General features: G+C 32.8%; 1 pseudogene; it reads right to left on the reverse strand.

The window, feature by feature from the left end:
• Nucleotides 1–17,278: 17,278 nt before the first annotated feature.
• Nucleotides 17,279–25,147, reverse strand: LOC143078540 (uncharacterized; annotated as a pseudogene).
• Between the last annotated feature and the right edge of the window lie 46,942 nt (nucleotides 25,148–72,089).

Below are 72,089 nucleotides of genomic sequence, written 5' to 3' on the forward strand. Positions count from 1 at the left end.
TATTTCTCCCTGTCTACAAATAACTTTTATATTGATTGTTTCTTGCACCACATCCACTTCAATTAGATTGTGCTTTATCTCTAGTGTCCTATATGATCAACATAGGAAATTTCAAACATGTTATAGGTCGAACATTAAAAAATAACCTTATCAGTGATTGTGTTCAAAAGTCGTGACATATATTTTGTAGAATTATATATGATTTTTTCATTTGTTCTTAAAAAGAAATTAATTAGTTTTGAGTTAACAGGAAATGTGTCATTATCGCAAATTATCAAGATGCAGTTACACTTTCATAAGATGTTTTATAGTTTGGAATGCATATTTTCTGTCATCAAGGTTGATACATGTACATTATTATTGCATATGAATTGCAAATTGAGTCGCATCACTTAATTGTCTTTTTCTCTGATCCTGAACGTTTTGCAGGAATGATAACACTTCTATGTACATATATATAAACAGAGATGTGGGATGAATGTCCAAGTGAAAACTATCTTTAACTACCAGAAAGATTACAATGCATTTTGTTTTTGTGAGTTTCGTTTAAGGTTTGATGTTAACGGCTAAAAATAGCTTTTGCTCGATGTCAAAGGTCGTATGGTGATCTTTTTCTTTTTACATCCAAGTGTTTACTCTTGAAAAGTGGTCTCATAAGCAACCACACTGCATCTGCTTTTTTAAATACCTATATGTTTTCGTTTAATCTGCCGTTTACGTAGTGCAATCTACATCGTGTTTTGGCTATAATGTGTTTTGAATGTACATACTGATTTCAGACTGCATCGTAGTGTATTCATCTATAAATTCAGGGTTTTCTTTCTGTAGATCAGTATATCCATCCGATCTGAATTTATAATTGGCATACCCAACTTTACATACACATGTATATTACAAGGAAATCATTTCTTGAAATACAATACGGATTTTCAAACAAAAGTTTTAATCAAATTAATGCTTACAATTGATTTGACTTTAGTGGTGGATACTGCTTTCAGAAACCTTGCATTTACAAAATGTGTCAAAGTGTTATGTATTCAAATCGTGTTTCTGCACTTGAATAACATTTATTTATATCGACTGTTCGCGACTTTCATATGTAGTCAATGTCGTTAAACACTCACTAGAAATACCATATCAATTGGCCTTTTAGGAATTTGAATTATCTTTTTGATGATGGTTAATTTTCAGTCTTCTAGAAATTTTCCAAAGTAACCCTTCTAAAACAATGTACGATGTATTACATTGTTTGCCTCAATAAATTGAACATACTTTCTCATTTTATGTGTTCTGATCTTAACACTTAAAACAGGTATACTAAGTCATTTAATACATACTTTAAAGATTTAATGGTCTTGTTCCTAAAACCTTTCAATATAAATAAAAGTATATTATGATTTAAATTGAATCTGACAACAACAACGATTGCCTTTCTAACCAATCTTTAAAAATTGTTGACAGTTTCGTTCATTTCGTGACATATGCATTCAAAAAGACCGGAGATACTAGGTGTCTCAAAAATCTTAAAGAGAAATAACTGAGAGCAGACGATTAGTTTATTGTAAAATGCTCAATTCGCCAGTTATATGTTCTACCTAAATTTACATTATTGCGAATTGAGTATAACGACAATGACCAGAATCATATTGATTTTGCAGCTCCGGCTTGAAGGGGACAATAAGAAAATCCCGACATGCCTATTTGATTATCACAAACTTATCACTTATCTGGTGCAAGAAAATTGGTACCGTTATTTTTATTACTACCACTGGGTCGATGCCTCTGCTGGTGGACTATTAGTCCCCGAGGGTATCACCAGCCCAGTAGCCAGTACTTCGGTACTGGCATGAACATACGGATTTTTTGTGTTATTAAAATTTGCTGTTACAAAATATTAGAAATTATTATAAATTAAGGAATGTATCTCCCTCATGCAAAGCTCTGATTCCTTTCACGGATTTGGCTATACTTTTTGGACCTTTTGGATTATAGCTCTTCATCTTTTATATAAGCTTTGGATTTCAAATATTTTGGCCACGAGCATCACTGAAGAGACATGTATTGTCGAAATGCGCATCTGGTGCAAAAAATTGGTACCGTTAATTTTATTACTACCACTGGGTCGATGCCTCTGCTGGTGGACTATTAGTCCCCGAGGGTATCACCAGCCCAGTAGCCAGTACTTCGGTACTGGCATGAACATACGGATTTTTTGTGTTATTAAAATTTGCTGTTACAAAATATTAGAAATTATTATAAATTAAGGAATGTATCTCCCTCATGCAAAGCTCTGATTCCTTTCACGGATTTGGCTATACTTTTTGGACCTTTTGGATTATAGCTCTTCATCTTTTATATAAGCTTTGGATTTCAAATATTTTGGCCACGAGCATCACTGAAGAGACATGTATTGTCGAAATGCGCATCTGGTGCAAGAAAATTGGTACCGTTAATTTTATTAAAGAATTCTAAAACAAATGAGTTGTAGCATCGATTTCAAAATGCAACACTTTGAACAATCAAGGATCTTGCTATACAAATCCTTGGTACAATCCAGAAGATATGGAAGATTTTTGTCTCTAACAAACTTTTAATTGGTTATTTATTCAATGTTTTTCAAAATTTGGAACGGTTTTTATATATGTGTAGCCATTGTAGGTATTGGTGTATTTGTAGACGACTTTTCAGTTAACAACTTGCAAAACGTTTCCTATATTCAACTGATCGTTAAGATTTGTTACAATACTTCGGATAAAAACCAAAAAATTCAATTCTTATTAAGTTGACTCATTTACTGTTTTGATGTAGTGTAAATTTCGCTTCAACTAAAATTTGTGGACCTCGGGAAAATATAGGAAGGAACGGTGGCAGAATGAGGCCATGCAAGAAATATTTTTTAATTTAGCTTGTTCCCACAACATAATATGTTGTTCCCACAAGATAATACCTTGTGCCCACAAGAAAGTGTTCTTGCTCCCACATGATAAAATGTTGTTCCCACAAGATAATATATTGTTCCCAGAAGATACTAAATTGTTCGCACAAGATATTTTATTGTTCCCACAACATAATATATTGTTCCCATAAGATAATTATCTTGTTCTCACAAGATAATATATTGTTCCCACAAGATGATATCTTGTTCCCACAAGATAATATCTTGTACCCTCATTATACTAGCTTGTACCCATAAGATAATAGCTTGTAACCACAAGATAATATCCTGTACCCACAAGATAATATCTTGTACCCACAAGATAATGTATTGTACCCACAAGATAATATATTGTTCAAGAAGTGTTTTATTCATATTATTGTGAGTTATAACAAGAAACAACAAGAGGCTCTCAAGAGCCTGAATCGCTCACCTGGTAAACTATGGCCTATAAACTATAAACAAATCTGGAGTTAAAATGTTCAATATGTCAAGATCTAACAGTCCTGAAATTTTCAGACAAATCGAACAACCACTTGTTGGATTGCGGCCAATAAATTGGTAATTTTAGGGAATTTTTGTAGTTTTTGGTTATTATCTTGAATATTATTGAAGATAGAGATAAACAGTTAAATACACAAAATGTTCAGCAAAGTAAGATCTACAAAAAATAGATAAGACAAAAGTGTCAATTGACCCCTTAAGCAGTTATTGCCCTTTGAAGACAATTTTACACAATTTGTTTTTCATCTTTGCTAACATTTAAAAATCTTCTCCTACGAAACTACTAGGCCAAATACTTTAAAATTTTTAGTACATGTTCCTTATGGAATCTAGTTTATAAGTTATGTCCGAAAAATTCGATATGACCAAAAGTGATAATTGACCCCCTAAGCAGTTATTGCCCTTTAAAGACAATTTTACACAATTTGTTTATCATCTTGCTAACATTCAAAAATCTTCTCCTCCGAAACTGCAATGCCAAATACTTCCAAACTTTAAGTGAATGTTCCTAAGGGTATCTAGTTTATAAATTATGTCCGAAGTTTTGATCCATAAATAAACATGGCCGCCATTGCTAAAGGTAGCAATACACAGTTAGAAGTTTAGTTTCGCATTATGGCCCCTGTGAATTTTTTAAATATGAAAGTTTTTGTTCAATAAAATTGATTTTTAGATAATTGAAGAATAATATAGCCTTTTTAGTGGGTTTATATGAACATTTAGATTGTTTTTAACATGTTTTATAGGCCATGTATATGATTGACAGTCCGTATTTCCCTATCCGTACCGTCCATAGGTCCATAAATTATTGTAGAGTTTATCAACAAAGATTTTTCGCTCGATCTTTTTAATTCAATTTTATGGAAAAACGAGCAGAAATTCATATGATTTTTTTTGGACCACTTGATAGATATAAACCTATGGACTCAGGAAAGGTATCACTGTAATTGATTGAAACTTTCCTTTAGACCTAATTTTGGAGACTTTTGTGACATGTTCACCTCCCTTTTTTGCTATATTTTGTATCTAAGAAATGCAGATTGTTGCTATGGTTACACCCAAAAGGGATCATATTCCACCCGTATGACCATTAGAAATCAAATCTATAGAAGATTCTCTTTCTATAAGTATATACATGCATAACACACATATAAAGCCTTCTTTGTTAGACAGGAGGGGAAAGAGGGTGTTTAAAAATTATGAGTGTCAATTTTAAGTTTTTTTCCTAACTGTGTATTGCTACCAAAAATAAAACGTACGGGTGAAATGCAGTTTTTGGCTTATATCTAAAAAGAACTGTAGCATTTAGAGCAAATCTGATAAGAAGTCTTTAAGTATTCATGAGGTCAAGCTCTACCTGCCCTCAAATTTTCATAAGAATTGAACAACTAATTGTTGAATTGCTGCCACAAAATTGGTACTTTTAAGGAACTTTTGAAGTTAATTGTTATTATATGGAATACTATTAAAGATATTAGAGATAAACTATAAATAGCAAATATGTTCAGCAAAATAAGACCTACAAAAAAGTCAATCATGAACAAAATTGTTAATTGATCTCTTAAAGAGTTATTGCCTTTAAAGACAGTTTTTAACAGTTCATCATGTTTGCTATCATTTAAAAATCTTATCTTCTGAATCTACTTGGCCAAATATTTCCCAACTTTAACTGAATTTTCTTTAGGGCAGGGACCTATAAAGGTTCTATATAAGTCCTTGCTCAGGGTATCGTGTTTATACAATATCTACAGTTTTGATCCATCAACAAACATGGCCGCCATGGCTTAAAATATAACATAGGGGTCAAAATGCTGTTTTGGCTTATATCTCAAAAACTATAGCATTGAGTGCAAATCCGACAAGCATTTAAAGTATGCATTAGGTCAAGCTATACCTGCCCTGAAATTTTCAGCTGAATTGGGTAACTAATTTTTAGATTATTGCACCTGAATTGGGTAACTAATTTTTAGATTATTCCACCTGAATTGGGTAACTAATTTTTATATTATTGCACCTGAATTGGGTAGCTAATTTTTAGATTATTGCACCTGAATTGATGATTTTAAGGAAATTTTGCACTTTTCGGTTATTATCTTGGATATTGTTTAAATTAAAGATAAACTGTAAACAGCAAAAATGTAAAGCAAGTTATCTGCAAATATCTCAAATGATAAGAATTGTCAGTTGACCCCTGAAGGAGTTATTGCCATTTAAAGATTTTTAGTCACTATGGCTAAAGTAAAACAAAGGGGTAAAATGCATTTTTTTTTGGCTTTTGAAGAAAAAATGACGGATACAATGAACTGTTAAATGGCATTGTTAAGCACTCATTAATATACAACGATACACTAGAGTCCTTGACGAAAGATTTAAGCAAAAAACTACAGGTGAGCGATACAGGCTCTTGAGAGCCTCCTGTTCCAAAGTCTGGTAGTTGGACTTTTTGGTCATTTTTTTGGTAAGGCAGGGGGGTCATTTGTGTCTGCTGTAACAGCAAGTATTACAATTTCAAGTTTCATGCCAACATCACTCACTCACAGTTTGTCAAATCTAAAATATGTTGAACTATACTAATGCATATATGGCATAGCAGAAAGAGGAGTGGGGGGGGGGGGGCATTGTTTATATCTAGTTTCGATTGGATTGATATTATTCAGATTGAAATATAAATAAGGAAAAGAAACTCGTAGAATTTGGGATGAATAGATCAAAGTTCAAGGTCATTGTTAGGAAAATAAGAATTAAGTTTGTGTAGTGATGGTTTCACACAGGAATTTTACCAGATTTACACGGGTGAAAAAATAGCCAAACTTTGCATGTTTATATGACCCAAATATACTAGTACGAATGTATTTTGAACCCATAAAAATCAAAAGTGTTTCTTTTTATAACTGTGCAGTTCAGGGAGCATCCATCAATTGACAGTGCCAGATTTTAATTTGGTAATTTTGACTAGACATTATTTTTAGCTCACCTTTCCTACAAGGAAATGTGAGCTTTTCCCATCACTTGGCGTATGTCGTCGTCGTCTTTAACAATTTTTCAAACATCTTTTTCTCTGAAACTACTAAATGGATTCAAATGAAACTTAGCATGATTGTTCCTTATGGTATGCTGCACAAAGTGCATGCTTCGATTATTGATCCGTCGAAAAACTTGGCTGCCTTACTAAAAATACAACATAGGGGTCAAACAACCGTTTTTCGCAAATATCTCAAAAATCATTAATTAGGTTTAGGCAAATTCTGGCAGGTTGAAAGTGTTAAGCATGATGAAAGGTAAATGTGTGCAGATTTTCGTGAAAATCTGTCAACTGATGTTTAAGTTATTGCCCTTTATTGACAATTTTTGCTATTTTTGATGTCATTATTTAAAAACTCTTCTTCTCTGAAACGACTATTCAAAATCAAATGAAACTTATTCAGATAGTACCTTAGGGTATCCTGCCCAAATTTTATGCTTGGATTTTTGATTGGTCGGAAAACATGTCCGCCATTACTAAAAAATAGAACATAGGGGTCAAAATGCTGTGATTTGATATTTTTTCCTAAATTACAGAAGAAAATGAAGATGAAAGTGAAAATTTGTTTTTGGGCAGCCATTTCTAAAATGGCTTCCATTTTCGGGCTTATTTCTACACTTGCTCGGATTTCAACAAAATTTGGTTTTTAAAGTAAACATGGTATCCTTAGTTGAATGGTGATGATGAGAATGTTGTATAACCATCATTAAACTTCATAATATGATTTTTAACTCAATTTACAACAAAAATTAATATATTAATTTAGTTTATAGGGCATTGTTTACCAGGTGAGCGATTCAGGCTCTTGACAGCCTCTTGTTGTTTCTTTTTATAACTCACAATAATATGAATATAACACTTCTTGAACAATGTATTATCTTGTGGGTATAAGATATTATCTTGTGGGTATTATCTTGTGGGAACAATATATTATCTTGTGGGTACAATATATTATCTTGTGGGAACAATATATAATATTGTGGGCACAATATATTATCTTGTGGGTACAATATTATCTTGTGGGAACAACATATTATATTGTGGGAACAACATGTTATCTTGTTGGAACAACATATTATCTTGTGGGGAACAAAATATTATGTTGTGGGAACGAAATTTTATGTTGTGGAAACAAGTTTAAAACTATTTCTTACATGGCCTCATTCTGCCACCGTAAGATTGTGTGAGGTATCGTTTATGATATTGAATATAGTCCGACTATGAGATGGAGACTTCAGTCTAACGACAAGATGACAAAGCGGAACAACTGCTGTGTCTTTCCGAAAACTTGGTCAAATATGATGCAAGAGAGCCGTTGTGTAGTGGTTAGTGCATCGGACTACTAACACAAAGGTTCCTGGTTCGATTCCCTTTGGGATGAAAATTTCAGGAACTGAATTTTCGGCTCTCCCTTGACACCATTTGCGAGTATGGTCTCGAGGAAACGATGATAGTCCGTCGGAAGGGGACTATAAATGGCTGACCCGTGTTAAGAGAGAGCCATATATCTTGCACGTGAAAGATACCCATGTAGATTTCGAAAAAGAGCAGACTAATCCGTCATTTATATGTTGACCACAGCTGTTCACTTTTATATAAAAATATTGCAACTTGTAAGTAACAGTTAGTTGATGGCGCTTTAGAATGATTAAGAAATCTGTTTCTACACAAAATATTACCGCAAATCAAAATTGTGCAGCTAAATAAGGCGACATGAATATCATGCTTGATTTTGTTTGATTGTATCAGTATATGTTTGTATATTCATAGACGTTTATTCATATCTTGAATGTTCATATGAATAAATATGAATATGCAATTGAGATAAGAAACACTTACTATTCCGGACAATAAATATTACTGATGCTGAAAGGCTCAAAACTCCAACAACCAAGGTTACTATTCCGACAATACATATATCAGTACTTTCTTGTGTGTGTGCACACGTCTCTTGTTTTGAAGATGCTTCAAATATATATTACTATGAATTATCGATGAATATCATTATATTAATAATAATATCATTATTAAACACATTTGCATCAAAATAATTGTCAATAGAGCTCACGTAATACAAGAACAGTTACATTAAAAACTTAACAATACAACTTGTATGCTAATGATAACTAAATATGCAATATAATTTCAATACAAAAATATTCTTTTGCATTAAAATAAAACTATCATGGATTTCTTAAAAGTACTTTTTTTTCTGTAGCTGTTTTTAAATACTGAAGTGATAATGTGTTTGATTTTTTTAATTGGTTAAGATGAGAACTTTTAGTCCACCGTAATAGAAACTAGTCTTGAGACCTGTCTTATATATCTTTATTTTTTGTTTTTGAATTTTAAAATAATCAAATGATGAAAACCTCTTATTGTATTTTTAGTTTGTAGAAGCTGGAAAAATAAGGCTTGACAAATATTCTGGAGCTAAACCATGTGAAATAAATTAGAAATGATTTTTTATTACGAATTATGTTTGTAATTGGCACTATGTCAGATTCGTGAATCTGTTCGCTAAAGGGTTTGTTCTAATTGTTTTCGTCTGTCATGTCTTACATTACTCTTGCTATTTACAATGTAATTACTATTGTGACCGGAAATAGGTATTGCGCATGTGTGACGATGGGTAATAAACATATATAGCATTTTTTTAATCTAGCAACAATGATTTGAGGTACATTCTTTCACGCTCATGTTCTTGAAAATGTCGGTATCATATTTGTTGAAACCAGGTTTTTATCAACAAAGTAAATTGAAAATGGATATGTGGAATGTGTCAAAGAAACAATAATCCCGACTAAAGAGCAGAAAACGACCGAAGGCTACCAATGGGCTTTTAACACACAAAATCTGGCACTTGGAGGCAGGTTTCGGCTGGCTCTTTAACAAAAAAGGTAAAGGATAAAAAACATAAGTCAGGGATAAAACATCCAGCAAGTAGAAATTGCCGTAGAGTCTCTATTTAAATATGATGAAATTGACAATGGAAATGGGGAATGTTTCAAAAAGACAACAATATGACCATAGAGCAGACAACAGCCGAAGGCCACACATTGTTTTTTAGCGCAGCGAGAAAATACCTTACCTGGCCCCCCAACAAAAAAGAAAACTGGATATGATATAATTAATATTTAAAATAATTTGGTGAAGAAAAAATATTCCCGTATTATACATAAAAATCAAACTTATAGTTTATAAAAGTATGTTCCTTCTTAAAACAGTTAATGAAACTGAGGACAGGGGACTCTTGATTTACCGATATTTGAAAGTTTTGTAGTACTAGTATAATATGTTGTAATTTGTATTTTGATTTGTCACTATATAATTTACTTCGCAATAATATACTTTGCAACAATTGATATATATGGAAATATTCTTTATAAAGCACAAAAATATCAGTATTCACATCAGAAACTTACAAAACCTTTAAATAGACGTATTTAGAAGGGATATAGTTAAGATACAGTTGTCAGGTCATTAAAATTGCATATTTTGGCGTTAATATTGATTCACTTATAGGGTCTTTGCATAGGAACTAAACACATTTATTCAAAAAACAGTTATTGGCATGACACCGATTATGTTCTTCTCATATATGTTATGACGGTATGATACTTAACCCCTAACGGGAAGGATTGTGCCGGATATTCATATGATGAAATCATAATCTTTCAATCAGTTTTATTGAAGTTTGGAGCTGGCATGTCAGTTAACTGGTAGTAGTCTTTTATTTTTTATGTATTATTGTCATTTTGTTTTTTTTCTTTGGTTACATCTTCTGACATCAGACTCAGACTTTTCTTACACTGAATTTGAATTTGCGTATTGTTATGCATTTACTTTTCTACATTGGCTAGAGGTATAGGGGGAGGGTTGAGATCTCATAAACATATTTAACCCCGCCGCATTTTTGCGCCTGTCCCAAGTCAGGAGCTTCTGGCCTTTGTTAGTCTTGTATTATTTTTAATTTTAATTTCTTGTGTACAATTTGGAGTTTATTAGTATGGCGTTCATTGTCACTGAACTAGTATATATTTTGTTAGGGGCTAGCTGAAGGACGCTTCCGTGTGCGGGAATTTCTCGCTACATTGAAGACCTGTTGGTGACCTTCTGCTGTTGTCTTTTCTATGGTCGGGTTGTTGTCTCTTTGACACATTCCCATTTCCATTTTCAATTTTATTATATGTATGAGTGTATGTTTTTTTTTCAGTTTGTCACATGTTTTTTTTTCAGTTTGTCACATGTTTTTTTTTTTTAAATTTGTTTATATCAAATGCAGATTATTATTGATTAAAATGGAAACAGGGATAGGGTTTGACACGGCATATGCTGTCTGCAATGAATCTCAATAATGAATTTATTCTACTGGACAACGCTTGGTTAAGTTACATAAAACACACGGAATTGTCTCTAGAAAACATTACATGTATTATCTTGAAACAAAATAAGTAGTGTCTTGATGATATTTTTTCGTTACATAATCAAGAGTTTTCTCAATATACTTCTAAAATTTACCCAAAGGAGCTTACTTTAGATAAATCAAATTTAGATGTTTCAGTCTTAAACGGGAAACACCACAACAAAATTTACGACAAAAAGGACGATGTTGCGTTCCTTATTGTTAATTTTCCATTTTTAGATGGCGAAGTGCCTTTGGCACCATCCTACGGTGTTCATAGTTCAAAGCTCGTTCGCTATGCTGTTAATTACTTAACACTTTTACTAAGTTTTTCAATAGATATAAATATTTGGTTTTGAAGTTGAGTTGTTCCTGTATTTCTAACGGGATAGCACATCCTCATTTTTACGGAAATGTTGTTAACCGTGTCCGAAAATTAAGAAACAATCCTGGTTAACTTGTCGATTATTAAATGAACTTCTCTAATTTGTGTGTTATTTTTTTTATTTTGAACAAAAATTACAAGAATTAACGAAATTTACGAAAATTGTAAAAAATTGGCTATCTCAGGGGAGAATGTTTTTGTAAAAGATTACAAAAAAAATGTTAAAAATTTACTATAAAGGGCAAGTATTCCTTAAGGGGTCAATTTATTACTTTGGTCATGTTAAATTTTGTGTAGCTCTTACTTTGTTGTACTTTAATGCTGTTTACAGTTTATCTCTACCTATGATAATAATCAAGATAATAACCAAAAGCTGCAAACTTTTCTTGAAATTACCAATTCAGGAGGTAACAACCCAACAAAAAGTTGCCCGATTGGTCTGAAAATTTCAGGGCAGATAGATCTTGACCTAATGAACAATTTTATCCACAGCAGGCTTGCTCTTAATGCGTTGGTTTCAGAGATATGAGCCAACAACCGCATTTTACCCTATGTACTATTTTTAGCCATGTCCGCCATCTTGGTTCGCAGGCTGGGTCATCGGACACATTTTTAAAACTAGATACAATGATTATGAATGTGGACAGATTTGGTTAAAGGAGTAGGTCCAGTAAGACCTCATTTTGGCCTCAAAATATAGCAGTTTTACAGAATTGTTAAAATGTAAACTTTTACTTATTTATTGGAAAGTAGAATGATGCTGCTACATAAATATGGGCTGTGTGTGACTATACAATGCACATATGTCTGGCACTAGCATCAAAAAGTCATGCTAAATTACTGAAATCTTCACAAATTTAGAATTATAGTTCAATTTAAGACGGTTTCCGTCTTAAATGAAAGTGGCCGCATTCGTGTTCATTCTAAATATTGTAATGTAAGATGTATTTGATGATAATACATAACATATACAAAGGTTGAGGATGAGGCCACATCCATGTTTGACAAAAACCATCTGAAAAGTGAAATTGTTTGGCATAGTTGATAGATTTGTCATATTTACGCGTGAAACGGAGCGTTTTTAATGACTAAACCAGTTAAAAACTTCCACATTAACTAATTGAATCAACTGAAATATACACTTAAGTGTTTAAAAGGTATTCAAAATATTTCGTTATATGAACCTGAAATGTTAGGCCGAAATCGGTCCTTACCGGACCTACTCCTTTGTCCTTGGAGTTTCAGTAGAGAATATTTTTGGAATAGATTACAAAAATTTACAATAAAATTGTTTAAAATTGACTATAACGGGCAATCACTTCTTAAGGGGTCAACTGACCATTTTGGTCATGTTGAGTTATTTGTAGATTTTACTTTGCTGAACATTATTGCTGTGTACAGTTTTTCTCTATCTATAATAATATTCAAGATTTTTTTTTAAATTTAAAAATTTCCTTAAAATTACATTACCAATTTATGGACAGCAACCCAACAACGGTTTCTCCAATTCATCTGAAAATTTCAGGAAGGATATATCTTGAGATGAGAAACAATTTTAAGCCAAAATCTACATTTCAACCCCATGTTCTATTTCTAGCCATGGCAGCCGTTTTGGTTGGTTGGTTGTTGAGTGAATAAGTGAAAAAATGAAAAAATATCAGTTTTGCTATTCGGTTCCTATGGTAACCGTGCTGTCATAAAGTACCTTGTTATTTCGCCCTAAAAAACTGAAATTTTACATATTTTCTTGATAATTTCACCCTAATTTCGAAGTAACTAGAAATATATAACAATATATTGTTGAAGTTGAAGACATGTTCCTAATATGTAAGTATATGAGGAGAGGGAAACAGTTCTTCAAATTATGTTACCAAATTTTGCATCCAGAAGAAAAATTGAAAATAATCGATTTTCAATATCAATTATCTCCCATGAACAGACTTATATTTAAAATCTATTTAGAAGCATTTGTTTATTAGACCCCTGTCTAAAACATATAAAAAATAAACATTTGTAGCCTCCTTAAGATTTTTTGTAAAAAAAACTGACATTTCAGAGCTCATTACTCCAAATCAGTTCATCCAATTGATCTGAAAATCAGAGAGTATATAGATCTTGGTAGTTCTCCCATTCAAACTATTTACTCCTGTATCTATCGACTATTACTGTCAAGATCAAAGCAAAACATTGCTTATATCAAATATATCATAGCCCCATGCACAAACCAACATAAAGCATTTTATTGTTCTGAAAAAAAATTGACTAGCAAACAGCTGAAGATCTCTTTCTTATAACTTCATAAATAACTCTTTTCCTTGAGTTTTCAGTGTCTATTGTTTATATTTTATCTATACAACAGGGCTTTGGGCAAAATCCTTTCATAACATAAACAACAAACATTTTAGCGAAATACATCTCTTCTTTTTAAAAAGATATAAACATGATACATAAAATCTGTATTTTGAGGTTATCATTAAATGTACAGAATAAGAATATATTTATTAGGCAATCATGACACCCATAAATAGCAGAATGGTTAATACAAATTATAATTACAAATTATTAACATGGATTTTATTGAATATAGTGATGAAAAAAATAAAGAAAACTAGAGGCTCTAAAGAGCCTGTGTCGCTCACCTTGGTATATGTGAATATTAAACAAAAGAAACAGATGGATTCATGACAAAATTGTGTTTTTGTGATGGTGATGTGTTTGTACATCTTACTTTACTGAACATTCTTGATGCTTACAATTATCTCTATCTATAATGAACTTGGCCCAATGAAAATTGTTAAAAATTGACTATAAAGGACATTAACTCCTTAGGGGGTCAATTGATCATTTCATTCATGTTGACTTATTTGTAAATCTTACTTTGCTGAACATTATTGCTTTTTACAGGTTATCTCTATCTATAATAGTATTCAAGATAATAACAAAAACCAGCAAAATTTCCTTAAAATTACCAATATAGGGGCAGCAACCCAACAACGGGTTGTCCGATTCATCTGAAAATTTACGTCCAGATAGATCTTGACCTAATAAACAATTATACCCTTCTTCAGATTTGTTCTAAATGCTTTGGTTTTTGAGTTATAAGCCAAAAACTGCATTTTACCCCTATGTTCTATTTTTAGCCATGGTGGCCATCTTGGTTGGTTGGCCAGGTCATCGGACACATTTTTTAAACTAAATACCCCAATGATGATTGTGGACAAGTTTGGATTAATTTGGCCCAGTAGTTTCAGAGGAGAAGATTTTTGTAAAAGATTACTAAGATTTACGAAAAATGGTTCAAAATTGACTATAAAGGGCAATAACTCCTAAAGGGGTCAACTGACCATTTCGGTTATGTTGACTTATTTGTAAATCTTACTTTGCTGAACATTTTTGCTGTTTACAATTTATCTCTATCTATAATAATATTCAAGATAATAACCAAAAACAGTAAAATTTCCATAAAACTACCAATTCAGGGGCAGCAACCCAACAACGGGTTGTCCGATTCATCTGAAAATTTCAGAGCAGATAGATCTTGACCTGATGAACAATTTAACCACCATGTCAGATTTGCTGTCAATGCTTTGGTTTTTGAGTTAAAAGCCAAAAACCGCATTTTACCCCTATGTTCTATTTTAGCCCTGGTGGCCATCTTGGTTGGTTGACCGGGTCATCGGACATCTTTTTTAAACTAGATACCCCAATGATGATTGCGGCCAAGTTTGGTTAAATTTGGCCCAGTAGTTTCAGAGGAGAAGATTTTTTTAAAAGCTAACGACGGACGACGACGACGACGGACGACGGACAACGGACGCCACGTGATGAGAAAAGCTCACTTGGCCCTTTGGACCAGGTGAGTTAAAAACCAACACTTTTTTAAAAGTCTTCTAAATGTTCAGTGCCAGTGCCCTAAATTTTGGATTTGTATGCACAACCATATATCTAACAAACAAGTCTTCTTTGTTGTTATACACTTAAGGATGCTCGCGGGTATAAGATTTAAAAAAAAAAAAAACTTTAATTTTGAATTACAAATTTTATTTATTACCTTTAGTAATTGTTACTTTTTCATATGGTACAAAAATCATTCCAAAAAATCGATTTGTGTTGGCCCCAGGTGACTTTTAAAATGTAGATATCATTGAAAAAAACTCCAAATTATCACCCTTTGGTGCAAAAATGACATTTTTGTGCATTTAAATTGAAATATCTTTTTTAAATCATCGGTGCTTATATTTTTTATTGCTGTTTTCAAATAAGCTGTACATTTACTAAATAATTGTAAAATTAAAGCGATTTCTGTAATTTAGTTCTTTTTTTATTTCGATTTTACCGCTATTTCTCCAATTAGTTCGACAGAAAAAAAGGACATTAACAAAAATGTACACTTCTTTCGAAGGCTGATTGTGAGCGTAAATGAACGGTGACCCCATTTTTTTATTTCATTTTTCTATTAAGTATAAGATAAAGTTCAATTATAGAAAAATATAGAGAAATCCTATATTAAATTAAAAAAAAATATTAAGACCCACGAGCCCCCTTAATTATCTATATTAAGTAAGAATAACATTCATTGTTTTAATTTCAAGGTATTTGACAACTAATTAAAACCAGCCATGTTTTGAGTTAGTATAGGTTTTTTTTCTAACAGTCTGAATCAAAAATTAGATTATGTTTTCTATGAACATATTTATCTTCACATTACATATGCCAAATAAAATTTGACTTCAAATTAAGGTTTTTTAAATTGTCATATTTTTGTTCAAGTTCTACAATTAGATCTTTTCTTTTATTTTTTTAAAATTGGGCACTATAATAAAAAATGCATTTAATCCTCTATAACTCTTTGACACAATTGACACATTCTCTCTTGTTCCTGAAGCTCCTTATAGCATCCAATTTCTATTTCCAATTTATTAGCACTAATAATGAATTTTGTTAACAATTGTTCATGTTTCTGATTTTCTCATTTATCAAATGTATAATTTTTCCATATTTTATCGTACTTGATCTTGTTGAAAAGAAAAAGTTTTATTTTTTTTAGGTGAAAATGGGACTTAAATCTAAATAATTAGCCAAACTATCAATACATCCAAACCAACAATTTTTATTCTGAGTATATAAGGATTGAGATAATATGAATGCTTCAGGTGGCAGGGAGTTATTAGATTTATGTATATGTGTATATAATACTTGAATGTAGTCAATGTACATTGCAAAATGAATAAAAAGTTCAATTATTATGTTATACACAAGGGACACACCCAAACTTGTGTGAACTGCTTTTTTCATGCTCAATACTTTATTCAAAACATTAAATCTCCAAATACAAATAGCATTAAAAATGTCTTTCACACTAAACTTCACTTTTCTATTCATAAGTCTGTTCAATAGATCATTTCAATTTCCCAGTGTAAGCCAAAAACGTTCCCAATGATACAGGACTTAAGGTAAAACCTAGAGAAAAACTATTTTTCACCATTTTCGAATGTCTTATATTTTAAAAACTGCAGTCAAGAGACTATAAATTTCTTCATTTTATTTTGTTTTGATGTCAAAGTTCTTTTAATTCAGAGTAACCATATAAAATTCTTGTTACTTTCAATTTGACAATAAAATAAATTTTGAAATCGAGAATTATAAATCTTTGTACTATAATATTCTTGTTATTTTAAATTTGACCAGCAGACAGCCGTACTGTAAAATTAGAAATTATTGTGAAGTTTTGTCATTTCATTGTGACAACATCAACGTTTTTGCATGGTTTACTCGGGTTTAAAATAAAATTGTGGGTTCACTTATAAAAAATGACTAATATTTTTTCTTTCTTTTCTAAATAACATATAAAATTTGATACACACTTTAAATAACCTGCCCAGTGTGCACCACATTTTTGAAGTTATTTTTTCATGGAAAGAAAAAATATTACAGTCGTTCCTTAAATGAAATCACAATTTTATATGCAAGCAATAACTTATAAATTAACAGCAAGACACTCTCAAACAAAATATTAACAAGTTAATCATAGCTATCGTGCTGTCAATATCGTCTTCAACTACAACTGTTGCTTGAGCTCTGGACAGCACTACTAGTCTTGAAAAATAGGAAGTAATTTCACTAGGTTGTACGTAGTCTTTTGGTGTTAACATTTTTATTCCATCACCATCATGGCAAACTCTCATGTTCCGAGAAACATTAACTGGGTTGGCTTTGTTGCCACTGCTTTCACCCTCATCAAATACACCTTTCAGGTAAACTTTTACCTTTTCTGAAAAACGATGATTTTTTTCTGTCCTTTTGCGGTGCCCATCCAAGGGACAATTCACTCATGCCGGCCGAAAGGGTACTTTGTTTTGTTTTTGATGAAGTTATATCTATATCTAGACATATGTCACGCCATTTCATTTTGATTCCATCAAATGTTGACATGTAGTGATGGACACCAACAAAACAGTGGTCACTAAGCTCTGAATACGAATGCAATACTGTATTGCAGTTTGGTTCTGGACAAGTCAGATTAACATCAGAATGACTTTCCTCAGAGGATTGTTATTCTCGAGCAGCTAATATATTTCCAGTGTCTTTACAAGGTACTTTAAAGTCTGACAATATATTTAAAGTTGACTCCAGATTAATAGGAGTTACTGACATAATTTGACCATCACCAATGTTGTAGTTTCTCCAATATTTCAATTGGCCACAATTTTCAAATTGTACGTTTGAAATCTTGGTAATGCCCTTTATTTTACGCTGGAGTGTAAATTGGTCCAGTGGTTGAGGAATGTCAACATGGGCAATGTGACATCCTGGCACACCCTCTCCGTCATCCAAAGCTTTTTTCATATCTTCAGAACATGAAATGTTGCCCCCTTTGCTGACATACTTCCTCAGCTTTGCTCTCATGTGTGCAATTTTGGCATTACAATATGACTTGCCATCTTGAGATTCACTAAAGTCATACCTTTGTATATTTACACCTATAAGAGAAAAATATACTTAAACCTTAATATATTAATAACCTTGCAATGAATATAGGAGTACAAATAAAGTAAAGTGACAGTAGACGAATATCATTTAAACCAATGCCCATAGCCAGAAATACTTGTTCTGGTACCTGAGTCTTCTCATTCTGAGATGTTTTGCATTGTATTCTGTTTTCGGAATCATATATACTTGATTTGACATCATTTATAATTACCATATAATTGTGTTTCTTTCAAGGTAAATATATTTTTAAAAGGTTAGACTTTGTGGTTTGTTGATTTTTTTGTTTGTATTTTCATATTCAGATATGCCCTGTTTATATTCATGAATATTTGATTCCATTGTCAAAGTCATTGTATAAGCCTTTAAAAAAAACTTGTACCATATCAAACAAGGTGATATTTATTTATGTACATTGCTTTGAGTAAATTTTCATTGAAATCCTTTTTAGTTTTATAATGTATAAGATAATAGCTTTGAGTAAGTTTTCATAGAAATCCTTCTTCATGTTCTTACAGTTTGAGAGGAGTTGTGCTTTTTTATATTCTAGTATTTCATTGTTTATATCTTATCTGCATACTATATCTTCTGTCATACACATCCTTATGTAGTGTATTTCAACAGGGCAAAAATTCATCAATATCCATCAATCTGTCAGAGCTTGGTTTTCAAAGTACATTGACAGACAGTCACACAGGGTATTATTAGTTACTCAGTGTGTTAGTGACCTGTTCACTACCTAAGTAATAATAAACGTACCTGTTTCTTCTTATATTGCTGGAACAGCATGCCATAAATTACTGCAGTGATAACACCCTGCATTGTCACTTCTCAAAAATGCTGTTGTCACAGTAGGTTGTTGCTTTTTCAGAGCTAATAGTACATGTTGCAGCATACATGCTACACTGTACCAATCCTGTTTAACACCATCCATAACATGAACATATGTACGATGCTGAAATCAAAGAAACATGATTTAATGTTTTGTATAAAACTTTTGATTAAACATTTATAAAACAGTAACAATTTAAATGTGCTTGTCTGGTTCTCGTATTAGTCGATCTCCCCAAGGGAGGACCAACCGATCATACTTCGGAACAGTACCTCAGTCATTCAAAGCAAGGATTTCCTCTTTAATAGTTTCATAATTTATTTCTGGAGCTTGTTCATTGATGATAAGGTCAAGATCAAAATCGACAGGACTTTACACGTTGCAGAGTGGTTGGACAGCATAAGGAGATATAAAAGACTTGTTTTTTAGAGAATGCATTTTACTTTCTGAGTCTCCTGTTAGTCTTTTCTATTATTATTTGTTTCCACGTCTTGTTTTCTGTCTATTATTTTTCTCAAGTTAGTCTTTGCCTGAAACATCCTGGTCACAAATAGTCATATTGTATAACCCACATGAAAGATGCAAAAAATCAGCTGAAAGAAGCAACATTTGCTACTGGTATGTGTAAGTGGTAATCACATGAAAAAATAGAAACTCATTTTATGAATATTATAAGTTATCTACGTTCATATGTCCATATCTACGGATATGAACGTAAATAACGAATTTATCTCCGGTCTTAGTCTAAATCTGGCAATTTTTAGAGAAACAAAACAGAACACAAAGTTTAACATTAAAGCAACGTTTTTTTTAAGTTTTTAAATATCTTTTATTGAAATTTGGGAATTTGACATATTTTTAATGGGATGTAGGGTACTACCTTTGGTAGAACCCTACATGAAGACAAACATAAGACGTTTCCAATCTAGAGGCAGAGAAACTGATGGGTTGAATTTGGCGCTCAATGTTGTGAAATTACATGAAAGACAGCGTGATGTCAACGTGGGTCATTTGCATAGCTAGGTCAGTAGTCCCATTCATTTACAATTTGGAAGCATAGTGATGCATTTACTAAAATGAGTATATTCCTTACATAATAATATAAAATCTTTAGTGGATTAAGTATCTAATTATACATACATCATGGATAATCTACAGAAATTTCATTAGGAACAACCATGAAACTAAGGAAAACGTGTGTGAAGTTCCCCGATGTAATGGGTAGCAACACCCAGGGGCTATGGGTTTTGTAACGACGTGCGTTAACCAATTGAAATCCTAGAAATATACTAAGCCAGGGATAATTGTTTTTATTTATACAATTAAATTTAAAATAAAATATCCCCATCTTAAGATAGAATGCACTGACTGAAGAAAAACAACCAACAAGAGATGTCGTTGAGAGTAACAATGTCCTTTGTTTATGAAGAAAACACAAAGAGATTGACACATACTAAGCTGGTTACATTATAATCTGATGTATAATAAAAATGGAAATATATATATGTCACACAAAATCTTACCTTAAGCTGATTTTCATAATCTTTAAAAACACAAACAGTTAAATGCCAATTCAGCCTCTTCTGTCCAAACCAATCGCATTGTTTTTCTCTGAACAATAAAGGGAGGAATTTCATTGCCCAGTCCATAACAACCATGACTTCTGAAGCGCCAACCGTTATTGTAAATGGTTGGCAGATCTATAATACTAAAATTACGAGGTCCAATTTGTCAGCCGTCATCACGTAAAAACGACGAATCACAGAATTCAACTTTATATATAACTAATATAGTACAAAGGTGTAGATTAAAAATTACACCACTCCAGGCCCTTTTGTTTTCCACGTAATTAATATTGCCAATAATTAAAAAGTTCCGGGTCGAGTCCGCTACCGATACCAATAGTATATTCACCTGTTACCTATTACCTTATCTGTACATTCCGCATCTGACAGGCGCACCCCCCAAACGTTGTATTCAGGATTAATATGCTATATACACGGGCCATAACCTCAGGGTTGACACTACTAAATTGTCAAATTGTTACCTATTGTAGTATTTTAATCAGTAAGACTTTCTAAGATAACAATACGAATACTAAAAATCTGGACTAAAAATAAGGCGTATAGGTACAGTTTTCAATTTGTTAGTGGGCATGACGTCAAACAGCGAAGCAAAGAATTCAACTTTATTTATAACTTATATAGGACAATGCTGTTGATTAAAAAATACTCCATTCCAGGACCTTTTGTTTTCCAAATAATTAATATTTAATTTATTATTTCATTTCGACGGGTTCAAACAGAAAGACTTGAAAGCAGAGAAAACCTGTGTATCTTATAATCGGCATGACTTTATCAGATGACAATACTTATACTAAAATAAGGCTTGCGCATAGTTATATACTTAATTCAGTCACGGACCCGTGATATCACGGGTGTGTTCTAGTATTATATAAATATCAATTTTAAAGTCGAAGGAATAAAACTGTTTTGAAGTCCAAACTTTGAATAATCAAGAATAAGATTTGTTTGAATTAAATAAAAGCAGCTTTATTAAAAGCTAATATCATAAGTAATAGTTATGAATCAATTACAATATATCTAATAGAATTGCAGTGTGTGCTACTATTGTGAAAATACATGAATAGTAAAATCTAGGTCACTTACTAAAAACAGCTGATCTGTCTGCTATCTAATTTGAAACTGACTATACTTTTCTCTAAACGTTTAAAAGATCAAGTTAATCAATACACCTAAAAATAGTACGTGTGTACACAAAATGAAAGTAACCAAAATGGCCATAAAGTTGACAAGTTCTGTTTGGGATAATTCTAACATTATAAAAGGATAAATATGGATTAAATAGGATGCATTAATAACTTCTGCATAAGGTAATTATGTTGTAACTATAGAAAATCATTCCGCATAACAAGCAAGTGTACAAAAAGTGAAAACATGTATGACCTAGTTTCGCGGAAAATATACACCGGGAAATACGAATATATGAAGGTTACTATTAAAAGAATAATGCAAATAATCCTGGCACAACACTGCTCCTCTTAAAGAAAAAAGAATTCTGTCCCCAGAATTGATATAAAATGAATGAATATTCAAATTTCAATATAAGAAGCATACATACAATGTATATAAACAGTAAAACAATAAATATTATATATATAAATCTCATAAAATTAAAGTTCAATATGAATACAAAGTTCTTTTCTATTTTCTTGAATTCACAACACAAACGGAACTTCTGATCTTCTTAATACCAAAATGACCAGAATATGCAGTATCGCGACAGCTGATAATATTGGTATCAGGTCCGTTCGCGCCCAAAACACTTTCTTTATAACAGCTGATACCAGAAGTTGTAAATGATCTAGTTCACTTTTAACTTCTCTCCATTTTTGGTATATTACTCCACCAATACGGACAAGATTACTCCAATTCAGCCAATAATGTCTTACTGCTGGGCTGAAACTGGCACATTTATCTCTATCTGATGGTTCTCCTGCATTCATCCATTTATGTAAAAAGCTGTAATCTGGGTCTTCTTTATGGAATGTACTCATCTCTTTTTCTGTGTATTTAGTTAACCAACTGGAACAATTACCATCACTTGACTGTGTTACATTCCTTATCATAGGTTTATCAGTTAAATTCTTTAAATTATCAACCTTTTTTCTAAATTCTAACCATTCTTGTTTCCATTCAATGCATTCAGCGCAAATGGAATCAATATTTCCCTCTTTCAAATGTATACAAAGATCATTTTCATTAGAATTTCTAGACATTGCATCAGCATTAGAATGTTTTGTTCCTGGACGATGTTGAATGTCAAAATTGTATTGACTAAGACTTTCAATCCATCGTGCTAACTGTCCCTGAGGGTCTTTAAATGCAAATATCCATCGTAATGATCCATGGTCTGTTCTTAGCAAAAATTGTCTTCTAATCAAATAGTGTCGAAATTGCTGCATAAATGTGACAACTGCAAGTATTTCTCGTTTTGTGACACTATAAAATTGAGAATGGAAATGGGGAATGTGTCAAAGAGAAAACAACCCGACCAAATAAAAAACAACAGCAGAAGGTCACCAACAGGTCTTCAATGAAGCGAGAAATTCCCGCACACGGAGGCGTCCTTCAGCTGGCCCCTAAACAAATATATACTAGTTCAGTGATAATGAACGCCATACTAATTTCCAAATTGTACACAAGAAACTAAAATTAAAATAATACAAGACTAACAAAGGCCAGAGGCTCCTGACTTGGGACAGGCGCAAAAATGCGGCGGGGTTAAACATGTTTGTGAGATCTCAACCCTCCCCCTATACCTCTAACCAATGTAGAAAAGTAAACGCATAACAATACGTACATTAAAATTCAGTTCAAGAGAAGTCCGAGTCTGATGTCAGAAGATGTAACCAAAGAAAATAAACAAAATGACAACAATACATAAATAACAACAGACTACTAGCAGTTAACTGACATGCCAGCTCCAGACTTCAATTAAACTGACTGAAAGATTATGATTTCATCATATGTACATCAGGCACAATCCTTCCCGTTAGGGGTTTAGTATCATACCATCATAACATATATGAGAAGAACATAACCCGTGTCATGCCAACAACTGTTTTTAGAATAAATGTGTTTAGTTCCGACGCAAAGACCTTATCAGTGACTCAATATTAACGCCAAAATATGCAATCTTTAATGACTTGACAACAGTATCGTAATTATATCCCTTCTTAATAAGTCTATTCAAAGGTTTTTTAAGTTTCTGAGGTGAATACTGACACCTTTGTGCTTTATAAAGAATATTTCCATAAAAAATTGGATGTGAAATACTTGAACGTATAAGAAGTCTGCATGTTGAGCTATATTTACGAATGATGTCTTTATACCGATGATAAAATTTAAATAATACTACCTCTGTTGTACCCTGTCTAGTTTCAATAAATCCTTTAGATGATCTGGTAATGCAGGAATTTCGACCTCATTTCTGCATTTATCATTCATCTTCCAGGAATTTTCTGCTTTACAGTTCCGAATGGTACTATTCCATTCATCAGGAATACGTACTGGTTCATCTGTAAGGTTTATATTCATCTTCAAATTTAACTGTACAGGGTGGTCCGCCATATTCACCAGTCTAAAGGGAATGACTTTCTCAAAAGGGTCAACAAGGATTTGTGTAACCATAATTTTCCGATTATCTTCAACCACTGATTTTAGCATGGTATATCTGGTATCTATAGCATCAGTATTGTAACTCCCACCAAATAATATCTTCTCAGAATTGGCTGGAACGGTTACATTTTAAGTTAAAACCACTCTTGCTATCTTGTCATCCACCTTCCTCTCAGTGTAACACTCTATCCACTTGCCGTCCACATGTATTCCCTTCTTAGAGTTTATTGTAATGTCAAGTTCAGCTACAATATCACATCCAAGAAGAATACTATCACCAATAGGGGCAATATACATATCCCAAGAAAATGCATGGTTCCCAAGTTTAACATTCATCATAGCTATTCCATGGGTCTCCATACTTTTCCCTGCCTCAGCTACTACTAAATTTCTGGTCGCTTTCTTTAATATTGGTCTCTTTTCCTCAGGAATTCCAAAATACAGACTGCTATTAAGAACCGTCACTTCTGCTCCTGTATCCAAAACAGCTTTGGTCACCTGCCCATTAATACTTATGGGAACTTTAATTGTTGCTGACCTCACTCTGTCTATCTGGATAACACAACTAGATTGCCGTCTACTGTCCATCTTCTCCGTTTTCATCATAGGAGTCATGACAGCTGTCGAGGTACTTTGTTCTGACGTCAACTCAGACATTACCTCTACAATCTTTGTTTCTCTAACAGGTGACAAAGGACTTAAATCCTTTTCTTGTTCTATATTTTCCTTCTGCATCTTGGATTCTTTGAAAAGAATATCAATATCAAAATCTGCTGACTCAGCATCTTCATTTCTCATCTCTAAGAAAGCTGCTGACTCAGCATCTTCATTTCTCATCTCTAAGAAAGCTGCTGACTCAGCATCTTCATTTCTCATCTCTAAGGCTGACATTTGGCCAACAGTCCCAGCCTCTACTTGTTTAAAGAATTCTCTTCAGTGCTATTCTTATACTGTTGTTTATCATTTTTTTTATTTGGGCAGTCCCTGCTGTAATGCCCTGCTTGATTGCATGAATAGCATTTGGAGTTGGGTTTCTGTTGTTTTTCACTAACTGCTCTCTTCTCTGTGGTTAGATTCATCAGCTTTTCCTCCACTATTTCTCCAACTGCCTTTGTTATATCTCTGGTCATAGACTCTTTCATGTCCCTACCAAACTGATTCAATCTCTCCTCAGTTACGAATCTCTGGGGACCTGCTTTTCTGCAGTTGAGGTCTTCATAGTCATATTCTTCTTCTTCTTCCATTGTCTCCACTTGACGGATCTGAGTTTTTCCTTTCATACCATTCTTACATGTTAGATGCCAAGTCACCAGGTTTATTGTTTCTTCCATGGTTTTTGGTCGCTTGGTCAACACATCATATGCCAGACTCTGATCAGGTAATCCAGACAACATATATTCAATACTGATATTATTGAACAGCTGTTTGTCCATTCCAGGGTAAGCCTTTCTAACCATGCCTTCTATCCTAGCAGCATATTCATGGATGCTTTCTTTATATTGTTTCTTGATGGTCTGTAATTCACGTCTGTAGGTCTCCGGAAAATTGTTGTTTCCAAAACGTCTTTCCATTTCTGAGTTAAACAGCATAAAGGAAGTGCGAACTTCTGGAGCTAACTCTGTGGCAAAAGTAAGGGCCTCATCTTTAAGGACTAGAAGGATTTCTTCTGTTTGCTGTCGTGGACTCCAGTTATTACGTTCTGCAATTATCTGGAACTGTACCATAAAAGTTTTCCAGTCTCCTTTACCATTAAAAAATGGAAGTCTTGACTTATAGGAATCTTGACTTGCAAATGATTCTGTTCTATTTCGCATTGTACAGGCCGTCTCACTAAATCTTGTGTCAGGGTAGTATGTGGAATTTTGTTGATTCCATCTATATGGTTGTTGTTCACCGTTACCATGGTTACCATAATTTCTATATTTGGACTGCATACTATGTGCTGAAGGTTGGGACTCAGTAGTCATTGTTTGCCTTGTATTAAATTCTTTCTCTCTTTCAAGTTCTTGTATCCTTCGTCTAAGTTCCATCACCTCATCTGGTTGATGATTCACATATGTTGATCTGTTCAGATTGCTGTCACTCAAAGAAGATGTTCTGGGCCGTGATAGGTTTGTCATGGTATTTGTCTGATTTGCTGTCATTGGTTGGGTCAAATTAGTAGTACTATTCATCGGATTTGAATAAGAGCTTACATTTATACTATTAGTACTAATATTTGTATGTAACCCCCAAGCAGGATATGACTGACTGTTTAACCTAGTACTAGGTGAACTTATAGTATTAAAGTTTGAAATGCTGGGACCAGCCATTGAACTATTAAAATTATTAACACTTGTAATTGAACGGCAAGTATCAGAAATAATACCACTAGCCCCTGGTGCACTATTCGAAACAATTTGTGTCTCATTTTCTCTTGTTAAGTCCGAAAAATTGGAATTAACACTACATAAGGGAGCTCTTGGGGACCCTCCATTATTTAAAAACATAGGGGGTGGTAGTTGTCTGTGTCTTAAATTCATATGTAATATACCAGACTGAATTAATACTTAATTTCAGTTACCCTTATATTATTAAAATATTTTAGGGAAAAATACACCTTGAGTTTCAATAACTCTTAGTGCTAAATAATTTAATATGGAAAAATACACTTTGAGTTTCAATAACTCTTAGTGTTCAATATTTTATTTATGCTAAATACACCTTGAATTTCAATAACTCTTGGTGTTCAATTATTTATTTATGGAAAATACACCTTGAATTTCAATAACTCTTGGTGTTCAATTATTTATCTATACAGTACTTGCAACCTTAGGCGTTACTATTTCAGCGATCAATCAGCGGTCATCGATCATTCACCGATCAGTCAAGTTCGCGTCAAACTCACGTCAGCAATCCGTCAGACTTATAGTAAAAGTAATTGACTGATCGGACTGATCGTACGGATAGTACCGATCGACCTTGATGACGGATTGAACTTTAATACGTCACATGATGAACTAATACAAATTACGGAATCTTAGTTTCGTTAGATTTAATTAAAATGGCGACTCGTGAAAATCGAACGTTCAATAATACATTTTGTTCATTAATTATTTAGCAATGTTTTGTGCATTGAAATGAAAAGAAATGTACAGATAAAACCTAAATTAAAATATTATCTTTAAATAATGGTCTTTTTCGTTTTATTTAGGTTATATATTTTCAAACCCGGCGAGTGTCTACATCGCGAAATTGATTTTAATTATTATTTTCCAAACATACTCGGGAAAAACAAAATGAAAGGATCAGTTATTGAAAAATGTAGTCTATTTTTTTCAATATCTTAAATTTTTGTATCCTTATCATCATAAAATTCTTTAAAAAAGTCATAATCATGGACTTTCTATATTTCGTCACAATCGAAGACTTTGAAATAACAAATTACAAAAATAACTACTCCTAAACAATAAAAAGTACAAAAATTCAATGGTGGTAAACATAAATATATTCCGTAAAAAGAAAGAAATAATTTTAAGCAGATTTATTCTTGAATAATTCACATTTTCTACAAAAAACATATGAAAATCATTTACAACAACTGATTGCAATTGAACAACAACCAATCCTGATTAACAAAAAGTAATGAAATCATATGGCGGTTAATAATCTATATCATAATAAAGCAATAACTGCATTCTTATTCCACAAAAATAAAAGTTTAAACATTTTAAGTCTCATTATATCTCAATTCTAATAAGCAGACTTGTCTCAAGATGGTAAAATAACTGATTTCAAATAAAATAGTATCATTTTCAATAAAAAGAAGAATAATTTTGGTTATTTTAAACGATGCGAATCAAATTTTAGTATGATTTCTCTGACATTCTTTTACTTTTATGAAAAAAAATTATTCTAAACTATAAAAAGTACAAAAATTTAATGGCGGTCAATAATTTTCAGTAAAATGAAGAAATATTTGCATTTTAGGCAACGCGTACAAAAATTTAGTATCTTTTTCCTTAAAAATAAGCATATTTTATGAAGAACAGCCAATCTTGATGTACAAAAAGTACTCAAATCATATGACGGTTAATAATTTGTATCAAAATAAATCAATAACTGCATTCTTATTCCACAAAAATAAAAGTTTAAGTATTTTGATTCTCATTATATCTCAATTCTGTTTAGAAGACTTGTCTCAAGATGGTAAAATAACTGATTTCAAATAAAATAGTATCATTTTTGATAAAAAGAAGAATAGTTTTGGTTATTTTAAACAATGCGAACAACATTTTAGTATGTTTTTTCTGATATATTTTTAATTTTATGAAAAAAAAACTATTCTAAACTATAAAAAGTACAAAAATTTAATGGCGGTCAATAATTTTCAGTAAAATGAAGAAATATTTGCATTTTAGTCAACGCGTACAAAACTTTAGTATCTTTTTCCTTAAAGTAAGCATATTTTATGAAGAACAGCCAATCTTGATGTACAAAAAGTACTCAAATCATATGACGGTTAATAATTTGTATCAAAATAAATCAATAACTGCATTCTTATTCCACAAAAATAAAAGTTTAAGTATTTTAATTCTCATTATATCTTAATTCTGATTAGAAGACTTGTCTCAAGATGGTAAAAATAACTGATTTCAAATAAAATAGTATCATTTTTGATAAAAAGAAGAATAGTTTTGGTTATTTTAAACAATGCGAACAACATTTTAGTATGATTTTTCTGATATATTTTTAATTTTATGAAAAAAAAACTATTCTAAACTATAAAAAGTACAAAAATTTAATGGCGGTCAATAATTTTCAGTAAAATGAAGAAATATTTGCATTTTAGGCAACGCTTACAAAAATTTCGTATCTTTTTCCTTAAAGTAAGCATATTTTATGAAGAACAACCAATCTTGATGTACAAAAAGTACTCAAATCATATGATGGTTAATAATTTGTATCAAAATAAATCAATAACTGCATTCTTATTCCACAAAAATAAAGGTTTAAGTATTTTAATTCTCATTATATCTCAATTATGATTAGAAGACTTGTCTCAAGATGGTATAAATAACTGATTTCAAATAAAATAGTATCATTTTTGATAAAAAGAAGAATAGTTTTGGTTATTTTAAACAATGAGAACAACATTTTAGTATGATTTTTCTGATATATTTTTAATTTTATGAAAAAAAAACTTCTAAACTATAAAAAGTAGAAAAATTTAATGGCGGTCAATAATTTTCAGTAAAATGAATAAATATTTGCATTTTAGGCAACGCGTACAAAAACTTTAGTATCTTTTTCCTTAAAGTAAGCATATTTTATGAAGAACAGCTAATCTTGATGTACAAAAAGTACTCAAATCATATGACGGTTAATAATTTGTATCAAAATAAATCAATAACTGCATTCTTATTCCACAAAAATAAAAGTTTAAGTATTTTAATTCTCATTATATCTCAATTCTGATTAGAAGACTTGTCTCAAGATGGTAAAAATAACTGATTTCAAATAAAATAGTATCATTTTTGATAAAAAGAAGAATAGTTTTGGTTATTTTAAACAATGCGAACAAAATTTTAGTATGATTTTTCTGGTATTCTTTTAATTTTATGAAAAAAAACTATTCTAAACTATAAAATGTACAAAAATTTATTGGCGGTCAATAATTTTCAGTAAAATGAAGAAATATTTGCATTTTAGGCAACGCGTACAAAAATTTAGTATTTTTTTCCTTAAAGTAAGCATATTTTATGAAGAACAGCCAATCTTGATGTACAAAAAGTACTCAAATCATATGACGGTTAATAATTTGTATCAAAATAAATCAATAACTGCATTCTTATTCCACAAAAATAAAGGTTTAAGTATTTTAATTCTCATTATATCTCAATTCTGATTAGAAGACTTGTCTCAAGATGGTAAAAATAACTGATTTCAAATAAAATAGTATCATTTTTGATAAAAAGAAGAATAGTTTTGGTTATTTTAAACAATGCGAACAAAATTTTAGTATGATTTTTCTGATATTCTTTTAATTTTATGAAAAAAAACTATTCTTAACTATAAAATGTACAAAAATTCATTGGCGGTCAATAATTTTCAGTAAAATGAAGAAATATTTGCATTTTAGGCAACGCGTACAAAACTTTAGTATCTTTTTCCTTAAAGTAAGCATATTTTATGAAGAACAGCCAATCTTGATGTACAAAAATTACTCAAATCATATGACGGTTAATAATTTGTATCAAAATAAATCAATAACTGCATTCTTATTCCACAAAAATAAAGGTTTAAGTATTTTAATTCTCATTATATCTCAATTCTGATTAGAAGACTTGTCTCAAGATGGTATAAATAACTGATTTCAAATAAAATAGTATCATTTTTGATAAAAAGAAGAATAGTTTTGGTTATTTTAAACAATGCGAAAAAATTTTTAATGTTATTTCTTTGAGATTCTTTTAATTTCACGAAAAAACAACCTATTCGAAACTATAAAAAGTTCAAAAAACCAATGGCGGTCAATAATAACCATTTTCGTAGGAATAAATTCATATAATACAATTATGTATTATATGTAATACATATGTCTCTGATGTTAACAATATTTAATACAAAACTATTAATCAACACAAACAATTTAACGCTCTAAGCATATTATTCTGTTACACTATTTTCACTTTTTTATTGCAACCAATTTTATTACAAATTAACGTGTAAATTAAGGTGTCTTCGTAGAGGTCCGCGTTCAATGTTTGTAAACACTGTCGAGTTCGGTTTACATAAGAATTTTAAATATATACGTATCCGTCCGATCCGTGCATAAATTTAATTTACTGATCGATCGGTGACAGTTGTCAGGGTAACTCTCACATAGGTTATTTGACTTATCTGACGGATCCTATGGGTCACCGATCACCGATCACTCACCGATCAGTCAAACATCCGTCACCGATCATTCACCGATCAGTCAAGTTCACGTCAAACAGTAACGCCTAAGGTTGCAAGTACTGTACACCTTGAATTTCAATAACTCTTGGTGTTCAATAATTTATTTATGGAAAATACACCTTGAACTTCAATAACTCTTGGTGTTGAATAATTTATATGGAAAACATACACCTTGAATTTCAATAACTCTTGGTGCTCAATAATTTATATGGAAAACATACACCTTGAATTTCAATAACTCTTTGTGTTCAATAATTTATTTATGGAAAATACACCTTGAATTTCAATAACTCTTGGTGTTCAATAATTTATTTATGGAAAAATACACCTTGAATTTCAATAACTCTTGGTGCTCAATAATATCATATGTAAACCACAGTTTGAGTTTCAATATATGCTGATTTGTATGTTGTTGGTTTTTTTTATGTATTACTTTTTTCCTCTCTTTTTTTTTTTTTTTTTTTAAAATGTTCTTTTTACCGCTGCCACCAATTGAAGCGCCAACCGTTATTTGTAAATGGTTGGCAGATATTATATAAATATCAATTTTAAAGTCGAAGGAATAAAACTGTTTTGAAGTCCAAACTTTGAATAATCAAGAATAAGATTTGTTTGAATTAAATAAAAGCAGCTTTATTAAAAGCTAATATCATAAATAATAGTTATGAATCAATTACAATATATCTAATAGAATTGCAGTGTGTGCTACTATTGTGAAAATACATGAATAGTAAAATCTAGGTCACTTACTAAAAACAGCTGATCTGTCTGCTATCTAATTTGAAACTGACTATACTTTTCTCTAAACGTTTAAAAGATCAAGTTAATCAATACACCTAAAAATAGTACGTGTGTACACAAAATGAAATTAACCAAAATGGCCATAAAGTTGACAAGTTCTGTTTGGGATAATTCTAACATTATAAAAGGATAAATATGGATTAAATAGGATGCATTAATAACTTCTGAATAAGGTAATTATGTTGTAACTATAGAAAATCATTCCGCATAACAAGCAAGTGTACAAAAAGTGAAAACATGTATGACTTAGTTTCGCGGAAAATATACACCGGGAAATACGAATGTATGAAGGTTACTATTAAACGAATAATGCAAATAATCCTAGCACAACAACTTCTCCATTCTTAAGGTTTAGAAGTTTCTCTTTTCTGCAAGAATCTTGGGCGACCAATCTCACTATGTGGCATTTCCAATCAAAAACTGCGCTTTCTAATGTGCTTAAATCATGCTTTAACTCTCGCTGTTTTTCTATAGACAAATCTGCAATAAAGATGAAAAATGTTTGTCAAGTCAATGAACAATAAAATTTTGCGTTCGAGATTTCTTTGTAAATATTGCTAAAAACTTATTAATACAGATGCAACTAAATAAATCACCTCTAATTAGGGTCTTTCCTTTTTCAAGAGGGAAAGACCTTACTGTATTTCTTCTGTTTATTATTATTCTTTTTCCGCCAAACTTTGACAAATTTATCCGCGTTAACCGTAAGACGTGTCGCTTTCATGTTCACACTTTGTATCGGTGTCATGAATACCTATCCGGAACTCACCCTGTGAGTCTAAATATTATGTCGGTTCGGAGTATAATCCCTCCAAAATCCCAAAACCTTGTTATCGTTCCAACACCGTAACCGTAATAGGTAGAAAAAAAACGAAGTGGGAAATTTGTTCAGGACCAGACCCTGGTTCTTCGTTACATTTGGATCGAAAAGATTCAACGACTCATTGGTAGGGTTATGCCCCTATTAAAATTAACCGGTGTCGGTTGGCCACCAAAACTCAGAAACCGTAAGTCTAAGACATCAAGGATCTTCACCATTCATCATCAATTAATGTGACTTTGAAAAATACCTCAAGGTCAAATGTGTATGTTGACCTTGACCTTTGACCTAACACCTTGTTATGGGATAATCTCAGCAACCTTAATACTTTCAGAAGTGTTGTTTAGTGGAAAATGTTTGGGTCATTAATGCTCAACTTTGTTACATTTTGACCGAAGAGATTTGACCTTTCTGTAAGGGGCATAACCCCTGTTTTAGGTTTTTAGAGAAAATCAGCTTTTACTATATAACCAAAGTTCCTAGACCCATGGGGTCTTCAGCAATGACATTAGGGACTAATAACCTTGACAAAGGTCAAAAGGTCAAAGTCATGTCCCACATAGCGAATTATGTGTTGTTGACCTTATTTAAAGGATTTTCAGTGTGTTTTAATGCTTTTTAAGGTTGACCTTGACCTTTGACCTTACAACCTTTTGTCGATATCTCGAAAACGATTGTTCTTACAGAAATAGTAAACAGTGAAAATGTTTAGGTGACTGAGGCACAACTTTTTGACATTGAAGAGATTTGACATATTCTTAAGGGGCATAACCCTTGTTTATGGTTCCGAAAAGGTAAAATAAGCTTTAACTCTTGAAACAAAGGTCCTAGACCCATGGGGCCTTTTGCAATGACATTGTGGAGCAATGACCTTAACGAAGGTCACAAGGTCAAAGGTCAAGGTCGTGTACAAAGAGGCAAATTATGTGATATTTGCACTATTTAAAGAGTTTTATGTGTGTTTGAATTCCAACCAACCAACAAAACAACCAACCAGCCAACCAACCAACCAACCAACCAATCAATTAATCAATCAATCAATCAATCAATCAGTGCATGCATGTTTCTGTCTCATGTGTTTAATCAAGATAGTTTTTGTTTCTTTTTCACTGTTTCAATTGCCCTATTTAACGTGTTTAATCAATCAATTAATCAATCAACCAACCAAACAACCAATCAATCAATCAATCAATCAGTGCATGCATGTTTCTGTCTCATGTGTTTAATCAAGATCTTTTTTGTTTCTTTTTTCGCTGTTTCAATTGACCCTATACAACGTGTTGAATCAATCAACCAACCAACCAACCAACCAACCAACCAATTAACCAATCAATCAATCAATCAGTACATGCATGTTTCTGTCTCATGTGTTTAATCAAGATCGTTTTTGTTTCTTTTTTCCTGTTTCAATTGACCCTATCCAACGTGTTTAATCGATCAACCAACCAACCAACTAACTAACCAACCAACCAACCAATCAATCAATCAATCAATCAAGCAGTGCATGCATGTTTCTGTCTTATGTGTTTAATCAAGATCTTTTTTGTTTCTTTTTCGCTGTTTCAATTGACCCTATCCAACGTGTTTAATCAACCAACCAACCAAACAAACAATCAATCAATCAATCAACCAACCAATCAATCAATCAATCAACCAATCAATCAATCAAACAATAAACTAACCCACCAACCAATCAATCATTGTATGTATTCTTATGTTATGTGTGTTTAATACGGGGTCCGAGTTCTCATTTGTTTTTTTTTCGCTTGTTTCAAGATACCTTATCCCAAGTGTTTCAGTTATAAATCAACCAACCAACCAACCAATCAACCAACCAGCCAATCAATCAATGAATATGTATGACAGTTTATTTATTACAGTATATTTAAAACAATATGGAATGAAAAAACTCTCAATTATTCAAGATTTTGAATGTTAATATCTCTGCTGAAAAAAAATCCACATGTTCTCTGAAACTACAAGTCCAATCGACCTGAAAATTTGCAGTCAGCAGGGCATACATGTACCAAAGGTTCATAAAAAAACTTGGTGCAGATATCTCTCAAGACTTTTCCTAGAGAAAAGAAATGGCAATGCCGTAAAAATCGCTTGCTAGGTCCGTAAATCTCAGTGAAATCCTACAATAAAATGTCCGCTCCTAGATTGAAATACTATTCTGTGTTACAAACAGGTGCTGAAAAATGTACATTATCAGAAAATAATCCTTAAATGTGTTTTAAAGTTACACCGGATCAATTAAATCCAAATCATGCACTGCTGGTGAACTGTGATCAAAATGTCAATTTCCTACAATGACAAAAGAAATTACATTGTGTACATCTCTATACATGTTGTCTGTGTAACATCCCCACCTAAAAAGAAATTAAAATACTAAGTTTTCGTTATTATAAACCCGCGTCACGTGATGTCTCCTCAATCTGGCGCGCTGGACCGCTGGACCTGAAATAAAATAAAAACTTTCCAAACTAAACATGATACTTCTCCGTTAACACAATACTATAGACCCAAACAGAAACAAACAAACAAACAAACAATATTTAAAGTTTTTTGTGTGTAAGAACTTTTCAATACATTCTACGTCTATTGGAACATGTATTTTACATTACAAAAGGAAAGCCTTCTCAATTGTTCTTGAATTTTAATTAAGTCTTTCCACTTTTCTGTGGAAAGACTTGTTGTTTTTCTTCTGATTATTATTAAAAAAAAAATTCCGCCAAATTTTGTTCTTGCGATAAATGTTTGTTTCGCAATATGTCTCTTAGATATTTCTCATATGGTATCCTATAGTTTATGCGCTTTTAAATTTCACCCTGCTAAGGCGAACCATTTTCTTTGTAAGAGTTATCTCCCTATTCACTGTTTATCATCTGTGTGCATCTCCTTCGTAACAAAAACAGATAGCTACAAAATTCCTTTTACAAATTGTTCATAACATCCTCAGGAATTTTTGGCTAATTTGGATCGAAGCGATTCGATGACATTTTATAGGAGTTATCTACCTTTACAAAATAAATTTGTCAGTATGTTTTTTTAACTCATAAACAGTTAACCGTATAACCCTAGAATGTTTTTATTTGAGGCCCCTAGGTTCTCACTTAGAAAATGAGGTCAAGGTCAAAGGTCAAGGTCAAGTTCTCAATTGTGACTTTTGCTTATATTTGCATTTTCTCCGACACTTTGAAAGATACATATAAAAGAACAAGTGCAAAATGTCTGCTTTATTGTAATAAAGATATGCTACATTTAGTCTGATACAATTTAATGGCATCTTATAGGAGTTGGTGCCCCTGAAATGTCTTCATATGAGGTTATTTGATTATAACTTTAACTAAGTTCATTATAAAGGCATTTGACCTGGTACAAAAGGTTACGTGATAAATGACCTTGAAAAATGACTACCGGAGGTGACCTTGAGAAAACCGGAAGTAGCCTTTTTTGCAAATTTTTTTATATAATAGTACTCAGAATCCATATATTTTGCCATATAGATACATAAGCTGATTACTAAAGACTAAAAATGACTTCCAACAAACCGGAAGTGGCCAATTATCTCCCATTCTACATACAAAAGTATATAGAAACTATATATTTTTGGAATCAGTGTGAAAGAAGCTAACATATGAAACCAGAAGTGACATTCATTTCACCGGAAGTAGCATTTTATCTCCCTTATATCACTGAAAAATATAATTAAACCATTATTTATCGCATCAGTATGAAAAAACTATCTTATCAAAATTTCTTTGATGTGGAAAGACTTCCAATTGTTCTCTGAACAATTTGTTTTTAATTTGTATCTGTTGTTCTTCTGGCAGGTTAAACGATAAGAGGAATTGTATTATGTCATACTTATATGTTTGTATCTTATTCATATGCCTGTCCTTAAACATGTGTGTTTGTGAAAAGGGGGGAAGGCGAATGGTGTGTGTGTGTAAAAAAACATACTAGTAGTTAAACCACAAAACATCATCTAGTACCTCTCTCTTGAGTTGGCAGTATTTTGGTTGTTTGTATGTGTTTCTCGTAATACACAATTTTAGTTTTAAACTAGGTTTTTAACATTTTTTGCTTTACCGTTGGGCGAGATTTGTCATGGTTTTTTTACCATCCAGAGACTGGGTGCTTGTAAGTAGGCAGTTCCTGTTTAATTGGAAATAATGTGGTGAGCTCTTAAATAATTTCGTGTTCATATGGTAATTTTCAAATATCGTATTACCAAGAGCCACTAGTTTTTTTTCATACTTAAAATGTTGTCAAAGAAATATATTTGGACACTTTAAAAAAATGCTTTATACAAAGTATTGCATACGATCATTTCCCAAAACAAAGGATCTCAGCATTGAACTAGCTTCATCAAAATCATTACATCTGTCACAGCTCATGTCATGGTCATGGTTACAGCACTGGTTTGTCAAATTTCTGTTTGTTTTGTCACCAAGTGCAAAGTTAATACAATGATCTGGACATCTATTTTCTCTTTCAGGATGCAGCTTGTATTTAGTCTTTAGGTATACTTTACTGGACTGTAGCTATTCTTTGCACTCCTTCAATATAGCATTACTTCTTCCAATACTTTGATTCTCCAAAACACCAATTACATCCATAAGTGTATCATAGGCAGAATTGCCATCAGCAGCTATGTTGTCTAGACCCTTGAGATTTATTCGCCTTGATGTAAAAAATATAGTAATTTATGACCATGGCACACAAATCATAGTGCCACAGTTTAAATCGCATTAATTATAAGCACGTTTTATAGTCTCATGTCGACTGGTGTAAGAGTTATCTCTCTTTGAATACTACAACATGTCTGGTATCTGATAAACAGATCTATTCAAATGCAGAACCAACAATGGGATGTATTGAAAAAAGGACATTGGCAAAATCATAGAAATAATACCCCTTACACATGCATGATCAGAGTATGAAACGTGACAATTAATAGCTCAGTCTGACAATGTTAACTATAAGCATAGCAATGGTTTTCATTAATTGGTTTAATATGAAGATGTTCTTACCTGGTGAAAAGTTGAATCAAACAAGAAGTGAAGGGCATGGTCTAATTTCTGTCCATTTTCTGTCTTTTTGTGTAAAAGATACTGCCTTATTAAATATGACAAGTATACATAAAGCAAACAAAAAATTATGCATTCATAACAACTGCTTATAAATTAAAATATGAAGTTATTATGTAGAACAGTATTTTGATTCGAAGAAATCAAATGAACACTATAAACAGGGAGCATAATATTACAAAATAATTGAGATATATCATAAGGAGCATGCATAGTGTGAGTTTGTGTCGTGAGCTACTCATGTCATGGGTCATGGACTTTAATATTTATCTGTTCTTTTTCAGCATTTCAATCTGATTTGACAAAATCATACCACATCTTCATATATCTACTTAAAGCATGATTACCATTTTTTTTTTATTTACATGTGCACTTTACTGTGGTAACCTGTGTCCTCATGAATTTATTACAATTCACTTTGAAATAAATGTCACTTTCAAAAATGTGCACTTTACTGTGGTAACCTGTGTTCTCATGAATATATTACAATTCACTTTGAAATAAATGTTACTTTCAAAAATGTGCACTTTACTGTGGTAACCTGTGTCCTCATGAATATATTACAATTCACTTAAGAATTGAATGCTTCTTTTTGTAAATTTATTGGGGTGTAAAAGCGTTGACCGAAGTACATTTTGTATGAAGCGCGGAAGCGCTTCATTCTAAAAATGTACGCACGGTCAACGCTTTTACAACCCTATAAAGTTACAAAAAGAAGCATTCAAAACTTATAATTACATTTTTTTAGCTAGGATCATGAAAAAACGATTGTTATCAAGTTTTATTTAATTCACCTGTGTACTTTATTGTGGGACCTCGTGTCATCATGAATGATAAATTTTATTGTCTGATGCAATTGTTTACGGAATGACATGGGATGTGCAGTTAGCCAATCAGAATAACGTATTATAATGAATAAAATTGAGAATGGAAATGGGGAATGTGTCAAAGAGACAACAACCCGACCAAATAAAAAACAACAGCAGAAGGTCACCAACAGGTCTTCAATGTAGCGAGAAATTCCCGCACCCGGAGGCGTCCTTCAGCTGGCCCCTAAACAAATATTTACTAGTTCAGTGATAATGAACGCCATACTAATTTCCAAATTGTACACAAGAAACTAAAATTAAAATAATACAAGACTAACAAAGGCCAGAGGCTCCTGACTTGGGACAGGCGCAAAAATGCGGCGGGGTTAAACATGTTTGTGAGATCTCAACCCTCCCCCTATACCCCTAACCAATGTAGAAAAGTAAACGCATAACAATACGCACATTAAAATTCAGTTCAAGAGAAGTCCGAGTCTGATGTCAGAAGATGTAACCAAAGAAAATAAACAAAATGACAATAAAACATAAATAACAACAGACTACTAGCAGTTAACTGACATGCCAGCTCCAGACTTCAATTAAACTGACTGAAAGATTATGATTTCATCATATGTACATCAGGCACAATCCTTCCCGTTAGGGGTTTAGTATCATACCATCATAACATATATGAGAAGAACATAACCCGTGTCATGCCAACAACTGTTTTTAGAATAAATGTGTTTAGTTCCGACGCAAAGACCTTATCAGTGACTCAATATTAACACCAAAATATGCAATCTTTAATGACTTGACAACAGTATCGTAATTATATCCCTTCTTAATAAGTCTATTCAAAGGTTTTTTAAGTTTCTGAGGTGAATACTGACACCTTTGTGCTTTATAAAGAATATTTCCATAAAAAATTGGATGTGAAATACCTGAACGTATAAGAAGTCTGCATGTTGAGCTATATTTACGAATGATGTCTTTATACCGATGATAAAATTTAGTAAATGTTTTGACTAGTTTGTGATATCGAAAACCCTGGTGTAATAATTTTTCAGTAATACATAAATTTCTCTCGTTAAAATCTAAAACATTGTTACATACACGAGCGAATCGTACAAGTTGAGATATATAAACACCGTAAGTTGGTGACAAGGGAACGTCACCATCTAAAAACGGATAATTAATGATAGGAAATGAAAAATCATCCCTTTTATCATAAATTTTAGTATTCAGCTTTCCGTTAGTGATATAGATATCAAGATCGAGGAAAGGGCAGTGGTCATTGTTAGTATTAGCTTTATTTAAAGTAAGTTCAGCAGGATAAATTTCATTAATATACATACTGAAGTCGTCATTATTGAGAGCCAAAATATCATCCAAATATCTAAAAGTATTATTAAATTTGTTTATCAGATGTTGTTTTGATGGGTCTTTGCTTATTTTTGTCATAAATTGTAACTCATAACAATACAAAACGAGGTCCGCAATAAGTGGTGCACAGTTAGTCCCCATTGGAATTCCGATAATCTGACGATATACGGAATCCCCAAAGCGAACAAAAATGTTATCTAGTAAAAATTCAAGGGCATATATAGTATCAAAGCATGTCCAATTAACATAGTTTTTTTGTTTATTGCTACTAAAAAATGACCTAAAAGAGTTTGAACATATATATTCACATTCTGATTTTTTGAATGCCCATTTAATTAGGTGTGTGAATTTTTTCTTAATGAGAATGTGAGGCAATGTGGTATACAGGGTAGAAAAATCAAAACTTTGAATAGATTCAAAATCACCAATATAAGCATGCAATTTATCAAGTACTTCCAACGAGTTCTTGACACTCCAAAAGTAATTTATTCCACTATTTTCGAAGGCCTTATTTGAACAATTTATTATAAGGTTTTTAATTGTACCAAGTGTGCTGGTAAGAAGAATAGACAATTTAGTAGTTGAACAATGGCTTGAAGACGAAATAAATCTATATTTGTAAGGGGTTTTGTGTAGCTTCGGAAGCCAATACATTGTTGGGACTTTCATTGTATTTGGCTCTGCTTGTAAAGCGGTGGCTAAAAGTTTATGTTTGTTACAGATTTCGTTTTCTGAAAATGGAGTCAGTTGGAATGTTGGTGAATTGGTGATTTCCTTTTTCAGAACCTCAATATAAAATTTACGTCAAACAATAATAATATTATTAGCAGCTTTATCGGCCGGGACAAAAACAAATTCCTTGGCTAATTCTTTTAGTTTATGTTTGATACGAGAAATAGGTTTATTTTGGTTATTGTTAATAGTAAAATGTTCTTTAAAATGTTGAATACGTATATCAACTATCTTCATTACTGAATTAAAAAAAGAGTCCAAAGATTTTTTGTCAGCTTTTTCCCGTTTTATCCATTTTATACAGTAAGTATGGAGTGAGTCGTGGATGATATTACGACACTCATTCCAATTAATAATTGACGGGGGGCGATATTTAGGTCCTTTACTGAGGAATGATTTTAACTCTCGGTCTTGAACAATGTTAAGATCTCCTGTTATAACATGGGAAATGGGTCCATAAATATATTCGGAATTACTGCAATTACATGAAGTAGGTGTATTTTCACTGATATTAACATCTTTACACAATTGACTATAATTAAACACAAATTTCCGGGTAGATTTCTTGTAAATATAACAAATAAGAGGTAGCTCAGTATTGTCAAAATATCCAGGAATTTGTTCTTTAACAGAATGGTCGTTAAATATACCGGCAATATTTACAAAATCAAAGCCTTTATTGACATACTTAATTTTCATAAAATGCTTTTTATGATCTTCAGGGCAAACAATTTTGGGAAATAATTTAGAATAACAATATACCATAATAATTTGAACAATTTCATACTTAGGACTGCTATATGAAATTGTGTTGCAATCCTCCAAAATTTTATTTAACTTATTAACCGGTAACGAACAGAGTTTTGTTAACAGATAATGTCTGCCGTTGTTTTTTGAAATAGAAATTAGGTCCGAAATATTGGTATGATTGGCCCGAAATTTTCTTTGATTGCGATTTGTTCTACGACCGTGAGAACGGTTTTTACGAACAGTTTTAGAAACTATATCCAAAATGTTAACGGAATTGGTTCTAGATATATTACCAATTCCCATGATATTATCATTTAGACCGAGAGGGTAAACTGTCTGTAATTTTTTAATCCAATTTAATTCAATTATTTTCCGTGATCGTACAAACTTTGAATGCGATTCACCAGGCTGCTTATTTACTACTTCTAAAGGTTGAACTGCTAAATATTTAAAAGGATGGTTGTGCTTCTTAAGGTGTTGATAAATGATACTTTTGAATTTATTTGGTCTTTTAAAACGATACAGATGTTCTTGAGTGCGTTTAGATAAATATCGTCCAGTTTCTCCTACGTACTGAATACCACACCCCGGTTTGTTTCATGTGAGTAAATAAATAATACTGTTTGTTTTTCAAGTTATATCAGTTTCCAAATTTAAAGAAAATGTGCGACCATTAAACGTGGACCTTACCGTATTGTTGGTGGAAAGACGGGGACATGTAAGTCATTTTTTGGCATGACACTTATCGATAGAAGGGTAGCCACGATTTTTATTGTTAAAAATGTTAGCGATGGTAGTATTTTTAGATAACCGATTTTGAAGATTGAGACGTGTAGATACCCTTTGAACAAGTTTAGTATTTAGTATTTTTCCATTTCTAAGCTTCATAATTGTTTGAACAAATAATGAAACATACATCTAATGTAATTATTTTGAAATAAATGTTACTTTGTTAAATGTCATCAATAGCATGAACTGTCACTCCTGGAATTAGCTGCTGTAGCTCTGATTTTGTATGGGAATGTGCAATCATAGACAATAACTGTTTTTTCAAGCTTTTGTCTCTCCATGTACATATTTAATACCACTTCATGTAAATTTCCAGTATCACCCTTACTGTCTGGCTCTTGTAGAATCTTTAATAATTTGGTACTTTACCCAGGTGCAATTGCTAAAAATAAAAATTAAGAGCGTTATTACTAATAAATTTCTTATATACTATAAATTCAAGAATTATAGCATGCGTTTATTATTGCAAATTGTCATTTTGGACTAAAATGCTATTCTAATTTTTGGGATATTGAGAAAATCCTGTTTAACTCATATAAAAAATTACAAAATGCAAGTTTTAATATTGCGATTATAACCTGATTGCATTTTTTTTTCGCAATAATTTCTTAATTTACAGTACTCATTACTCTAATTTTCGGGGAAATGAACAATCACTCAGCCCTTTGGTTAATCAAAACGCGAAAGCGCTGTAAAGGCAGTTAATTACAGGTTGTGTGTATTTCTAGTCCAGTTATATCATTATCATAGTACAGAGGTGGTTTGTAGTACTAAAAGATTAAGAGTTCTCTTGTACCTAGTTCACCTATAGTCACCCATAGTCTACTGTTTCGGTATATTTTCTGTACCTCGCCATGAAATGCATTTTTAAGACATAAAAGAACTTTTCCTTATTTACATAAATAGACGATTTTTAATCATTGATTATATACGCATATTCAATAACTCCCATCCTATAAAAGTAGTTCACAAAGATTGACTAGTCACCGTACTGTGTGTATTGCAAGAACATCAAGTAACATAATGTTAAATGTACATAGTTACATGTCAACTCTTTTGATGACCATATTTTTTTCTAACTCCAAGCAAAATTATTTTTCAGTATAAACATGATAAAGTAATTTACTGGTAGACAAGACAAGACAAGACAAATACTTTATTAAAGTCTCACCATTTGTTACATATAAAATATACAGCTTTTAAAAACACAAATTAACAACAAGAGCCACTCTATAAAGAGTTATGAGAGACTATAAAACATTTTTTCGTAAATTATAATACAAATACAAATTAAGTCAACAATCATGAATATAAAATATATTTTCGCTTTATTAAAATTTCATAGCAGATTTTGGCAGTATAGAATACCATATTTTCATTTGTAAAAAGAAATATAAATTTCTCATTATCAGACATACATGTATGTAAAAAAATCTAATCAACAATACTAGCATGGTTAAAAATAACATTACAAATATCTGAATATACAGGACAGTTTAACAAAATATGTTTTTGGTATGAATGAAAGAGGAGTTTTTAATTAAGAAAACAATGCGACTGGTGGTCATTTATAATAGCTGTCTCATTAGCATTTTAACCACTTCCTATATTTGCAATTAAGACAATCATGACAATAGAAGAAAATGATGCAACGCAAAAACAAAACTTTACTTGTAAATCTATGAAATTCTCTTTACGGTATGAGTTTTCTCATTGTTGGAGATTATACAGTAGTAGTAGTAGTACATGTAACTGCTTATACCTATTTCTTATGCACTTTAGTTTGATTTAACTCACTAAATATCATGCATATACCACATCTCCTTATTTTTATATGCATTACAATAACATTTACAATTGTAATTCAAATCTATATATCAAAGCAAAATGAATTGCACCAATTTCATTTATGCATCCTTTGGCAAAATACAAGTTTTTAAATACACAATATAAGTTTATTTATATAAAAATAAAATTTAGTATACGACTCTTACACAGGTACAAATCTAAGAGCACACTGATAACTCTGAGGTGGAAGAAGGTGAATAAAAAGTAACTTGAATTACCATAAAAACAGCCCCACCAACACAGGCTGCTTTGTTCCATTATCGTTATGATGGTGTTTTTTTCTTCAAACAAGAATGCGTCATAAGTACATGGATTTCCCATCCGTACAATCATTTTCTATGTTCAGTGGACTGTGAAAATTAGGAAAAATCTTTAATTTGGCAGTAAAATTAGAAAGATCATATCATAAGGAACATCATGTGTACTAAGTTTCAAGTTGATTGGATTTCAACTTCATAAAAAAACTACCTCGACCATAAACTTTAACCTGAAGCAGGACGGACATACAGACCAGAAGACATTATGCCCATAAATGGGACATAAAGATAGTAAGACTTGTTACATAGATACTTGCCAACATTTTAAAGTTCCCATGGTTTTTTTGATTGCGCAACAACAATTTTAAACATTACAATTTTTAGCGAAGCATTTTGCACGATCTGGATTGTCTAGAAAAAGTGGCATATTTGTATAATGAACTTACATTTTTTTCTTAAGTCTGTTTGTATGATTCTAGTTATTAAATCGGTAGAAAAGATGAACATGTAGCTAGCAGACCAGGGTTTATTTATTTGTGTAAGAATATTAGATGCTTGTTCAAATTTCCAATTTTGAATTCTGCACAAAGATGGACCTTTAACAGGTTGGGAACAACAATCCAAATGAGGGGTAACCCTCATTGGAAGAACATTACAACCCATTGTGAAAAAAATGAGCACCTTTATATTCATATTATTTGATGAAACTTTTCCCCAAGAACTATGCATCTATTAAGTATTAAATGGTCAAAAATTTAAACATGTCAAAAGAATTTTGTGATGCATGTTTCTAAACTTATATTATAATATATCTTCTTTCTTAATTTGACCCCTCATTTAGAAAAGTTGTTCCAAATATAATGAATTTTCCCACTTTTGAGTTACAAATCTTCAAAATTTTCTTTCTTTTTTTTCAACATTAAAATGACCCCTTGTTTTAGGCACAGTCTCTCATTTAAGGGACACCACTCATAATGGGGGGGGGGGGGGGGGGGCACAACCTATTTGTTGGCCTTTTAAAAAAGAATAGTGTACATTGTCCTTTAAATGATTTAATAGCATATAAAAATATAATATGTTACAACAAGTATTATGCCATTAAATTAGTGAAAAAACATACTATTTATTATCTTTATGGTAGTACAGTAGACTCCGGCCAATCGGATACCCAAAATGTCAGTTAAAAACATCCGATTACCCGATATATTCAATTAGACGATGAATGTATATTCATTGAATATTCTACAATAATAAGTAGATCTATTGCTTAATATGTGAAAGGGCTGGAGGATTGATAGAGTGATTTTTATCAGTTACATCACCACGATGTTTGCGTAAAAAAATATCAGCTGATTATGTAATGATCTAAATAGTGCTAAGGCCTAGATACTTTTACCTCTTATTTGCGTAAATTATTTTATCAGTCCTTAAATAGTTTAGATTTTATCCGTGTACCGTGTATTTAAATTTTTTTTTTATGTTATTTGTTGAAAACTTTAAGTGCATACAATATAAGTTTTAATTAACTCCCGTCTGGATAATATCAGTTGCGGAGGTGTTCCATAATTGGAAGTATATACGTACAGAAGAAGAAGAAGAAGATTAAATTTGTTTGCACTTGCAGTTTTTAAATCCTATATTTATTAAAATAAATCAAATGTCCGGAAATATTTATGTGAATTATTATCTTCCATCCATAGTTTGTCTTTACTTGTTTAGTATAAAAACAAATTAATATCCATGTATTTACATTTTCACACAGGTACTGTAAACTAATTTGGCTATAAATAGATCAAAGCATGTTTGTGTAGAATCTCTAATCTAAAATCGTAATTGTTATAATTTTATTTCTTTAAATAATCATATTTAAATTTATGAAAATAATCATGATTGATAAAATAGTATTGCATAATAAAATTAACGGTATCAATTTTCTTGCACCAGATGCGCATTTCGACAATACATGTCTCTTCAGTGATGCTCGTGGCCAAAATATTTGAAATCCAAAGCTTATATAAAAGGTGAAGAGCTATAATCCAAAAGGTCCAAAAAGTATAGCCAAATCCGTGAAAGGAATCAGAGCTTTGCATGAGGGAGATACATTCCTTAATTTATAATAATTTCTATCATTTTGTAACAGCAAATTTTAATAACACAAAAAAATCCGTATTTTCATGCCAGTACCGAAGTACTGGCCACTGGGCTGGTGATACCCTCGGGGACTAATAGTCCACCAGCAGAGGCATCGACCCAGTGATAGTAATAAAATTAACGGTATCAATTTTCTTGCACCAGATGCGCATTTCGACAATACATGTCTCTTCAGTGATGCTCGTGGCCAAAATATTTGAAATCCAAAGCTTATATAAAAGGTGAAGAGCTATAATCCAAAAGGTCCAAAAAGTATAGCCAAATCCGTGAAAGGAATCAGAGCTTTGCATGAGGGAGATACATTCCTTAATTTATAATAATTTCTATCATTTTGTAACAGCAAATTTTAATAACACAAAAAAATCCGTATTTTCATGCCAGTACCGAAGTACTGGCCACTGGGCTGGTGATACCCTCGGGGACTAATAGTCCACCAGCAGAGGCATCGACCCAGTGATAGTAATAAAATTAACGGTATCAATTTTCTTGCACCAGATGCGCATTTCGACAATACATGTCTCTTCAGTGATGCTCGTGGCCAAAATATTTGAAATCCAAAGCTTATATAAAAGGTGAAGAGCTATAATCCAAAAGGTCCAAAAAGTATAGCCAAATCCGTGAAAGGAATCAGAGCTTTGCATGAGGGAGATACATTCCTTAATTTATAATAATTTCTATCATTTTGTAACAGCAAATTTTAATAACACAAAAAAATCCGTATTTTCATGCCAGTACCGAAGTACTGGCCACTGGGCTGGTGATACCCTCGGGGACTAATAGTCCACCAGCAGAGGCATCGACCCAGTGATAGTAATAAAATTAACGGTATCAATTTTCTTGCACCAGATGCGCATTTCGACAATACATGTCTCTTCAGTGATGCTCGTGGCCAAAATATTTGAAATCCAAAGCTTATATAAAAGGTGAAGAGCTATAATCCAAAAGGTCCAAAAAGTATAGCCAAATCCGTGAAAGGAATCAGAGCTTTGCATGAGGGAGATACATTCCTTAATTTATAATAATTTCTATCATTTTGTAACAGCAAATTTTAATAACACAAAAAAATCCGTATTTTCATGCCAGTACCGAAGTACTGGCCACTGGGCTGGTGATACCCTCGGGGACTAATAGTCCACCAGCAGAGGCATCGACCCAGTGATAGTAATAAAATTAACGGTATCAATTTTCTTGCACCAGATGCGCATTTCGACAATACATGTCTCTTCAGTGATGCTCGTGGCCAAAATATTTGAAATCCAAAGCTTATATAAAAGGTGAAGAGCTATAATCCAAAAGGTCCAAAAAGTATAGCCAAATCCGTGAAAGGAATCAGAGCTTTGCATGAGGGAGATACATTCCTTAATTTATAATAATTTCTATCATTTTGTAACAGCAAATTTTAATAACACAAAAAAATCCGTATTTTCATGCCAGTACCGAAGTACTGGCCACTGGGCTGGTGATACCCTCGGGGACTAATAGTCCACCAGCAGAGGCATCGACCCAGTGATAGTAATAAAATTAACGGTATCAATTTTCTTGCACCAGATGCGCATTTCGACAATACATGTCTCTTCAGTGATGCTCGTGGCCAAAATATTTGAAATCCAAAGCTTATATAAAAGGTGAAGAGCTATAATCCAAAAGGTCCAAAAAGTATAGCCAAATCCGTGAAAGGAATCAGAGCTTTGCATGAGGGAGATACATTCCTTAATTTATAATAATTTCTATCATTTTGTAACAGCAAATTTTAATAACACAAAAAAATCCGTATTTTCATGCCAGTACCGAAGTACTGGCCACTGGGCTGGTGATACCCTCGGGGACTAATAGTCCACCAGCAGAGGCATCGACCCAGTGATAGTAATAAAATTAACGGTATCAATTTTCTTGCACCAGATGCGCATTTCGACAATACATGTCTCTTCAGTGATGCTCGTGGCCAAAATATTTGAAATCCAAAGCTTATATAAAAGGTGAAGAGCTATAATCCAAAAGGTCCAAAAAGTATAGCCAAATCCGTGAAAGGAATCAGAGCTTTGCATGAGGGAGATACATTCCTTAATTTATAATAATTTCTATCATTTTGTAACAGCAAATTTTAATAACACAAAAAAATCCGTATTTTCATGCCAGTACCGAAGTACTGGCCACTGGGCTGGTGATACCCTCGGGGACTAATAGTCCACCAGCAGAGGCATCGACCCAGTGATAGTAATAAAATTAACGGTATCAATTTTCTTGCACCAGATGCGCATTTCGACAATACATGTCTCTTCAGTGATGCTCGTGGCCAAAATATTTGAAATCCAAAGCTTATATAAAAGGTGAAGAGCTATAATCCAAAAGGTCCAAAAAGTATAGCCAAATCCGTGAAAGGAATCAGAGCTTTGCATGAGGGAGATACATTCCTTAATTTATAATAATTTCTATCATTTTGTAACAGCAAATTTTAATAACACAAAAAAATCCGTATTTTCATGCCAGTACCGAAGTACTGGCCACTGGGCTGGTGATACCCTCGGGGACTAATAGTCCACCAGCAGAGGCATCGACCCAGTGATAGTAATAAAATTAACGGTATCAATTTTCTTGCACCAGATGCGCATTTCGACAATACATGTCTCTTCAGTGATGCTCGTGGCCAAAATATTTGAAATCCAAAGCTTATATAAAAGGTGAAGAGCTATAATCCAAAAGGTCCAAAAAGTATAGCCAAATCCGTGAAAGGAATCAGAGCTTTGCATGAGGGAGATACATTCCTTAATTTATAATAATTTCTATCATTTTGTAACAGCAAATTTTAATAACACAAAAAAATCCGTATTTTCATGCCAGTACCGAAGTACTGGCCACTGGGCTGGTGATACCCTCGGGGACTAATAGTCCACCAGCAGAGGCATCGACCCAGTGATAGTAATAAAATTAACGGTATCAATTTTCTTGCACCAGATGCGCATTTCGACAATACATGTCTCTTCAGTGATGCTCGTGGCCAAAATATTTGAAATCCAAAGCTTATATAAAAGGTGAAGAGCTATAATCCAAAAGGTCCAAAAAGTATAGCCAAATCCGTGAAAGGAATCAGAGCTTTGCATGAGGGAGATACATTCCTTAATTTATAATAATTTCTATCATTTTGTAACAGCAAATTTTAATAACACAAAAAAATCCGTATTTTCATGCCAGTACCGAAGTACTGGCCACTGGGCTGGTGATACCCTCGGGGACTAATAGTCCACCAGCAGAGGCATCGACCCAGTGATAGTAATAAAATTAACGGTATCAATTTTCTTGCACCAGATGCGCATTTCGACAATACATGTCTCTTCAGTGATGCTCGTGGCCAAAATATTTGAAATCCAAAGCTTATATAAAAGGTGAAGAGCTATAATCCAAAAGGTCCAAAAAGTATAGCCAAATCCGTGAAAGGAATCAGAGCTTTGCATAAGGGAGATACATTCTTTAATTTATAATAATTTCTATCATTTTGTAACAGCAAATTTTAATAACACAAAAAAATCCGTATTTTCATGCATAAAGTTTACGTTTTCGGAAGACTATTTATGTTTAGGTCATAGTTCTAGAGGATTCTTCACAAATATGTAAACAAACCAATATGGCCGCCACACGTGATTACATTTCAAAAAATATTTCTGACAAAAGTCAGATTTCTCTTGTCAAAAGGGATTTATATTTATATTGCAATAAATTATTCAGAAGGAGGTACATTCAGTTTAGATTATATTTCTTATTCTATGAGCATTTAGAGTTTAATCAAAATTCTCCCAACAGCAACTTAGAACGTAATGCTCTTGTCAACTGAGTCATATACACATACACGCGTAGATTGACTGGTACCCGATCGTAAAGTTAAGCATATATCAAATAGCTAATGCCCGGAACGTAGAAGCGGGAACCAGGATAATACGTAGACAACATACATAACTAACGAAATTGAAAACGCTTACGGTTTCTCGTTCATAAACCGAATTCCGCTTTGAATTATAGAAAATGCAATATTAATCATGTTCAGTCGACCTTTCATTGTTATATCAACGTCTGAACTGTTTAAAAATCTTTAGATGTCAGATAACACTCGAAATTGACCCGACCTCTTTCCACACGGAATACAAATAATGATCATAGTTTGTAATCAGGTTGACTGCTTATAATGCAAAATACACATTAATAACAAGTTTTTTAAAACGAAAAATACACACTGATCGTTTCTTTATTTCCCAATTTAAATGAAAGAAACAAAAACCATATCATACCATAAAAAGGAGAGGAGAAAATTGAACATTTCCGGATCTATTTCTGGCCAAATGACCCCCTACATAGATTTGTTGGACGTTGCAAATGAAAAGACCTACCTCATGACTTAAAATGCAGGCCTTAAAGCACTGCCCCAGACAACATTGGTACAATGCCACAACGTTGGCCCAACAAATCTACATGCATAGGCCCGACGCTATTTTTAAACGTTGGCCCAATGTATAAGTGCAAAGTGGCCCTATGTTGGCCCAACGTGATGGCCAAACGTTGGCACAACGTTGTAAGGTTTTATACAATACATTGGCCCAACGTTGGTCCAACAAATCTACATGCATAGGCCCGACGCTATTTTTAAACGTTGGCCCAATGTATAAGTGCAAAGTGGCCCTATGTTGGCCCAACGTGATGGCCAAACGTTGGCACAACGTTGTAAGGTTTTATACAATACATTGGCCCAACGTTGGTCAAATGATGGAATAATACTTGCTGATGTTGAACAAACGTTAGGCCAACGTATTAATACAAACTGTTAACAAACGTTGGAACTCCGTTGGTTCAATCTGTAAACCTTTTTATCCATAAATAGGATACTAAAATGCCTTCCAGGCAACAACTGCAAAAACTCCTGGTTCTTACATCGGTTCAAAATGGCGAAACTATCATTATTTAAATGTTGAAATTATTGCGTTTTTCATATCCACTATACCATGTTGTGTCTTACATACTACCCGAAAATTTTGTATTTTTGCCATTTTCTCTCCATCTTCCTGGACATGCATGAAATATTTGCCAATGGACGTTTCAGTAACCAACAACTAATCAATCTCTCCAGGAATTGTACTTCCGAATTTAACCCAAATTTTAATGAATGCAATCAACATATCCATGTTACCCAATTTTCTTAAATAATGTAAATACAAAGGTATGATTAAATATAATTTATTATTAGCTAGACAACCAGCAAAGTTTAAAAAAAATCTGTTTTGTATCTAGACGTTGCTAATTCAGATCTAGAATGAAAATTATAAAGTCTAATATGATAATTCATTTATCCCATTTGCATAATATCATTACAGTCTATGTAGCAATATCCAAGCTCTGTATGAAGGCATTGATAATTCATTTCATACAGCTATTTTTCTGATTCTGTATTACAACATGGTTTTTATTCACAAGAGTCAAGTGTTCCTTTTGTTTTTTGCTACACTTTGTTTTGTCACTATTTATGGCTCCCTCTTACAATGTCTTATGTTAAATCCTTTATCCAGTTTAGCATATCTTCATAAAACTTGTTTCACTGACTCTGTAATAAAGTAATGAATAAATGAGTACTCAATGTGTGTATATTTAGAATATATTAAATCCTCCTAAAAAATAAAAAATAAAATACATTGTTTCTGGTGTCCTGGTACATTACATTTTTGTACAATAGTTAGAAAAAATACTCTTTTTTTAATATTTTCCCTAGCCTATACACATGCTACAAGCCAAGGCAAAAAGCATATTGCATGCTTTACCATAATGGTTAGACTTCACCAAGCTAGGCAGATTAAGGAGGACAGTTGAGTGTAGAAATGGTTACAGGAAACTTTGTCAAAAAATGTTCTAAATAAATAAATGAAACTAGTTGAAAAAAAATACAAAGTCAAATCTTAATACACTTGCATTAACGGTAGTATTAAACATGTTATGCATATATATCTGTGAAATTCGAATTGCATGTAGCACAAAGGATGACTATTATGTTAACTTACTTTCTTAAAGCTATTCATTCTGGGCTATCAAATGGTAGAATGGAGTTTTTCCCATCTCCATTCCCATGCATTGTCAATAATTCTTATTATTCCTAGTTCTCTTTTTTTCCTTTTGCACTCTGATTTTTTTCTCTTCTGTAGTACTCACATACCTGACCTATAAATTTATAAAAGCTACTTCAAGTAATTCAGACAATAATTTATAGTCTTTTCTTTTATAAATATCCGTCTGTGGTATAATAGTCTTTTTTGTTAACGCCATATTTTTTTATATTTCAAGCGTCAGCTTTTTGTGACTAATATTTACTCCTACAAACTATTCAAATAACGGTTTTGTTTTGCAAAAGTTTTACCGAGGACAAAAAACTAAATTCAGCCGAGTCCGTATAATCATATTGCCCGCGTCACACTGTCACGATTTTTATATACGATGGACACCCGAATGCTAAAATTGTAAGTTCGTACGAAGTTGGTCCCGTTCTCGTTAAAATACCAAAAAGTGACCGAAGCAAGTACGATGAATAACGAAGTCTATACGATGGTGCCGAAATTGTATACGATAGCAAAAGATGGACATACGAAGGTTAACCAAAGACGGGTATTTAAGCTTCATTTCTCAGCCGTAGCCTACACTATGGATCACGAAGGCTACACGATGGATTACGAAGGCTACACGATGGATTACGAAGGCTACACGATGGATTACGATGATGGCGCGATGGCCATACGATGTCTAAAAAATACGAACAGAATTTCGACAACATATCTTTCTGTACAAGTCTGACATGCATGACGGGTAATCGATCTTTTTGTCTAATTCTTATAAAACTTAGTTTATTATCCCCTCGCCTACTACATGTAAATTGCGTGTAGATAAAATTGTTATGGACACCCTAGAACCAAAATGCTCAAAACTTGGTATGGTGTTACTCGTTAAGAATATCTTAAGCGCTATTGACTTTAAAGTTCAAAGGTCAAGGTCACAGTGGCAGTTGTAATACAAGTCAATATCACCCTTGTGGACACTCTAAAACCAATATGCTTCAAAAGATTTTAACCACATTTGGTATATTGTTCCTCCTTGTAATGATCTGACATTTTTTACGTTCAAGGCCAAAGGTCAAGGTCATGCAGATGGACTTGTTTTTTCTCCTTGAAATAGAATAATACACAGGAAATTGGTTGCTCATTTTTTTACCTGCTGGTTCTAAAGACAATATTAAAGGTATTTCCAGTTACTAAATGTTTTGGTTGATTTTTTTTAGTTTATGTATCAAATATGCATATTCAATTTACCATTTTCTGCATGTGTCATATACAAATATAGTGTCCATATTTGTCCCCAATATGTTACATACGAGGGGATGCCACGATCGGCATTGCCTTGTTTGAACTGTAAAATGTGTGCACTAGTCTGAATAATCACCCATAATTATGCCCATGTTTACTGATCTATCTTAAAGGTAAGGTAATGGGTTCGTTGATCCCTTTTATTCAAAAAGAGCTCTTTCCAGGAGAATATCACAATAATATAGACCAAAGGAAGGATGTGGGGAAAGCAACAAAGGCGGCAAAATATGACATATAGAAAACAAAATGGTTATGGAGTAAACATTCGTGTGACAACAACTCAGACGATACATAAAAAATCAGAATAATAAATAAAAAGTTGGTTTCCCTATATACGTGTACCTGCAGTGTTGGTGTACGAGGCGCGTTTATTTAAAGGAACCCCAGCATGTCATGATATGAAACAATCCAGATGGAAAAGGCCTGAACATATCGCTCTTATCATAACTAACGTTTTTGTCTTTTCGTGTTGTTGTTGTGAATAAAAGAAATTGAATATGTTCCGACATTGTCTAATATAAATTAAAAACTCTAAATTCTTTGTCACCTTTAATTATGTTACTTGATATAAAAAATTGACAAAAAATAATATTTTACTTGTAAAAGTAAATCCTGAGCCTGTAATAGCTGCTCTTCTTGTTCCATTTGAATTAATAGAAACAACGCTGTCGCATTTCTTGTTCTCATAGAATCATATGATATGAGCTCCATGTTTTGTGAACGTCTTTCTTAACTGTCGTATTGGACTGACCAGTGCATATCGCGCATTGCACTTTAAATGTATTTTAGCGCGAAAATTAACTTACATTTAGCTGGATTTATTGCCGTCGTAGTTCCATCTTGTCGCCTTCGTACTTTTATTCGATGGCAACACGACGGGATTACGAGGTCTTCACGAAGTCGTGTTGCCATCGTAAGACCTTCGGGTATCTTTGTGATTCATTCGTGTAGACATCGTAATGTCAAAACTGCCCGATGGAAACGATTGAAACACGAATGCAATACGATGTGCAAAGATGCATTCCCGGTGACATTACGATATTGAGGATGGTGATACGAACTCAATACGAACCCTCAACATCGGGCGCACCTTCGGGGATTTTTTAACATGTTAAAAAATTTAGAACCCTTCCCGAAGTTGTCCCCGAAGGCTAGAAAAAGTGGCCGATGGTTAAAGATGGTTAAAGATGGCACTACGAATAGCCCGATCTGGATACGATCAACCCCGATTTTTAAAATTTCCATTATCGTGTTGCCATCGGCGTAAAAATCGGGACAGTGTGACGCGGGCATATACAAATTACAACATATTCAATGAGTTTAGATAAGATTTGTAAATAAGATTCAGAAATAAATACTCTATTTGATATCTATATAAACACTGTTACACATGCAAGTGTGTATATGATCATGTTTCACAAATATATCGTAAATGTTTGCATGCGATTTAGAAATACAATAAAACTAACAAATTCATTTATATTTCAATGAAGTAGAAATCATTATACCACATTTCTGAAACATTACGGAATAAGGTACATCTGAAGAAAGATTTTTTCCATTAACTTCAGTAATGGTCATAAATGTTATCGTTATAGATTTTAGAAAAAAAAACTATTAAAATATTGGTATTTTTACAATTTGTTTGAAGATACCAATGTTCATTGGCAAATATTTCATGATGATTAATAGGATTGAAATGATTTAAAATATAGCAAATATTTCGCCCGAAACGTATAAATTCCAAGATCAACATTATAAAATGATAGAAATTAATATATGTTTTAATTTTTAACAACATCCCTCAAATTAAAAAATCATAAATTGTATTTGTCATTCTTAATTGTATATTTTTTTTTTTCATATATATCAGATTTTTTAAATTACAACTTACATGTTACTTTCTTTCTCTTTGAACCTCAGATGATATGATTTTCTCTATTGTTTCCTTCGTTTTACTGCTTTCATACAAATACACAACAGGAAATAACCACAAAAGTGACCATCCCATTACATTCAGATTTCTTATAAACTTAATTACCATTATTGATAGCAACTATCTTTGAAATGTGTCGAACATATGGTCAACCTTATCAGAATGTGCTTGATTAACAGACTGGCTGTATCAAATATCACTCTGCATATAATTGCTAAATTATTATGTTTCACAAAGTTTAATGAATAAAGTTATTATAAATAATGATTGCAATAAATTTAAACTTTTAACCAGGCAAGCTATGTTTACGATATACATTTTTTTTTATTACAGTTACTGTAATGATATTCCAGTATAAATTTTACCTGGCTTATATATAGAGTATAATATATGATCAACGTTGGCCCAGCATTGGCCCAACATAGAGTTGTAAATGTAATTTCAGTTGATAAACACTTTCGGTATAACATTAACTTTTCATAAAGCCTGCAGCAATCGAAATTATCCGCCTCCCAAGAGAAATAAATGCTAAAATATTTCATAATCAATTTTTATCAACAACATTTCATATCGGCCCTATGTTGCTACTAACATAATGCAACATTTGCCCGATTATTTATAACCAAAATGAGATAATAATATGAATTTACAACAACAGACCAACGTTGGGCCAAAGTTGTGCAGCCATCACCAACGTGCGATCAACCTACCGACAATTTGCCAACGTTGGGCCAATGTTGTGCAGCCAACATAAACTTGCGACCAACGGACCGACAATTTGCCAACGTTGGGCCAATGTTGTGCAGCCAACACCAACGGTCGACCAACGGGCCGACAATTTGCCAACGTTGGCCCACTGTTAACGTTAGTCTGTTGACTGGGGCCTTTAAGAACAAACACTGATTATTAACACTTTCCTAACTGAATTGTTTTTTTCTGCCACGTTGTGTGACCTGATCAAATTTTCCACACAGAGTTTGCCTGATCTTGCCAGATTGGAGAAATGTGAAAATCCACTCGTTACAATGTTAGAAGCTTTATTCTATATGTTATAATGTGCTAAAAAAAAATTCTTTCAATCAACATGGGTCACAAACCATTTTTTTGTTGTCGCCCTTAAATTTTTCAGTGGAATGTCTTGCAAGAAGCTGATCCTGCTTCCCCTTCCAAAGCACCTGAGGTCTCCCAAGTTAATTTGGAGTACATGTTTATCATCTTTCTTAAAATTTGCAATGCTGAATGTAACTTCTTATTTATCCTTGAGTTTCTTATTTGTTCAAAAGTTGGTCTTTTGTCCAATGATTGGCCTTCTTTTTGGATAGAGCTTGGATAGTCAATTCCTTTTATAAATACCGCATTTCATTTCATGCCTGGTAAAAATTTACTCACCATCTAGAATTAAGTTTATAGTTTCTCCTGCTTTTCTTTTGACTGTGCGTAATGAAAAAAGGCTGCAACAAGTCTAAATCACGTCGTACTCTGTACTTTATTGGACTAATTTGTCCATGACCTAAGACATCTATGGCATCATTCAAATCAGTCAGAACTGTATCAATGTTTTCCTCACTCCATGATGATATGTGTGACAGTGGTTGAGAACTTGAAGTCTATTTCAAATAAAAGATTTAAAATATAAAATAACAAATACTTATTTTTTTACTAAGCGAAAATAATCATACCATATAGGAGGTCAATTTTGCTTATTTAAGCTTATTTTCTCTGTCGAAAAAACAAATAACAAAAAATCAATTCAAAATATGTTCTTTAAAGAAGAAATATCTCCTTTCTTCTAATTTAGTGCGTTTTAGGATCCTTTTCCACTAAGACAGCAACTATTTGAAATTTCGGGAGGGGGGGGAGGGGTATGGATTTTTTTGAAAAAAAAGTTTGTTTCAAGTTTTTGGAGAAAAAAATATTTTGTTTTTGACCCTGAGAAATATGTTTTAGACTTGTTGCTAAAAAGATAGATGGATTTTCGCCAAAATGTTTGTCCAGAAAAAAAATCCATAGCCTCCCCCCAAAGAAAATCAAATGATTGCTGCCTAAAATTGACAGTTTTATGTTACAAATATAGTGATTATACTGAATATCTCAAATGTCATAATTTTCAGTCAACATAACATGTAAACTATTACTAGATTTACACAGCTAGGAAATGATTTAACAAAAGTGTGGGTCCAATCTCCAATATTTCAAAGATCCATTAATTTCATCTTGTTGTTTTTGTATAAAGCATAAAAAACTTATTCCACAAGACAAATTAATTAAATTTATTCATACATTTCATATATATACTTACATTTATGCTTTGAAAGTCTGAGTCAACCACTGCATTGTCAGTACATGACTGAGTTTTCAAAACATGTTGCTCCTTTGTCTTGAGGCTTAAAGAAGAAATAAACACATATACATATACCAGTATAAGCATAACAGAAGCTTATAAGGTCATTGACCTTAAACGAGTCGCAATATCGTTAGGTCACAGAGACACCTGAACAGTAAATAATTATCCATTGTGGTGCCTTTATGTTATACAGTCTATGAAAAAGCTCATTCAGCATGTACATGCGTTTACCTAAAGCCTCGGTCACACCTTACCGGATAGCACGAACGGACGACTAACGGATGAAAATAAAAGTTGTCCGTTGACAAAATTGTTATCCGTTGGGAGTCCGTTGATGTACTGACCGAATAAAACGGACTTGTAACGGATGCATAACGCGCACACACCGGATATGCAACGTACGAAAACGGACACGTACCGGACAGAAGGGATGTCGAGCGTACCGGATAAAACGGATGAACAAGATATACGGAAAAATCAAAGGAGACAATAATAATACATGTAAATCGCATATATATTCAAAATGTTTCTGTGTAACTGGTTTTGGTTTATTCTTCAAAATTCCACCAAAGGGCAGTGTTTGGCCTGAATAAGAACTGCTTGATTGTGAAGACGTGCCTATACTCTAAGATCGATTATGAATAATAAGAATTCATAAACCTACAGAAATCTGACATACTAATAATTTGCATTTCTGACGCAAAATTTTCAATTGGCATTTATCCGTTTCAGACCCGTTCATCATCCGTTTTATCCGTTATACGTCCGGTAGAAGTCCGTTTCTCATCCGTTCAACATCCGTTTTATCCGTTAAACGTCCGGTAGAAGTCCATTGGTGAATTTATCTTCCAGACCTCCAACGGATGTATAACGGACACGTAACGGATACAAAACGGAAACGAAACGGACGAGTACCGTACAAAACGGACGCCTAACGGACGTTCAACGGACCTTTTATCCGTTGGACGTCCGTTCAAAGTTTTGAACATGCTCAAAATTGTCCACCGGACAGAACGGACGCCGACGGATAAAACGTACGCTTAACGGACATGCAACGGATATGGACGGACGTCTAACGGATAAGAACGGACGTCTAACGGACATGGACGGATTGAAAAACAGTTATCCGTTAGGCGTCCGTTCGAGCTATCCAGTAAGGTGTGACCGAGGCTTAATATGCTGACTTTAAATAAATCTTATTATTAAGGTTGTACCAAACACCCAATAAAATTAATTTTGTTTGTTTAATTTTTATTAAATTTTGACAAAGTATAGTTTGTATTTACTTTGACACTTTGAAAAAATATAAAATTTTCGAAAAAGACTTTCAGTTTTGTTTTATTTTGGTCAGCTCATACCAACATCATTAATATTTCATAAAGACTTACCTGTAGTGTTACTGCATTTTTTAAGACATGCTATTTACCAAATTTGTAAAATTGGCCATCGTCTTCTGTAGATTCTGCTACAGATAATTCTACAAAAGATTGAATTTAAATTATAATTTAAAAAAATAGAACATTACACAACACAAAATTATAAGCATACCGGTATAAGCATAACTAGAAAATGTGTCTATAAGACAATGGTATGCCCCAATCACTCATCATTTATATTAATATCAAAGCAAAAAAATGAAATGTAGGTCAAAATGACATTATTCATAGTGACTGAACCCTGCAGTACATCCCAAGACCTATCCTCTGACCAAGTATCATTGACATTGTAGTGTCTGGTATCTGTAAATGAATGAGCGAAATCGACCTAAACCCAAAATTTAACCAGAGTCATTCATGCATAAAATATAAGTCAAAGTGACCCAACTATTAGTGAACCCTGTAGTATACACTTACTAATTATCAATGACACACCATGTCTAGTATCCGAGAAACTGAACTTAACCAAGAATGGGACACTACGGACGGGTGTACGAAAGGACAAGGTCTAAACTGTATATGCCCCTTTCACATTCATCATTGGGGCATAAAAATGCCAATTTATTAAATAAGATATATATATATATATATTATCTATTCTTAGTACTTATAAATTGTGTCGAAACATAATATATATAATATATATATATATATGAATCTTAAATAATCATAAGGTACATGTACTTCTGAATCTGTACTTTCGTTTGCAGGATTAAAAAATATTGTGTGTTTTATATTCTAGATTTCAAAAAAAGCAGTCATTTACAAAGTTTTTGAAAATGAATAATCATGTAAAAACTGTCGGGACTATAACACTTAAACACGACACCACACTCTCTAATCTCTACCCCACCACCACCAGAGGGAGCAAGAAATAAAAGGGTAGATACAAAATAATTTAAACCACAATAATTAATTGAAGTCTATACAATAATGTTTGTTTCATAACTGACCTTGTGAGAAACTTTGAAGATTTTCTTCATTCATACAGTCTTGCTTAGGCAACATTAAGTAGCATTGATAACATACACCTAAAACATAAAACATGTTCAGATTACATTTGACTGGTCATTTGATAGGTAATGATCTATAGGTCCCAAAATATCATTATTGCGATTGTTTATCTAATTCATGAATAACAGTGTGAGCTTTTAATTATAATGTGTACCATGTGTACCGATATGACTTTTGTTGTTTCTTTTCTTTTGATAAGAATAAATATGATGAAGTGCAAGTAATCATCATATACACATGTACATGTATATATTTTTATTCTTTTTTTTCAAAATGTAAACATGCTAATATAAAATAGCACAAAATGGGTTATTGAAATTGTAAATTTTACTTGTCAACAGGTTATGCCATTCATATATTATATATCATTGATATTGGAAACATAAATACATGTATGTGTCTGTACATATACAATTTCTGATTTTGAAAAATGTACAACATACAAATATACATGTATGTATTAAAAAAGAAGATGTGTTTTGACTGCCAATGAGACAACTCTCCACAAGACACCAAAATGACACATTAAAATTAACAATTATAGATCACTGTACAGCCTTCAATAATGAGCAAAGCCCATACTGCATAGTCAGCTTTAAAAGGCCCCAAAATTACAATGTAAAACAATTTAACATGTTCAAGCAAGAAAACTAATTTAAGGGCCTTATGTCATTATGTATGTAAAAAAAAAGAACAAAAAACAAATAAGATCACATAAACAAACGACAACCACTAAATTACAGGCTCCTGACTTGGGACAGGCACATATAGAATTAATAGTATACATGTATAATATGTGTTTGTTTATATACTAAGTATGAGATATAGGAAGATGTGGTATGAGTACCAATGAGACAACTGTCCATCTAAGTAACAATTTATAAAAGTAAACCATTATATACATGTAAGTCAAGGTACAGCCTTCAACATGGGGCCTTGTCTGTATACATTTATAGGAAGCATACATTTGGCATGATTTGCAACTATTTATTTTAAGAGACTGTGGACTCGCAATATGAAGATATCAGTTCATACAATGTACATGTAGGGTTGCACATACACCATGTATACCTCCATTTGTATCCAACACTGGCAGTGTTAGATACAAGTGGGGGCATGGTGCATGTGCGTCCCCTACAAAAACATTTGTTCTATCATGTTAGATGTACAATGTAGGTGGGGCTTGGACTTGGTGGATTCACACTTCATAAAATTAAAATATACATACCAGTTCCAACAGGAAGTAATACTCCATACTCGTCCAAAATATGCTGGCTATGAGTTGATGAAACTCCCCTGAAAGTCTTCCCTTTTCCAGTATGGTCTGGGTAGGTGCACTGTTTAACCTGCCTAAAGTCTATTCCTAGTTTGTACCGGTGAAATGGACACACAGTAAGGGACGAGTTGGTTGTAAACAACCCAACTCTGCGACACAGTAGGTCTGCCTCGGAACATAAATCAACTGGGGATTTTATAGCTAGACCACCGACTCCCCTAACAGCCAACTTAAGAGTTCTTAGATGATTTGAAATGTCTTTTCTGCATGAAAACAGTTTCACGATTATTTTTTCTTGTGGATATCGACTATAAGGTCCACAATCACTGCTATGAAAAGTGCCAATACTGCAACGTAAATCTGGCTCTGTTGGCTCCATGGTGTAAAACAATTAAAGAAAACGTTTATATCAATAAAAAAGGTTATAACTCGTCCAATTTTGACACTCTAACGTCACGCACGCTGTTCATACAACCCCTATGATTTAAAACAGAATCTTCGAAATTTCCTTCGCAAAACAAAATAAAATGATACCAAACACTAACCACTATAAAAACTAATTCAGTATAATTTATGTTTTCCTTTATGTTCTTATAGCTCTTGGTCATATGCTTAGTATTATCTAGTATATTTAAAGATTAATACAACAAAGCTATGTGAAAAAAACGGATGTCCAACGTTACATTTTTGAACAACTGTTTTATCTCTTATGCAGAGTAATCCTATTTCTTATTGTCTGATCTTCCCGAAACTTGGCAGAATTAACGAAGTGTGTCAGTTCTCAGTTGTATTAAAGCCGTTCTTTTGTCGAATTTCGTTTGACTCGGTGGCTGCATATTAAGCTGGAATAAGAAAAATGTCCAATGACGTTTTTCGTTGACTTAACGGCTGAAAGGTAGTTTTATAAGTAGACATATCTAAAAATGTCTAAAAAATGTGAGATAATTATAACATCTACCGAAAGAACAAACATTTGCCTCATTGTTCGTGAGTTCAAAAATTGTAGATTCTATAATCCCATCTCTACACAGTCGTTTTTCAATTCATTTGTCCTAGCAATTAATGCGGGTTTTTAACCTGATATTTCAATAAGTAATTTATAATTTACCAAAACAAAAGTTAGATACACGAAAAGAACATACAGTCTAGATTCTTTTTTTTTATTAAATGCATGTTTGGGTCTTACAGGAATAAAATGCTACGAAACATTACAAAACCGTAGCCATTTTGTCCAAACGTCGGAAAACGTCGAAAAATCGAAACAAACGCTTTTTCGACGTTACAAACATGCAAAATGTGATCCATTGTATATTCCTGATACTTAAAACGAATCGCGTGGTGAAATTTAAAAAAAAAATGCTGGTTGTCGACGAAAAAAAAAACACGATGCATGTTGTGCATGAAACGGAGGTAACTGAAAAACTTATCGGAAACATCGACAAAAACAGTTTCATTCAATTAATGCAACCCCGTATATTATACGGACGATTCAGAAGAAGATTAGTACATTTTAAGAGCAAGCAACTTCAAATGACTAAGAAAATAATTTTCTAGATCGGATTATAGCAAATTTATTTAATGGTTGTATTTCGACAAGTTATGTGTTAAGCAAATTTTTAATACAATTCAATTCAAATTAATCCAGGGTAAATATTTTTTTATTTACTTGCAGAGTGTCGGATATATTTGTATAAGGGTTGAATCAAGATATAAAAAATTTACAATGACAGATGATATGCACCATGCAATTTTAGCAGCCTGCGATTAAAGTTTTGTTATAATTCATTTATTGAAAACCGTATATATACTTCTGTCGCATTTTTCCTTCCTTCAAGTTCATTACTTACGACAATACAACATTTTAAGGTGAATTGAGGATGAAAATTATTTAATCGATTTCCACAACTTGAGGTAAATAAATTCATGGTAAATACGGTGTATATAAAGTGCGAATCCGGTCAGTTCAGTCATTTTCACTGTTGTATGCGAGTATGTTCATTGTAGAATAAAGGATCATGGGAAAACTTTACTTGTTTACGTTTTGAAAATACCAAAATAATTGATTTGAAACTAAATTTTAACATATTTTCATTATGATGTGTCTTTTTAATGTAAAATAACAGTATTAAAGTTCCAATATGTGTTATAAAAGCAACATAACATAGAATATCAGTTATTAAAAGCGATCCATTTTCACTATAGATGCGATGAATTATCACTGTATGGCATTCATTTCTGATGTAGAATTTTCGAAAATGCGATGAATTTTTATTGTAGATTAATGTAATAATTAGACTTGCAACAAATGAAAAACTTATTTGATTACTTTAATATTTATATATATTTATAACTTGTACATGTCTATAGAAACTGACTGGCCATTTATACGTTTTCCCACAGTATTGACATGTGTGAACTGTAAACTGAAATGTTTCCCCGCAATGTTTTTTTTTTCCGGTTCGTATATTGCTATGATGTCGTTATCGTCTGCGTCGTCCGAAGACCAATTTGGTTTCCGGACAACTTTAATTTAAGTGAATGGATCTATATAAATTTTAAAGAAGGTTCAATACCACAAAAGGAAGGTTGGGATAATAATGGGGATGATGGTTCCAACCGTTTACGAAAAAGGGGCATAAAAGAAGCATGTTTTTAGTTTCAGGATAATTACTTGTGTATAAGAATTTTGATTGTTCTGAAATTGTACCACAGTGTTGAACACCACAAGTAGAATGTTAGGATTCATTTTGGGGTTATGGTACTAACAGTTTAGGAATGAAGGAGCAAAAAGGGACAAAAACAATCATGTTTGTAGTTTCAGGATAATTACTTGTGTGTACGTTTTTGGATCTTTTTCGCATTATCACAAAGGGAAGACTGGGGTTTAGTTCGGGGATAATTGCCCCAAACATGCAGAAATTAGGGGCAAAAGAAATGGCAAAACAAACATTTTTCTAGTTTCTAGACAATATCTTGTGTTCAAGTGTATGGACCCCTCTTAAATTGTACTACAAGGTTCATTACAAGAAAGGAAAGACTGGGATTTGGTTTGATGGCTATTTATCCTAGAAGGAAAACAAAATGTTATGGGCCGGAAGAAACCTTCAGTTGCACAGTATTGCGCATACGATTTAAGATCTTCGACCACATTTACCTTGTGTCAGGAACCTATATAACGTCATAAATTTGATCACAATCCAAATTCAGATAGTATCAAGCTTTAATATTATGTTCAAATTTGCCCAAACTGTTCAGGGTTCGATCTCTGCGGTCAGCGAAGCATTTTTAATGTTTTACTATAAAACGAGCAGATGTGATTAACAGTTCCTGTTGCTTTCTTCATATGGTTAGCTATGCCAGCATAGGCGTATCCAGGGGGGCCTTGGAAAATTTTGTTAATTATATAGGGAATCACTGAAGTATGACTTGAGCCCCCATCCCCCCTTTTTAGGTCAGCCATCGGGCCCGCCTTACAAAAAGTAATGGATCCGCCACTGCCCAGTTCTGCTTTTGAAGTGTTTGGAACAATGAGTACAAATCAGGCTTTCTCCATGCTATCAGTTGTTATTATGCTTATTGAGAAGTCTTAAAATTTTAATTCACACTGGTCACATTTGTTTAACCCATTGGTGTGGATCTTCTTATGCCTGGGAAAACTAGCTACCCATTTCGTCTTGAAAGGACAATACGTACATTGGTATGAAGACCCCTCCTTAACTTTAGTTTTTTTTTCTGTGATTCATCTTCACTTGCCTCCCCTATTGTTATGCCCCCAAATGCTTCATCATCCATATTCTGAAAGAAAGATAGTTTTTAGCTGGATTGTTGCTTGCACGTTCTTTACTGTATAAAATGAAACGACAATGTGATATATAAGTCATTAAAGCTTGAAATGCAAGTCAAGTTGTGTAGGGCAAACTTTATCTGTCAAAAAAGTATACTGATAAAGTTGCATTGGAACATGATGTACGTATGGTAGAGCACCCTTGATACTACCGCAGAGGTCGAACCCGGAACAGTTTTGGGTAAGTATGTACACAACATTCAAGCTAGACTTCGTTTTTGATGAAATAAAAAAAATGTTGAATTTCGGACCCTTTGGGCCTCAAATGTGGACCATTTCGATAACTTGGCCCAAAATACCAAAATCTCAAATTTGAAAACACGGTAAGATTCAGCATAATGAATTAATGGTATAGTAGGTTCTTGTTGAATGTCCTACAGTATGATATGTACTTGTTAAATGTCCTACAGTATGACAGGTTTTTGTTGAATGTCCTATTGGTATAGTAGGTTCTTGTTGAATCTCCTACAGTATGACAGGTACTTGTTGAATGTCTTATTGGTATAGTAGGTTTTTGTTGAATATCCTACAGTATGACAGGTACTTGTTGAATGTCCTACAGTATGTTAGGTAATTGTTGGATATCCTATTGGTATAGAAGGTTCTTGTTGAATGTCCTACAGTATGATAGGTACTTGTTGAATGTCCTACAGTATGACAGGTACTTGTTGGATATCCTATTGGTATAGTAGGTTCTTGTTGAATCTCCTACAGTATGACAGGTACTTGTTGAATGTCTTAATGGTATAGTAGGTTCTTGTTGAATGTCCTACAGTATGATATGTACTTGTTAAATGTCCTACAGTATGACAGGTACTTGTTGAATATCCTATTGGTATAGAAGGTTCTTGTTGAATGTCCTACAGTATGACTGATACTTGTTGAATGTCATATTATTATAGTAGGTTTTTGTTGAATGTCCTATTGGTATAGAAGGTTCTTGTTGAATCTCCTACAGTATGACAGGTACTTGTTGAATGTCTTAATGGTATAGTAGGTTCTTGTTGAATGTCCTACAGTATGATATGTACTTGTTAAATGTCCTACAGTATGACAGGTACTTGTTGAATATCCTATTGGTATAGAAGGTTCTTGTTGAATGTCCTACAGTATGACTGATACTTGTTGAATGTCATATTATTATAGTAGGTTTTTGTTGAATGTCCTATTGGTATAGAAGGTTCTTGTTGAATGTCCTACAGTATGATGGGTACTTGTTGAATGTCCTACAGTATGACAGGTACTTGTTGGATATCCTATTGGTATAGTAGGTTCTTGTTGAATGTCCTACAGTATGACAGGTACTTGTTGAATGTCCTATTGGTATAGTAGGTTTTTGTTGAATGTCCTATTGGTATAGTAGGTTCTTGTTGAACCTCCTAAAGTATGACAGGTACTTGTTGAATGTCTTAATGGTATAATGGTTCTTGTTGAATGTCCTACAGTATGATATGTACTTGTTAAATGTCCTACAGTATGACAGGTACTTGTTGAATATCCTATTGGTATAGTAGGTTTTTGTTGAATGTCCTACAGTATGACAGGTACTTGTTGAATGTCTTATTGGTATAGTAGGTTTTTGTTGAATATCCTACAGTATGACAGGTACTTGTTGAATGTCCTACAGTATGTTAGGTAATTGTTGGATATCCTATTGGTATAGAAGGTTCTTGTTGAATGTCCTACAGTATGATAGGTACTTGTTGAATGTCCTACAGTATGACAGGTACTTGTTGGATATCCTATTGGTATAGTAGGTTCTTGTTGAATCTCATACAGTATGACAGGTACTTGTTGAATGTCTTAATGGTATAGTAGGTTCTTGTTGAATGTCCTACAGTATGATATGTACTTGTTAAATGTCCTACAGTATGACAGGTACTTGTTGAATATCCTATTGGTATAGAAGGTTCTTGTTGAATGTCCTACAGTATGACTGATACTTGTTGAATGTCATATTATTATAGTAGGTTTTTGTTGAATGTCCTATTGGTATAGAAGGTTCTTGTTGAATGTCCTACAGTATGATGGGTACTTGTTGAATGTCCTACAGTATGACAGGTACTTGTTGGATATCCTATTGGTATAGTAGGTTCTTGTTGAATGTCCTACAGTGTGACTGGTACTTGTTGAATGTCCTACAGTGTGACTGGTACTTGTTGAATGTCCTATTGGTATAGTAGGTTCTTGTTGAATCTCCTACAGTATGACAGGTACTTGTTGAATGTCTTAATGGTATAGTAGGTTCTTGTTGAATGTCCTACAGTATGATATGTACTTGCTAAATGTCCTATTAGTATAGTAGGTTCTTGTTGAATCTCCTAAAGTATGACAGGTACTTTTTGAATGTCTTAATGGTATAGTAGGTTCTTGTTGAATATCCTACAGTATGACAGGTACTTGTTGAATGTCCTATTGGTATAGTAGGTTTTTGTTGAATGTCCTATTGGTATAGTAGGTTCTTGTTGAATCTCCTACAGTATGACAGGTACTTGTTGAATGTCTTAATGGTATAGTAGGTTCTTGTTGAATGTCGTACAGTATGATATGTCCTACAGTATGACAGGTACTTGTTGAATATCCTATTGGTATAGTAGGTTTTTGTTGAATGTCCTACAGTATGACATGTACTTGTTGAATGTCCTATTGGTATAGTAGGTTCTTGTTGAATGTCCAATTGGTATAGTATGTTCTTGTTGGTTGTCCTATTGGTATAGTAGGTTCTTGATGAATGTCCTACAGTATGACAGGTACTTGTTGAATGTCCTATTGGTATAGTAGGTTTTTGTTGAATGTCCTATTGGTATAGTAGGTTCTTGTTGAATGTCCTACAGTATGATATGTACTTGTTAAATGTCCTACAGTATGACAGGTACTTTTTGAATATCCTATTGGTATAGTAGGTTTTTGTTGAATGTCCTACAGTATGAAAGGTACTTGTTGAATGTCTTATTGGTATAGTAGGTTCTTGTTGAATATCCTACAGTATGACAGGTACTTGTTGAATGTCTTAATGGTATAGTAGGTTCTTGTTGAATGTCCTACAGTATGATATGTACTTGTTAAATGTCTTACAGTATGACAGGTACTTGTTGAATATCCTATTGGTATAGTAGGTTTTTGTTGAATGTCCTACAGTATGAAAGGTACTTGTTGAATGTCTTATTGGTATAGTAGGTTCTTGTTGAATATCCTACAGTATGACAGGTACTTGTTGAATGTTCTAATGGTATAGTAGGTCCTTGTTGAATATTCTACAGTATGTTAGGTAATTGTTGGATATCCTATTGGTATAGAAGGTTCTTGTTGAATATCCTACAGTATGATAGGTACTTGTTGAATGTCCTACAGTATGACAGGTACTTGTTGGATATCCTATTGGTATAGTAGGTTCTTGTTGAATGTCCTACAGTATGACTGGTACTTGTTGAATGTCCTATTATTATAGTAGGTTTTTGTTGAATGTCCTATTGGTATAGTAGGTTCTTGTTGAATCTCCTACAGTATGATAGGTACTTGTTGAATGTCTTAATGGTATAGTAGGTTCTTGTTGAATGTCCTACAGTATGATATGTACTTGTTAAATGTCCTACAGTATGACAGGTACTTGTTGAATATCTTATTGGTATAGTAGGTTCTTGTTGAATGTCTTACAGTATGACAGGTACTTGTTGAATGTCTTATTGGTATAGTAGGTTCTTGTTGAATATCCTACAGTATGACAGGTACTTGTTGAATGTCCTAATGGTATAGTAGGTCCTTGTTGAATGTCCTACAGTATGACAGGTACATTATGTAATGAGGGAATAGGGGATGAGTTTCATATATTGTTTACCTGTAAAAATGCTGATGTTTCTGCTCTTAGATCAAAGTTTATACCAAATTACTATGTAATGAATCCAAGCAAGAACAAATTTACTGGCTTGCTGTCTATATGTAACGTACAAGTTCAAAGGAAATTATCAATTTTCGTGAAGAAAATTATAAAATACTTAATCTAATTATACCAATTGTCTTTTATAATATACTATGTATTTGTGTTTCGTTTGTCCTGTCTCGCTATGTACTATCTAAATATGTTTGTATATATTGTCCTCTTGTACACAAGTATGTGTCTGAGATTATGAATAAAATCTTGAAAATCTTGAAAATCTTAAATGGAATATAGCATTTTAAACCCTACAACTGTACGAGTTTATCAGCAAAGTTTAATAACCAAACTAAGAGATTTGTTACGTGTGCCTTGTAAATAGAGAGGGGGGGTTGGCATTTTCCAAAGTAATTAAAGCAATTAAAGCTTAGACCCATACGTATATGTCAGCAAAAAATGGGAGTTTGGGTGTCTTGGTATGGCAAATATACCAACTTTCCTAAGATATTTTCCATGTTGACCAGAAGTAGAGGTAGGCATGGTCTCTAATATTACCCATAGTACCAGACTTGTAAAAGTTTTGAATATAAACAAGAAGATGTGGTATGATTGCTAATGAGACAACTCTCCACAAGAGACCAAAATGACACAGAAATTAACAACTATAGGTCACTGTATGGCCTTCAACAATGAGCCAATCCCATACCGAATAGCCAGCCAATAAAGGCCCCGAAATGTCAATGTAAAACAATTCAAACGAGAAAACTAACGGTCTTATTTATATAAAAAATGAACGAAAAACAAATATGTAACACATAAACAAACGACAACCACTGACTTACAGGCTCCTGACTTGGGACAGGCACAACCATACATAATGTGGCGAGGTTAAACGTGTTAGCGGGATCCCTACCTCCCCTAACCTGGGACAGTGGTATAACAGTACAACATAAGAACGAACTATAAAAATTAGTTGAAAAAGGCTTAACTCATCAGATGGACAAAAATACAAGTAGATAGGGTATGAGGTGTCTGGTTTGTCGCAAAGACCACCTGAACTTTTACCTGCTGACCGACGTAAGTGATTCGTACCATGGTCCATGGATATGGAGGTAGAGTTATACTAGTCCAAATAATTATGACGTCTGGCAAGGCTATTTTTTTTCTGGGACGCCTTTACGTTATGACGTCGTAGGAAGGCGTCCCAGAAAAAAAATAGCCTTGCCAGACGTCATAATTATTTGGACTAGAGTTATACATGACCTCTAATATGGACCAAATCATTTATACATTTAAAAATTATAAACCAAATTTCATTAAAAGAAATCTCATTTTTTTTCTGAGACTTATTTCTCTACATTCCAATTCACTATTACAGTATGTTTGTTGGTCTCTTAAACACCACAACGGACCTCCTTTGAGCACAAAAAAAAACATATTAATGTAGCACAAAGGACCACAAAGGAGTTTAAAAGAGCACAAAGGACCTTATAATCACTTTTTTTGTAAGGAAATAATATTTTTTTAAATCTCTATTTCAGAAATGTCAATATATCATGCTTTGCTTTATCTTTTATTCTTATTAAAAAGGACTGTAAAGCTGTCTTTGGGTATATGTTTCGTTGGGCTGTTTGATGAAAATGAAAATATCTATTGCAGTCCAGATAATTTCGATACGTAATTGTTATAAAAGTGTATCATCGTGCCGTGAAATGTATGGCCTTGCAGAATGTATTGAAACGTCGCACGATACTGATGTCACCTAACGTTACACGCTTGAAGACGTTAGCCAAAATAAAAACGTTAACTTAGAATGCACATTTTTAAGATGGCTATCTAAAATAAATTTTGACGGATTTTATGAGTGAAATACCTTAAAGTTTAGATTCATGCTTTTCTTAGATAATAGATACTAAGCTTTTTATTAACAAATTAAGAATTAAAATGTAAATGGAATTGAATCATTTGAATAATAAAAATTTTCATAACAAAAGCAATCATATATTCCGTTTTAATAAACTACGCACTGCAAATGAACTCATTTATACAATCCAGAATGTCAAGGCGAATGGACTACGATATACATGTATTAAGCATGGAAGTGTCATTGAGTTCTTCTCAAATATATACAAGTAAAGGGAATCAGCGGGAACAATAGCGGTTTTTCTTTCTATTAATTTGTATTTTAGCAGATGAGAGTGTCGATCATAATAAAGTCTGGGAAACACTTCAGTTCTGAGAGGAAATCTTGCCCGTCCGATGAATTGGTAGAGCTTTAACCTAAAACATTAAAAGTTTTCTTCACAAGCAACCAAAAAATTGCCGTATTCCGAATCG

Source organism: Mytilus galloprovincialis, chromosome 6, assembly GCF_965363235.1.
Source record: "Mytilus galloprovincialis chromosome 6, xbMytGall1.hap1.1, whole genome shotgun sequence".
NCBI classification, from domain to species: Eukaryota; Metazoa; Mollusca; class Bivalvia; order Mytilida; family Mytilidae; genus Mytilus; species Mytilus galloprovincialis.